The sequence below is a fragment of the Hyaena hyaena genome, unplaced genomic scaffold (genome assembly GCF_003009895.1).
Source record: "Hyaena hyaena isolate Hyena2069 unplaced genomic scaffold, ASM300989v1 scaffold_943, whole genome shotgun sequence".
Lineage (NCBI taxonomy): Eukaryota > Metazoa > Chordata > Mammalia > Carnivora > Hyaenidae > Hyaena > Hyaena hyaena.
In genome coordinates this window covers 1-72089 of record NW_024081575.1, presented here as the reverse complement: position 1 = coordinate 72089, position 72089 = coordinate 1, and the positions used below count along the sequence as shown (strand labels likewise).

Genomic DNA, 72089 nt, shown 5'->3' with positions numbered 1-72089 from the left:
TGATTTATGTATTTCTAAAAGGCTATTTGCGCCAGTACCATTTATTGAATAATTCAGTTTTCCTCACTGGATTAAAGTGTCGCATTCCTTTGTGAAATTCAAATTTGCTAAATTAGCTGTGTTTGATGATTAAATCCATATATGTATTTATTATCGGATCCTATTAAATTTCTTCATTAATACGTGTTTTAATATGCTAGTAACTAAGAGGTAGAGTCAAGCTTGGTAATGTTATTTCCTTATAGTTGGAGAACTAATTCCTGTTACTAGTGTTCTTACTAATTGATTTCACTATTCTTGGATGTAATATTTTAAAGCAAAAAATGAAACTATCTTGTTTTCTTTAGCAATTAATTTAGCAAGGACTAATATCTTTATAGTATCAAGTCCTGGTATCCAAGCACAGGGATTTATTTCCATCTTCTATTATGCCCTTCAGTGGCGTTCTGAATATTTATTCATAGAGATGTTGGAACATTTCTTGTTAATTTTTTATTTCAGATTCCATTAAAATTGGGGTCGATTTTTCCTTATTTTTTATGTGTGAGAAAAATCATTGATTTTTGAAATTACTTCCATGCGGAGAGAGTTTATGAATTTTCTTACAATTTATTATTGTTTTTCAGGATGCCTTCTTGTTTTCAAGAAGCAAATAATGACTATTTTATTTTACCTCTAATGTTTATGCTTCTTGTTTTATTCCCTTCTTTGCCGAATGTACTTGACAACTTAGGAAGGTAAGAAGAGAGACCTAGGAGAGAGGTTTGAAATAGTGAAATACGGGTTTAAAAAGGAAGTTATTTCCACCCAAATAAACGAAACTCCCAGGTGTTTCCTCTCTAGGAGCAAGTTATGAGAAAAGTCAGAAATAGGAGTCTAAGACTTTAGAGAGGCATGAAGGAACGAAGAAAAAAGCCTCTGAAGCATTACATTCCTATTATGTGACTCAAGTTTTAAGACATTTTATCATCTGTCAATGAGGAACAGCATCAGGTCTCTTGATATGTATATATTCAATGGAAGGTGTCAGACACAATTTCATGTTTACTTTTAATTTGTCCTCTGTACACTCCTTTGTAATTTGCCTTTTCAAGACTAAACAGGTTTGCAGAAAATGAGGCAAAGTGAACCACTTATATTAGATTCATTGCATAATGTATACATTTATGTTATGGGAATTGTCTATATACAAACAAAACTGGGTAGAGATAATATAGACCAACGGCTTGATAAGAAAATATGCCCATGTTTCAATAACATAAGGGTGTGAACAATGAAGGAGATAGATAATAATAATTATTAATGATATGATTAAAAGAGGAACGGCAACAAAAGCCCTGAAAACCGCCTGTGTGCCGAGCCCTGAGCACGGTGATACAAATGGATTTTCTCATTTAATCCCCACAAAACTTAAGTTTGCAAAAGCTTAACTGCTCAAATCCACAGTTTATGACTTGTTATTTTCAAAGCCAGTTCTGTACGACTCTAAAACGCTGGCCCAGCCACTAATTTAGCCCCAAAACACTGTTCATTTACTTTTTAATGATACTTAAGAAATCACAAATATTGGTCCCAAATCGAATTATTTTCTTAAAAAACCCATCGATAAATGCAAGCTGCTAAAAAGATTAACTTAAATAAAGCAGCCAGTAAAGATGAAAAACAGACATAATCTAACCCAAGGAAAGGTACGGTGTGCGGGGGACGTCCTCTGCGCATGTGCGCAGCCGCCGCGGAAAGAAGGCGCAGCCTCCGGGAGCCCGCCCTCGGCAGCTCCAGCGTCCCCTACCTTTCCTGTCGGATGTCCGGATGTCCACTGAGAAATGCTGAGGTGAAAGCTGCCGTCAGCTCCTTGCCCGGAGGCAGGCGCCACGGCCAAGGCCGCGTCCTCCCTGAGAAGCCTGGGCGGACGGAGCCTCGACGCGTCCGGAGGGACGGCGCCCCTGCGCCCGCCGGGGCCTGGGAAGCACCCGTCAGGTGTGCGTCTGGGAGAACAAGCCGAGGCCAGGTGCCCCGAGGACACGTGTTCGCGGCTCTTCTTTCCGCTGGAGAAAATGGGGGTGGGTTTTTTTTTTTTTCAGCCCGTGACGGGGAGAGAGGTGGGGGAGAAGTGGTCAGACGACAGTCAGGAAAGGGTCTTCATGACTGCAGCTCACAGTGCGATGCAGCTAAGAAGTCACGTTCAAGTCCCTGGGGTTCCTGTGGCCGTTCAGGCCAGGAAAGTGAGTCACACACTTTCTCGTGACCAATATCCTTTTTTTTTTTTTTTACTTGAAGTATAGTTAATGTAAAATGTTATATTAATGTTAGGTGTACAACATAGTGATTTGACACATATACATTATGAAATACTCCCCCCGATAAGCTGCAGTCACCTTCTGTCACCACAGGAACTTACCACGTTACTGATGATGTTCCCTGTGCCGTGCTTTGAATCTCTGTGACTTACTTGTTTTACAGCTGGAAGTAACTTAACCCCCTTTACCTTTCTGGCCCATCCCCCAACTCCCTTCCCTCTGGCAATGACCAATTTGTTATCTGTATTTAAGAGTCTGTCTTGTTTTGTTTTGTTTTTTTTAGATTCCACATGTAAGTAAAATCATACGGTATTTGTCTTTCTCTGTCTGACTTTTTCCAGTTAGCATAATATCCTCTAGGTCCGCCCATGTTGTCACAGATGGAATTTTCACTCCTTTTTATGGCTAATATACACACATATGTACGTATATATCACATCTATATACATATATATATTTTACGTCTTCTTTATCCATCCATCTGTCGGTGGACACTTGCTTTTATACCTTAACTATTGTAAGTAATGCTGCAATAAACATAAGAGTACATGTATCTTTTCAAATTAGTGTTTTTGTATTTTTTGGGTAAATACCCAGTAGTGGAATTAGAGGATCATATGGTAGCCCTATTTTTAATTTTTTGAGGAACCTCCATACTGTTTTCCACAGTGGCTGCACCGATTTACATTCCCACCAGCAGTGCACAAGGGTTCCTTTTTCTCCACACCCTCACCAATGCTTGTTGCTTCTTGTCTTTTTGAGTTTAGCCATTCTAACAGGTGTAACATGGTAGTTCATTGTGGTTTTGATTTGCACTTCCCTGATGCGGAGTGATGTTGAGCATCTTTCCGTGTGTCTGTTGCCATCTGTATGTCTTCTTCAGAAAATTGTCTATTCAGGTCTTCTTCCCATGTTTAAATCAGATTGGTTTTTTGGTGTTGAGTTCTCTAAGTTATTTATTTATTCTGGATATTAACCCCTATCAGACATATCATTTGAAAATATCTTCTCCCATGGGGCGCCTGGGTGGCTCAGTAGGTTGAGCGTCCAACTTTGGCTCAGGTCATGATCTCACAGTTTGTGGGTTCGAGCCCCGCATCGGGCTCTGTGCTGACAGCTCAGAGCCTGGAGCCTGTTTCCCATTCTGTGTCTCCCTCTCTCTCTGCCTCTCCCCTGCTCATGATCTGTCTCTCTGTCTCTCAAAAATAAATAAATGTTTAAAATTAAAAAAAAAAAAGAAAATATCTTCTCCCATTCCGTGGGTTCCCTTTTCATTTTAATGATGGATTCCTTCACAGTGCAAAAGCTTTCTAGTTTGGTGTAGTCCCAATAGTTTATTTTCATTTTTATTTCCCTTGCCTCAGGAGACACACCTAGAAAACTGTTGTGAAGGCTGGTAAAGAAATTACTGCTTATGTTTTCTTCTAGGAATTTTAGGGTTTTAGGTCTCACATTTAGGTCTTTAATCCATTTTGAGTTTATGCTTGTGTACGGTGTAAGAAAGTGGTCCAGTTTTATTTTGCATGTTGACCATATACATGTGGATTTTCTGAGGTCTTTATTCTCAGGTCTATGTGTCTGTTTTTGTGTCAGTAACATACTGCTTTACCTAATACAGCTTTATAGTCTATATTGAAATCTGGGATTATGATACCTCAGTTCTGTTGTTTCTCAAGATTGCGTTGGCTGTTCAAGGTCTTTTGTGGTTCCAGACAAGCTGTCTGATTATTTTGTTCTAGTTGTGTGAAAAATGCTCTTGATAGTTTGACAGGGATTGCACTGAATCTGTAGACTGCTTTGGACATTTTAACAATATTGGTTCTTCCAGTCCATGAGCATGGAATATCTTTCCATTTGTTTGTGTCATCTTTCATCAGTGTTCTATAGTTTTCAAAGTACAGGTCTTTCACCTCCTTGGTTAAGTTTATTCCTAGGTATTTTATTAGTTTTGATGTAATTGTAAATAGGATTCTTTTCTTAATTTCTTTCCACTACCTTATCATTAGTGTATAGAAATGCAACAGATTTCTGTATATTAATTTTGTGTCCTGCAGCTTTATTGAATTCATTTATCAGTTCTAACAGGTTTTTTGTTTGTTTTTTATTTTGGGTTTTTTTTTAGCGGAGTCATTAGGGTTTTCTATTTATAGTATCATGCCATCTGCAAACAGTGACAAATTCACTTCTTCCTTACCCATTTGGATGCCTTTTATTTCTTTTTCTTGTCTGATTGCTGCAGCTAGGACTTCCAGGGCTATTTTGAATAGAAGTGATGAGAGCAGTCCTTGTTTTGTTCCTGATGTTAGTGGAAAAGCTCTCAGTTTTTCATCATTGAGTATAATGTTAACTGTGGGCTTTTTAAAAAATATATGTATGTGTATATATGTATATGTGTATGTATAGGGATTTTTTATGTTGAAGTAAGAAACTTCTACGCCTCCTTTGTTGAGAGATTTTATCATGAATGGATGTTATATTATGTCAAATGATTTTTCTGTGTCTATTGGATGACCATATGGTTTTTATCCTTTCTCTTGTTAATATGAATTATCACACTGATTGATTTGTGAATATTGAATCACATTTACAATCCTGGAATAAATCGTACTTGATCATAGTGAATGATTTTTTCATACATTATTGCATTTGTTTTGCTAATATTCTATTGAGAATTTTTGCACCTGTGTTCATCAGAGACGGTGTGTGGTTTCCTTTCTTGTAGGTATCTTTGGTTTTGGAGTCAGGGTAATGCAGGTCTCATTGAATGAATTTGGAAGTTTTCCTTTCTCTTCTGTTTTTTGGAACAGTTTGAGACGCATAGGTATTAACTCTTCTTTAAGTGTTTGGTAGAATTCACCAGTGAATTCATCTGGTTGTGGATTTTTGTTTGTTGAAAGGTTTTTTTATTATCAACTAAATTTCATTACTAGTAATCAGTCTGTTCAGATTTCCTATTTCTTCCTAATCAGGTTTGGAGGATTGTATGCTTATAGGAATTTATTCATTTCTTTTAGCTTTCTTAACTTGTTGGCGTATAGTTTCTCATAATATTTTCTTATAATCCTTTGTATTTCTGTGGTGTTGGTTGTTATTTCTTCCCTTTCATTTCTATTTTTATTTACTTGAGTCCTCTTTCTTTTTTTTCTTGATGAGTCTGACTAAAGGTTTATCAATTTTTATCTTTACAAATAACCAGCTCCTGGTTTCATCAATCTTTTCTATTTTCTTTAGTACCTATGTCATTTATTTCTGCCCTAATCTTTATTGTTTCCTCCCTTGTACTAGTTTTAGGCGTATTTCTCTAGCTCTTTTAGGTGTGAGGTTAGATTGTTTATTTGAGACTTTTCTTGTTTCTTGAGGCAGGCCTGTATTGCTATAATCTTCCCTCTTATAACTGCTTTTGCTGCATCCCAAAGATTTTGGACTCTTGTGTTTTCATCTTCATTGGTTTCTGTGTATTTCTTTATTTCCTCTGATTTCTCATTTGATCCATTCATTGGTTAAGAGAATGTTGCTTGGCCTACATGTATTTGTGTTCTTTCCAGATTTTTCCTTGTAATTGATTTCTGGTTTTGTACCATTGTAGTCAGAAAAGATGCTTGATATGAGTTTAATCTTCTTAGATTTATTGAAACTCGTTTTGTGGCCTAACATGTGATCAGTCCTGGAGAATATTCCATGTGCACTTGAAAAGATTGTGTGTTCTGCTGTTTTCGAATGGAATGTTCTGTATATGTATGTTGGGTCCGTATGGTCTAATGTGCCATTCAAAGCCACTGGTGCTTTGTGGATTTTCTCTCTGGATGGTCTATCCATCATGTAAGTGGGTTGTTAAAGTCCCATATTATTATTGTATTACTGTCAATTTTCCCCTTTATGTCTTTCAACAATTGCTTTATATATTTAGTTGCTCCTATAATGGGTACTTATATATTTATAATTATTGTATCCTCTTGTCAAATTGCTCCCTTTATTGTAACTAATGCATTTCTTTGTGTCTTTGTAATTAATGCATTTCTTTGTGTCTTGCTACAGTCTTTGTTTTAAAGTCTATTTTATCTGATATGGATGTTGCTATCCTGACTTTTTTTTCACTTCCATTTGCATGATATATATTTTTCTATCTTTTCGCTTTCAATCTGTATGTGTCTTTAGATTTGAAATGAATCTCTTATAGGCAACATATAAACGGATCTTGTTTTTTATTCCTTCTGTCACCCTTTGTCTGTTGATTGAAACATTTAGTCCATTTATATTTAAAGTAATTATTAATAGGTATGTACTCACTGCTCTTTTGTTGATTGTTTTTTAGTTGTTTTTGTAGTTCTTCTCTATTCTTTTCTTCTCTTCTTGCTCTTTTCCTTTATGGCTTAGTGACTTTCTTTAGTGTTATGCTTGGATCCCTTTCTCTTTACTTTTTGTATATCTATATAGATTTTTGATTTGTAGTTACCATTAGGCACATATATAACATCTTCTGTATATAGCATTCTATAGAAAGTTGATAGCCACTTAAGTTGAAATACATTTTAAATAAACTACATTTTTACTCCCCTTATCATGTTTTATGTATAGGATGTCATATTTTATATCTTTTTATTTTTCCTTGGGTGATTTTTGTAGATATAATTAATTTTACTATGTTTGTGTTTTTACCTCTGTTCTGGTTTTATAGTCTACTTATTAGTAGCCAGTAAACTTTAGCTTTATTAGTCTACTACTTTTATTATATGTTTGCTTTTACTTGTTAATTTTTTTCCTTTCATAATTTCTTTCTTCTGGTTATGGCCTTTTCTTTCCACTCAAAGAATTCCCTTTAACATTTCTTGTGAGGCTGGATTAGTGGTAATGAACTCCTTTAAATTAAAGAAAATCTTTAAGTGAAACACTTTCTATACTAAAACTTAAATGTACTTAAAGTAATTTCTTTATTTTCAAGTATATTTTTCCAACCTGTTCTTAGAAAAGGAATCCTTTTCTTACATATAGAGATGACATGATAAGAAAATCCACTTAAATTTTAAGCTGTCAGTGTATTCAGAATAATAAGTCTCATCTTGAATTCATAAGAGCTATAATAACCTTTTAAATTAGAGTTCTGATGAGTTTTTAATGAAAACGACAAAGTCCTAATTATTGCAGAACGTACAGATTAAGAATTAAATGATGGCCCTCCAAACTCTCCAGCATCTGGTTGTTATTGATTTCTCTCAGCCCTGTGTTCCAGGCCAATGCCTGTCAGGCAGACACGTGCTCCCCGCTGCCACCCCTCATATGAGCACTGCTGTAGGAAGGTTCTTTAGGTCAGCTGCAGTGAGAGTCCTGTGCTTGGGCTTACAGATGGACCTCCTAAAGCAGGCAGCATCATTCTTAGGATTCCAGACAGCAACCATGAGAATTATAGGGGCAGAATTAAATTTAAATGTTTTTGGTAGTCTAGATGTGTTCTGTTGTAGAAGAAGGAGAAGAGGGAGGAAAAGAAAGATAATGTATTTGAGGAAGGAAAACACAGGAGAAGAAAAGAGAGGGAAGAGAGCATGTGATGTGATGGTGCTGCTGCCCAGCACCCAGCCTTTGTGGCTAGACCTGCAGATTGTTGGTAGAAATTTGGGTATTGAGGGTGCTGATGGTGAAGGCTTTGAAGGAAGTGAGGAGCATGTTGTTGGAAACTGAAAGAAGGGGGATCTTTGTGATATAGTATCAAGAGTTTGCAGAAATCATTGCCTGCAGTAGTTTGAGAAGCATCAGGACTTGTAAGGGATGAACTTGGTTTTATAGCTAAAAAGATTTCCAAGGAAAGTTGGAGGGGCCTTTTGGCTTGTAGTGTTTATAGTGAAGTACCCACTGCACATAGTGAACTTATGACTTAGAGTAAAATGCAAGAGGAGAGAGAGAAATTGGGGGAAGCACTGTTTGAATAAAAGGATCCAGGTTTTGATTATTTTGAAATTTTCCAACAGTTTATCCACGTGGCAGACAGAAAAAGCCAGGAGTGTGACTGTACAAATTTTGTTATGCCTCAGAAAGATCAAATGACTAGACTATTCAAAAGGCCTTCCAGATGATCAAGGATGTCCTCACAGAACCTCTTGGCCATACCAGAGAGCCTCTAAGAAGCTGGGGCGCCTGAGGGGTGCCCTGGGAGCTGTCAGTTAAGTGTTGGACTCTGGATTCCAGCTCAAATCATGATCTCACAGTTCATGAATCCAAGCCCCTCATCAGGCTCCACACTGGCAGTGCAGAGCCTGCTTGGGATTCTCTTTCTCTCTTCCGCTCTCTGCCCCTCCCGAGCTCTCTCTTCCTCTCTCTCACTCTAAGTAAATAAAAATCCAAAAAAGAAGAAGCTAACAGTATTGTCCCTCAGCCCTCACAGCAGAAACCCCACGTAGAAAGGCCTTATCCAGAAAAGACCTTGGGGGCTGTTGTCTAGAAATGTGAGCCCCCTTCCCAGAAATTCATGGGAGACCCACAAGTTCTTGATAAAATTATATCAGTAAAAACCTTGCCACCTTGGACTGAAGGAGATAGAGTACGAAAGGAAAGGAGGATTTTGAATCAAGAAGCAGACTCATGAATCCCTTTAACTGCAAATACACACTACTTCCACGAAGAAGGAAAGACAACTAACTCACATGGCTAAAACAAGAATCCATAGCCTGGAGCCAAGAGCTATGGAAAGTTATTCTCATTCTTGGAAACCTAATCAGGAAACCCCCACATCTGGCTGACTGGGTTTCAGAACTATTATGGACCAGCAACCCCCTTGTTCTTTCCTTTTTCTCCTTTTTACGATGGGACACCCATACCTGTTATCGATGTCTATTCTGCCCCTGCACGTTGGATGCATGAGGAGGGGACAGGTAACTTTAATTAAAGCCAGATACCGGTTCTAGAGATTTACAGCTCAACCAGTCAAGAGGAGCTTCACACAGAGTCTCATTCACACCTGGAACTGACTTACACGATGAGACTCTGGACTTTGAGCGGATGTTATCATGAGATGAGGCCTTTGGAGACCTTGGGATGGGTGAATGTATTTTACATGTAGGAAGGGCATGAACCATTAGGAGCTACAGTGACTGGCAGTTTTGTAAGGAGGTCCGTATGATTCCTGTCCCCTGGTGTGCCTTTACATAGCCTCTTCCTTTTGAGTGTGGACAGGACCTGTGACTTGCTTCTAAGCTATATAATCCAGCAAAGGTAATAGACGTAGGTAGCTATGTCTGCAGCATTAAGTTATATACCATGGCCACCTGTCTTGCTGGAGACTCTCTCCACAGGCAGTGGCACAGCATGCAGCTATTTCAGGGAGACTTACCTGGGGAGGAACTGTAAGCAGCCCCTAGCACCCAAAGATAGCCTCTGGCTGATGAGCAACTCAAAGCCAAAGGCCTCATTTCTCCAGCAGTGAGGACATGAATTCTGTCAACAAAATGAATGAGCTTGAAAGTGACTCTTCCCCAGTCAGCATCCATGTGAGAACCCAGCCCCCCCAGACAGCCTTGAGGGTGCCCTTGTACAGAACCCAACTAAACCATGCCTGTGCCCCTAACTCACAGGGACAGTGAGATAATAAATGTGGTTCGGTTTAAGCTGCTAAGTTTGTAGCAGTACTGTTATGCAGCAGGATATGTCTAGCATAGCAAGTGAGGGAACAGAGTGAATTTAAAGAGCAGCTGGGGGCTCAGTCAAGTGTCTGAGTCTTGATTTCAGCTCAGGTCATGCTATCACAGTTGGTGAGTTCGAGCTCCGCGTTGGGCTCTGTGCTGACTGCATGCAGCCTGCTTGGGATTCTCTCTTTCCCTCTCACTCTGCCCCTCCCTCCCTCGTTCTCTAAGTAAATAAATAAATTAAATAAATAAATAAATAATAACAAGAAAAGATAGCCAAGGGCCATTAGAAGACAGTCCCCAGAGTAGATGGAGCCTCAATACAGTGGAGGCCACCATCATGGCCTCCTTGCAGATGGGTCTGTGATTGTCAGCTGGCTGATTCTGGGGAGGAAGAGAAAGCAGTTCAGAGTATGTGGACGCTAGCCAGTAAACACTGCAACGGCTTGCAGCACCATGAGAAAAACAGGTGCTAAGGAGGACACGCAGGGCTGGAGGATTCTGCCATCTTCAGGACGCTGTGCATACGCAGCCCGACAGGTGCCTGTACAGCTGCTGAAAGCCAAAGCTTTCTGCCAACCTGTTTTGGCAGCTGCCAGCCTTCTTAGCAGGGCAGATATGCTATCTGATGACAGTTCTAAGGCTCTGCAGGGGGAGCTCAGACCGGAGCTCACAATAGTCCCTTTCAAAATGGAAAAGTAATGAGCTTAGCTTTAAATCTGCTGGTTTACAGGGCAGCGTCGAGAAATTTTCACAGTGAATTGCAAGTCATATATATATTTCTTTTGAGAGTCTGGTTCTTAATTCTCAGAGAAATAAGCAGAAGCTAGACATTAGGGAAAGTGACTGACTTGTCAGCGATCATCAGTCTACCGCTTTGGTCAGTAGAATGTCGTCCCATAATAATCCCTTAGCCTGCCTCCAGAATGTTCACAAGGCACTGCGAGGCTGGATTTCTGAGTAATCTTTTCTCTTGGCTCTGCTCCTGAGCATTTGGTCTTATTAGGCAAGTGGCTCCTTACACAAGCAAGCAGCAAGCAGAAATACAATTGCCCACATTTCCCATACATCTGCCATTTTTCTTAGCATTCACTGTAATTCCATCCTGTTCGAATAATGGCATGAGTGATGCTTACCTCAGGTTATTTACCGTGTCCGTGTCATAAAAACAAGGCATTTCCTGGAGGTGATGCTGTCACCTAAAGTGTAACAGATCGTGAAATTTCTTGAGTAATTAAGGAAAAAAACCCCACATTCTTGTTTAATACAGGGGTCTCTCTTTTGAAAATAGCATCCATAACTAGAGACTTCATTAACTGTTTTAATGGCAGTTAATAAAAGCATTTGTTAATAAGTGATGGAGGCTAAAATATAAACCATTTGAACAACCGACTTTCAGTGACTGGTAAGTTATTCCATGGTCCCTGATCTCAAGTCCTTGGTGCCAAAAGTGATTTAGAATTCAGGCTTTTTCATGTGTTGGAAAGATCATATCATGTCCATGCCATACAGTGATAATCATATGCATTATGATTTCTGCAAAAAAAAAAAAAAACCTTTATATGTATATTAAATAAGATAAAGACTTTATAAATGTCATCAATCAGGTTAGTCTTTACTGCTTATGAGTTCAGGTCCAGCCAGGTTTTGACTTCATGACAGTCCTTGTTTCTTTTAGAATATTTTGTACCTCAGAATTGCAGATAAGGGATGTGGACCTTTATTAATAGTCAGCATTAATGTGGCTAGTGGACAGACCCAGGCAGACAAATCTAAAGCCATTTACAAATACGGGATAATATCGAGAGTCTACTAGAGTCTGTGGGTTCCCAACTATGACCAAATAACAGGAGGCCACCCGGGGCCATGAATTCCTGCTAGGGAAGTGCTGTGCCCTCAACACACCTGTTCATTTACTCTATTTAAATTACTCTATTTAAATGTCTGGTATCCTTTAGAATTTCCAGATTAAATCTGGAAGTGAAAAATAAGTAAATTTTACTAATGTAAAGAAATGCACAGGCCATGCCAAAGGCTACAGAGTTGAACAACACAAAAATCTATTATAATGACTGTTGATTTTGTAGACAACCACACCACATTCCCATTCAGAGAATGTTTTACCTCTCCCCCCCCCAATTATACAAGTGCAATGCATTTATTTTTTTTAATACAATTCATTGTCAAGTTGGCTAACATACAGTATATACAGTATGCTCTTAGTTTTGGGGGTAGATTCCTGTGATTCATTGCTTACATACAACACCCAGTGCACATCCCAACAAGTGCCCTCCTCAGTGCTCATCACCCATTATCCCCTCTCCTCTACCCCCACCATCAACCCTCAGTTTGTTCTCTGTATTTAAGAGTCTCTTATGGTTTGCCTCCCTCTCTGTTTGAAACTGTTTTTCCCCTTCACTTCCCCCATGGTCTTCTGTTAAGTTTCTCAAATTCCACATGAGTGAAAATATATGATATCTGTCTTTCTCTGACTGACTTATTTCACTTAGCACAATGCCCTCCAGTTCCATCCACATTGTTGCAAAGGGCAGTATTTCATTCTTTCTCATTGCCGAGTAGTAGTCCATTGTATATATAAACCACATCTTCTTTATCCATTCATTAGTCACTAGGAATTCATCAAGTGAAATGCATTTAAAGTGCAATATGGACCTTACTGTCTCTTGGAAAATATTTTCAAAATAATTTGGTAGATTTGGTTTCTCTACTCAACATAAGTTAAAATAACACGTGTGCCTTTAAATAAAGAGACATACCCAGATGCTTTCATCTCACTGATAATGCTTCCAATTTCTCCCACTGTCACTGAACATCAGGACGTAGCTGGTCACCCAGTGAGAGCTCCCGTGCCCTCCCTGGATGGCCACAGCCGTGACCTCTATTCTCCCTCTAAAATCAATCTGCAACCACTGGTGTTTATTTGACATAAGTGGGGACAATCCACCAGCATCTTTTTATAGAAACAGTAAAAGGAGAAGAATAGAAACAACAAGAAGGAATGGTTAATATCTTTGCTAATAGAATTAAGACACCAGTGAAACTGTGTACATACATACAATTTAAGAAAATAACAGTTCTCCGATCCATAAGACACGACTTCTCATAATTACAGAAAGAAATCATAAAAACACAAATTGGATGTAAAGGAATAGGACTTAGATTAACTGCTGGACACTCTAGAGGGCAGACATTCCCTGAATATATAAGGTGATTAATATAAGAAGAGGCCCCCAGACATCCTACACTTGTGTCATCTCTCAGAAGTGGTGGACCTGCTGATTCCTGAGCGTGACTTGCTAAGAGTTCTGCTCTCTAAACCCTTTCTCTTTGGCTGTGCATAAGAAAATAAATTCACATTACAGAAATCCTCAGAAGCATTTCAAAACACTGAAGAGGATAAAAGATAAAATGTTGGAAGCTGATCCAAAGAAAGTTGTGTGATATTCCTCCATGGCACAGAAAAGATGTCATCAAAATTGCAATGAAAGGAAGGCAGGCACAGTTCAAAATACTCTTGCTTAGTATTTTACAAAGAAATGAGACACTTTAATTTTAAATGTTTCTGGTGTTTTAAATTACAGCATACGAAATAAATATGATTGTCATCTGGCATAACTAGATAGACGCCCAGCTTAACTTCATGACCATAGGGCCACAAAAGCCCACCGAGAACGTCTGCTTTGGGCGCTCAAAGTCAAGATTCATTATGCAGATGTGGTGGTTCAATCCAGAGGGCAGTGTGCATGTGGAATAAGAGCCCTGGGGAGCTTCAGAGCTTGGACCCCCAGCAATTTCCCATCCTATCTTTCTCTTGCTACCTTCTACTCTTTTCCTTTAAATAAAAACATTCCATGAGTATGCTCTATGGAGCCCCGTGTGTCTTCTCAAATATACCATGTTGAGAAATCTTTGCATTTACTCTGTACATATACCGCATTGCAAGAGACATTGTTATGACTCCAAGATTTATAATGTGACTAGAGATGGCATTCCTAAAGTGAACTACTCTAAATACAATTATGCATATTTCTGATGCCATATATTCAACAATATGAAAGTAATAAAAAGAAAAAGGGAGAACACTCTCATCTCTTTTTGAAAATATTTCTTAGAGTAACGTGGCTCACTAAATCTGTTGTATTGGAAGAAGGCAACATTTTCTGACTTTAGCGTCTTTCTCTTGCACATGTTTTATGCTCAGAAAATATAGGTATGGGATGGCTCCAATTAAATACTTTGAGAACACAGCCTAAAGTATTTTAAAGTGTGTTGAAACCTATTAAAACTAGTAAGCATTCCTGGAGTACCTATTATTAAGAAACAAGGACTGTATCCAGCCTATGTCATCAAGTATGTCACCATGAAAAATGCTTTGTGTTTAATGGAGGCACCAAGATCAGAATGTGGATTAAATGCTTACAATATTTTTTAAGAAGGAACTTTGGGAAGAGAGAGGACATGGATAGGGGCTTGAAATTCAGCCTTCATTTGATGTCATGGCAAAGAAGTGGAATTGAGGACCATTGGTCCTTTTCAAGCTGTATGACGTTGGACAAGTGAGTGAATCCCCCTGTTCTTTAGGTTCCTCACTCAGCATGTGCATGACTTTGATATCTCTAAACTCTATTCCTGTTCTATGAATCTGACACATCATTGAATCACTGCCTTTCTTTGTTCAGCAGAACTCTCTGAATCTCCATCAGATCATTCGAGTTCTTAGACATGGGTCTTTCTCTTCATCAGAACTCTGCTAAAGTATATCAGTCGGTGAAAGTTTTAAGATGATAGCAAGTATCTTAGTGAGGAGTCCTTGCTTCTCTTGCTAAGTTTATGAGTCAATCTATGATTAAACTCATTCACTTTACCAAAAACACAATTTCAAAAACTCAATTGTGTTATATAAAAGTGTTGAATGGTATCAATTCAATATTTCTAAACTTCCATGAAGTCTGTTTTGTTAAGACGTCAGTCTTTCAGGAAAAATCTTTGTTTATGACACTATTTTGCAAATGAGGTAAAGGGCTGATTCCGTGTTTTAAGTTGTCTTTTGGATACCTCAGTCTCCGATAATAATGTTAATGTTATTTGTCTAAAATTTTATATTCTAAAAGGATGATTGATCAAGTAACTCAGCAGATTGGATATCTGCTCTTCCATTGTTTTTCATGTGCAATTAGTTTTAATAGGAAATCAGTGAACTTTTTGGTGGAAGAATGGACCCCATTGCTATATTTTTGTTGTGCACTTGGTTGGGAAGACTTTACACCTCTCCTAAGACAGGACATGTAGAGTTGTGCCCAAATTCACAAAACTAGTTAAGAGCCACTTTCAGCTTCCCCAGAAAATAAGAAACTAAGAAGATACACACCTTCATCTTTCTTTTAATCTTAAGAATTCTTTCCAAATCCAAAAGAAATCCAATCCAATCAAAAAAAAAAAAAGTTGAATTGAAATAAATGACAGATTATCTTTGTTTTGCTTTATGAAATGGAAGATTCTTTCAAAGAGATAACTTTGGAGGATTCAATAGCAGAATACATAAGTGCTTTATAACACGTTTAAAAATTGTTTAGCAAGTAGATGTCTTTTCACTGCAAGCATGTAGGGCCATTTAAATTTTACTCAGAGGGGGCAGCTGCATGGCTCAGTCAGTTGAGCATTCGACTTTGACTCAGGTCATGATCTCCTATTTCACCATTTCGAGCCCCGTGTCAGGCTCTGTGCTGACAGCTCAGAGCCTGGAACCTGCTTCAGATTCTGTGTCTCCCTCTCCATGTGCCTGTCCTCTCCTTGCATTTGGTCTCTCTCTCTCTCAAAAATAAATAAACATTAAAAAGACTGTTTTAATACATAAATAAATTATACTCAAAAGTCTTCTAAATCAATAGCACTGGATTAAATAAGAGACACTATGAGAAGTCAATAATTTTCTGGATGTTGTTTTCAAATTCTCTTAAGTTGTAATTGTTTTTTGTACTATCATAGCATGTTGTGGTAGGTGTTGCTCCCATGTCACAGCACCTATGAGGATTTTGTGGAATTGACCCTATTTGTAGCTTTGGAGTCCCCTTCCGATAAGCGTGACTGTTTGTCATCACCACTGTCCCGGTGAATTGATGGTGATCAGGTGTGCAGCCTAAAGAGGTCCAGTCAGAGTAATAACTAGGAGTTTATTTAACATGTGAGGAAATGATACCCCGTTTCTCTGCGTCTGGTCCAGGGTATGGCTGCGCAGCTTCAGGCTGTTCTGCCCTTGACCACAAGGGACCAGGAGGACAAGGTCAGAGCAAGCAGAGGGAGAGCCCAGGCCCGGAACTGGAACGTAGTGTCTTGAAACTGGCAGTCCACACTGCAGACTTGCATGACTGTCCACACTGCAGACTTGCACGACTTTGTAAGTTCTCTTTGCTTTTTACCCATTTTGCACATTATGAATTTGATAGGCTTTTGATGGCTGAGTCGAAATCACAGCCAAGTTCAGAATATTGCCCTTCATTGGACAAATGGATTGCTCATTTAGGGCCATTGACTTGGAGCCCTTTTGACTAACCAGCTTTCCTAAGCTTCTTGCGCAGACTGGGAAATAGTAAGTGATGTGTGTGTAAAGAAGTAACTGCTTTCTAATATTCTCCAATATGGATCTGACTTCCCTTTAAAAAAAAAACAACAAACCTCATTTAACAGCATCTTGTCTTTTGCAGTAATACCATTGGCTGTCAAGTAAACGCTGAAAAAAAAGACATCCTAAAGAAATATTTGTGTATAGTTTCATCTTTAATGTCACAGGATAGAGACACAAAATCCATTACGACAAACACTACCCCTTTTTTAATTTTTGTATTTCTTATATTCAACACAGGTCATACTAGAGATGCTAACTAAATGCCTTCTCAATAAATGAAGGATAAAGTGCCTAAATATTGCACCGTTGTGTTTTTGGAGAGAGGCAGAATGGCAGGTAGTTAAAAACATGGGGTTGAAGGTCAGATGGACCTGAATTCAAGTCTGGTTCTGCCAGCTTCTAGCAGAGTCATTTAAGGATGTCAAACGTACCTAATCTCTGTAACGAGCATAGTTTCGAACTTTACCTTCTGAAACCCTCCTGACACTTTGTATTGACTTTCTCTATTTTCTCTAGACAAAGGTTTTGGGGGCTTAAGAGCAACATGGCAGAGTCTTTACTCAACCTCACCTATTAGAGATCACATCTGTAGGTAAAAGTATACCTAAAACTAAAGGCCAAATCAAAATAATAAAAATCTCTTAAGTATCAGGAGTTCCATCACCATATGTCTAAAAATCTATCAGAGAAATTGGCATTTCGTGGTTACTCGTTTTTCTTTATATTTAAATCAAGTGGAAAGATGAGATGAAATCAATTATGCCATATACTAAAGACTGCGGCAAAGTTGGAAAATATTAAAGCAATTAATCCACTTGCAGGACAAAATTATCCTGTTTCCTAAATTTATGGATCTTATGTAATGCAAAGTACATATAATCTGTCATTCGACCCAGCTCCATTTAGGGCCCTAGAAGGTTGCTGATCTAGCACTTAATTCTGGCAGAGCTATTATCAGGAAGATCTCTCAAGTCATAAAACTGGTTTATAGTTTACAGATTCCGTACCTGCCACGTATGAGGATGAGTGTGGGACAGAAAATACATTACGATCAATGCGTAATATATTTTCTTTAATTTATTTGTTCCTTCTCTAACAGCTCAAAGACACATTCACTGAACACACTACCAAAATCATTTTCACACGTCCTGATCGACCCCGTCGCCCGTGACGTGGTCATGAGCGGGGTATCCACGTGCTGCAGTCACACAAGCCTGAACTGACTGCTGTCTGTGTCCTGGAGTCATTGATGTGGAGTCACCTCTTCCCCTTCCCGGCCTATCTGCTAAGTGGAGACTTCCCCCCTTTTTCTCAGTAAGATACACAGTCCATTTTTAATAGGTTCTACAAAGGGAGATTTTTTTTCTTTTTAATAGGTTCATGTTCTGATCGTTCTAGCTGGTCTCATCCTCATATAACTTCCTCCTCACCTTCATGTTCCTCACAGACAGCTGAATAGTCATTCTGAACAGCGGATCTGATCGCACGGTGCTCAAAAGCCTCTGGAGACTCCCGAGGCCCCACTCCTTCCTGCCAAGGCCAGGCCTGCTTATCAGTGAGGTCCTGTGTCTTGCCACAGATGCCCGAATCCTGTTGTCTTTCCCTCCGTTCCCCAATTTTCCTGAGGGTCTACCTCTACCCTTGCTCTTCTGAGATCAAATCCTCCTATAGTTTTGCAAAAATAGAGACTTCTCTCCTATCAGCTTTTCTTTTAACCTCCTTTGTAGATGCTGTTTTTCATTCACTCTCAGCTCGCCCTTTGGTGTCTTTTCACCTTATTTTGCAGTCACGAAATTCAGGACCATTGCTTCATCAGACCAGTGCCTTTACATGCCCTCAGTTTCTCAAAGAACCACTGACATAAGGATAATGATTGTTACTCACGTCCTTGATGGTGTGGGGGTGGATGTGGCCCAACAAAGCTTGAAACCGGAGATAAACTTGCCTGTTTTGTGATCTCATGTGAGGAAACAGGACCTTCCCACAGCCTCCCATTGCCAATCTGGCTCTTCTTCCTGGGGATTCACTGATTTCCTGCCGCCTGGGAGTCAAACTTACCTTTATGGAAACCCAGACCTCTTCCCATGGGCATTGCTCTAAGCCTAGAATATACATCTTGCTCCAACAATGATTGTCCACTTGACACATTAATTCTCCACCCTTGCCGTCCTGCAATCTGAGATTTTCACTCTAAAATTGTCCCAGGGGCGCCAGGTGCCAGTTGGTTAAGAATCCGAGTCTTGATGTCTCCCTAGGTCATGATCTCACCTCAAGCCCCACATGGGGCTCTACACTGATGGTGCAGAGCCTGCCTGGGATTCTCTTTCTCCCTCTCTTGCTGCCCCTCCTCAATTCGCACACACTGTCTCCCTGTCTCACAAAATAAATAAACATTTAAAAAATAAATAAATAAATGGCCCTGTCCCAGAGTTTAGTGCTCTTACAGGCAACCAAGGGCTGAACTGCGCAGGCCTACAGGTGAGTCCAAGAAGGGGACTGACACTCTGCTTTGAGTCCCCTTTGAGTTCTTTCCTACAGAGGATGCGCCCTTCCAGTCCTCCCTCAGTGTTCTAGCTTTCTGTGGATCACTCTGGAAAGAATACCTGTGCGCATACACACACACACAGACATTCACACTGCACACACATGCACACAGAGCCAGGTACAGCACACACACATGTGCACGGACATGCACATTACACTTGTATGCACACACATAGACGTGCACAGCACATGTGCACACACGTGCAAGTTATGCACACATATACAATGCAAACATGCACTTTACATACATTCATTCTTTCATCAAACTGTCGCTGAACCAGATGTGAAGAATACAATAATGAGCAAAAAGCAGTCATTGCCCTGATGGAGCTTATAGTCAAGAGAGGGTGATTACAAATCATGGCAAAATAAAATCTCTTTTTATACTCTGTGGTAATTGAAATGAAGGCTTTGAGCTCAGAAGATTCCCAACAGAGCCACTTACAAGGGGATGGGAGCAGCATGAGAACTGCTCTTGTAAGAATGAGATCTAATTAGTTAATGAAGTAGAGGAGGGAAGGGCATTTCAGAGAAAGGAAATGGCACATGCAAAGGCCCGGTGGTATGAGGAAGCATTTATTAGGCTCTCAGAATTGGTTCTGAAGGCAAGATCTGGGAGACAAATCAAGGCTTCATACCATACAAAATAGTAAATTAAAATATACTTACCTGTTATGTAGAGTCAAAAAAAAATCCCCTTCATACAAAAAATCCTGTTTATTTTTATCTCAACATGATGAGAAAAAGTGCACACTTTTTTTTCCATTTGAAAAACTCTCCTTCAATGTTTAAGTGCCTGCAAGTCCCCGAGTTATTGCTCTGCTGTTTTTCTTTGATCGCATGAACTTCAACTGCACTTGGCTTTCTGGCAAACACATAACAGATTGATGGCCTGCGTTAGCTTTAACCTTCTCAAATTCTGGGAAAGAGCACATCCTAAAATATACGTGTGGATGGCCGATGAACTGAAATGTCACTTGCAGACTCAGTTCAGTGAACAACCTTTAGAAACAAGTAAATGAAAAGTACAATTGCTCCAAGTTTTAAGGCTTGCAAAGGCTCTCTTTTTTTATCCAATCTGATTCTGAGTGCATCTGACAGAAAAATGTGAGACATTTGCAGTATCTTTTCTTTCCCCCTCGGAACAAATAATCCATAGTTATTTTTAAACTATGGATTTAGTAATTCTTTAAAAAAATTGTGAAAGTGATGAACATCGAAGGAAAATAATCCAAAGAAAAGAGGCAATGTGGGCTGGAAACAGTTTGATCTAGAAGGTCAAAGGCACTGAGGGTTAATAGCACTGGGACTTGCCAACCAACTAGATATGACTGTTCAGGGAGAAGGCAGAGGTTTTCTCTGATTTTCCCCAAACCCAAATCCAGTTCCTGGTTAAAAGAATTAGACTTTGATGCCTGGTTATGTCTTTGTAGCCATGACCGTGGCCATAATTCAATAATCTAAGGATGACTGTGCCCCCAGTCAGTCCCTGGGAATACTCTGTCCTCTCCTCCAGTGTGATTCCCCCCACGACCAGCCTGAGAACTTGTGTGGAACCCACAGACTGGAAGAGACTCCCTGCCCCCTGTCTGCCCTCTGGGCAGTCGTGCCAGGTCTGTCCCTGATTCTGACCTTGACCTTCAATTTCCCATGTCCTTTCTAGGTCCTCGATCCTTGTAGCTTCGCCTCCCAGATACCACCCCTCACTTCCTGCTTGGACCACCCTGCGCTCTGCTTTCCTTCTGAGTCTACAAGCCTCTTTGCCTTACTTTATCAGGCCTTTGGTCAGACAGCACAGTTCATCACACACTTCGGTTGCCTCTTCAGACCTGGCCTCTCGTCCACTCCCTCGGATTCTGAGGACACCCTGGAACCTGTCAGTGGCCTTGTCTTCTCAATGGTGGGGTCTCCTAAGTTCCCGACGGCTGAGACTTCTGCTGTCGCTTACTTGGATCTCTCAGAGCTCCTAGACCCAGCCCACTTTGGCAACAGACATATTTGGCAGGTCTCTCCCATTGATAAGGAGTCTTGCACTGCCTCCACCCCTCAGCAGAGCTGGTATGAGCTGCATTAGAGGGCACAGCTGTCTGCTCTCTCGTGCTGTTAGCTGACACGGATCCAATGGCCTCTGGTGACACGGTTCACTGCCAATGACTGCGATGCCTTCTATGATCTAAGCCTGTTCCCTCATCAAGTGTTTCCCTCATCAGATTTGAAGAGCGGGTGCCTGGGGGCCGCGTATTGACAGGTCTGACCCTGGCGCCCCAGGACAGGGCAGGCTGAGTTGATTTCAGTCCCAGCCGAGTGGGGTTGGCCCACGTGCTGGTCTGAGCTCCGGAGGATGGGAGATGACAGAACCAGTGGCAGCATCGGGTCCTGCAGACTGAAGTCCAGCCAGACTGCCCTCCAGAGACACCCCGCAGGAGCCTGGCACGAGAGAGGGGGCAGCGGAAGAGATGTCAGGCAAATCAGAGGGAGCAAGGAGGTCCTGAGCTGAGCCAGGAAGCAAAGCCCTGACACTGAGCTCCCCGACTGGCAGAGGTGGGCCTTTGGGAGTCTCTGAGACCCAGGACTTTCAGAGAGGACGGAAGTGTGTTAGGGTCCAGCACAACCTCCCCCAAATACCATCTACATGATATGGAACCGCGAGGTGTTAGCAGCGGCGGTGCCAGGGGGAAGACAAGCACACCCCCTCTTCATGGCATGGGGAACCCCTGTGGCCTGTGCAGGAGTGTCCTTTGTTCTGTTTTTGTTATTTTTCCGTAACATTCCCAACCCCCCAGTGTAATACTCCAATCCTAATTACCCTGCAACGTGTAGACGCCTCCCGTGTCCTTTCACCCACTTACATCCTTCCTTCCATGATTCCTAACGTGTGTGTGTGCCCATGTGCAAAACAGCATTGCGTTTTGCTGTTGATTGTATTCTCTTTCATACTTTTTCATCAAAATGATGGTTTTTAAACTTCTTCCTAGTACAGAATTACTTCTAACGGTTTATGACATTCCAGAGTTTTCAGGATCATTTGAAATTTCAAGTTTTCTAATAATGGAGGCTTCGGCCCTTTGCTGTCATTGAGGACCACTGTGGTGACCACTAGGGACCTGATGAAGAACTTTCTAATAAGCGGGAGACATACTTTTAACCAAGTGAGTAATATAGTATCATGCAAGGAATCTGTCTTGAATCCACCACATTGGATTTGACAAGTGGAACCGAACTCTTCTGAGAACATATTGCAATGTCTTGTGCATGGTAAGCACACAGTGAGTTGTAAATGGCCTCAGTTTACATACATCTTACCCTAAATCACAGCCTCGAAGTCATCTGTTTGGGCACTTTTATCCACGAGCCATCATAAAGTGATCAAAAATGCTCTAGAGAACCCCAGATCTCAACATCTTGTCGACTTCACAGCACAAAAGAACATAAGGTAATTAGGCTTCAGAAACTTGGAGCATAAGTGGATTTGTTCAAACCTTAGAGGACACTTAATTGACACACTTTAGTTAGATACCATACATGTTTTTGGGAAAAGAAAGGTATTTACTTCTCGAGGAATCATCAACGTCCAAGGACTTCGAGTCTCCGGGTTAGGGATTCTGAGAATACAGACTCCTCAGAGTAATGCGTGAGTGTCAGGACCTCTGCCTTTTAGAAAGTGGAGTGTCCCCAGGACACAGAAGTAGCTCAGATCCCCCAGCGTCCCCTGCAGGGACTGGCATGGCCCCTGGGGCATCCTGGCATGGCCAGACCCACCATGGTTCAGTGCTCTCCACTCTCTGCTGAAACCAAATGATCTTAGGTCTGTGTCACTCCCAGGCTTGTGGTGGCCCAGAGACTGAATCCATTCCACGTTCATTTCGTTCTTGTTTTCCACAATGCATTTGCTGTCTGCATTTAAAAATGAAATTTGTGAGGTGCCTGGGTGGCTCAGTCAGTTAAGCCTCTGAATTTGGCTCAGGTCACAATCTTGCAGTCTGTGAATTCAAACCCCGCATCAGGCTCTGTGCTGACAGCTCAGAGCCTGGAGCCTGCTTCAGATTCTGTGTCTTCCTCTCTCTGCCCCTCGCCCACTCATGTTCTATCACTCTGTCTCTCTCAAAAATAAATAAATATTTAAAAAATAAATAATAAAAATGAAATTTTTAATAAAAATGTAGATGGTTAACTTCCGTAATTTGGCTATTGTAAATAATGCTGTTATAAACATTGAAGTGTATGTATCCCTTTGAATTAGTATTTTTTTTATCTTTTGGGTAAATACCTAGCAGTGCAATTGCTGGACCATGGGGTAGTTCTCTTTTCAACATCTTGAGGAACCTCTGCACTGTTCTCCAGAAGGCTGCACCAGTTTGCATTCCCACCAGCAGTGCAAGAGGATTCCCCTTTCTCTGCATCCTCACCAGCACCTATTCTTTCTTGTGTTGTTGATTTTGGCCCTTCTGATAGGCATGAGGTGTATCTCATTGTGGTTTTGATTTGCATTTCCCTGATGATGAGTGATGGTGAGCATCTTTTCATGTGTCTGTTTGCCATTTGGATGTCTCCTTTGGGAAAATGTCTATTCATGTCTTTTGCCCATTTTTAACTGAATTATTTATTTTGAGAGTATTGAGCTTTGTAAGTTCCTTATATATGTTAGATACTAACCCCTTATGAGATATGTCATTTGCAAATATCTTCTCCTATTCCACAGGTTGCCTTTCATTTTGTTGATTGTTTCCTTCACTACACAGAAGCTTTTTATTTTGATGAGGTCCCAGTAGTTCATTTCTGCTTTTGTTTCCCCTGCCTCCAGAGACATATCTAGAAAGAAGTTGGTACAGAGTCAAAGCAGTTACTGCCTGTGTTCTCCTCTAGGTTCTTATGGTTTGAGATCTTTAATCCAGTTTGAATTTATTTCTGTGTTTGGTGTAAGAAAGTGGTACAGTTTCATTTCTTTTCATGTAGCTGTACAGTTTTCCCAACACCAGAGAGGAGGTGGGTGGGGGATGGATGAAATAGGTGATGGGGATTAAGGAGTACACTTGTCATGATGAGCACCGGGTGTTGTATGGAAGAGTTGAATCACTATATTGCTCTCCTGAAACTAGCATTACACTGCATGTTAATACGAATTTAAATCAAAACTTTTTAAAAATGTAGATTGCCAACTTCTTATTTAAAAAAAATTAAGATCTGGGGCACCTGGGTAGTTCAGTTGGTTAAGCATCCGGCTTCAGCTCAGGTCATGATTTGTGATTCGTGTTTGATCCCCCCCATCAGGCTCTGTGCTGACAGCTCAGAGCCTGGAGTTTGCTTCAGATTCTGTGCCTCCCTCTAGCTCTCCCCTTCCCCCTGCTCACGCTCTGTCTCTCTCTTTCAAAAATAAATGGATTTTTTTTTAATTTTCATAAGTAAATTAATCAAGATCTACCAAGCTTGGCAGCAGCTGGTTAAGAGTGGAAAGCAGCTGCTTCTGTAGGATGAAGTATGAGATTCTCCACCCCACCACATCCCTGCCCTCCCTCTCACTGTGTGGCCGACACAGAGATTGGGCATCTTGTGTTTGGTACATTTATCATCTGCATCCTCTCACTGATGTTCCCTGTCTTCTGCCTCAGAGTAGTATGAGTGTCTGACACAGAAGCTATCTTAAATAAGGGGGACACCATGAAGAAGGGGTTGTGGATGATGATAAAGTCAAGAGACGCAGGCTCGGGCATCAGGACCTACAGTAACAAGCTTGGTGACCTCCGATGCGTTACTTCCCTCCTCCAGCATTGGTAATATGTGGTAGAATAAAGGGATTGGACTGCTCAGCGTTTTTCAAATCAAACATTGCTGTTCACAAGAAACTAATAGGTATCCCATAAATAAAAAAGACAAGAACAGTGAAATTTTTCTTCTCAAATGCGTTTTTAAATATATTGGCTTACGAAAACATAAAGTCTGCAAAATAAGCTTATTTTTCAGACTTTATCCTGCAGCTTCTCTTATTTGTATCTGTAAGTTGGAACTCTGCAAAAATTAACACGTCTAAATCTACACCTTTGATCCCCCTGGTCCTATGCCCACTCCCATTCCCAGATGTTAAAACCATCAACCCAGCCACTCAAGCAGAAACTTCTGTAACACATTTGGCTCATTATTTTCCCAGATGTATCCACCCTATCAGCTAATTCTGTCTCAGTATCAGTTACCTAGCTGTGTAAAAAATGACCCCAAAACTTAGTAGCTTAAGAAAACAAACATTTTATTAGCTCACAGTTCTGGGGATCAGCAATCTGGACTAGAAACAAATGTATGACTGTTCTCTTGGTCTTACTGAGTGCACTGAAGTGGCAGCATTAGCTGGTGGGTTGGCCAGTGCCTGGTGGCTTGGAGGCCATAGCCATGACCCCCTGTATCTGCTACATGTGGTCTAATCATCTGTGAGGCTGGCCTAGGCTTCTTCACATGGTGGTCTAAGGGCAGCAAGAAGGGCAAGCACCATGGCGAAGGCACCTTTCCAGTCCTTGTTTGCTAATGTCTTGTTGGTCAAAACATGTAAGCTAGCCAGGCAAGTCAGTGAGAGGGATCCGATAAGAGTGTGGATAAGGGGTGAGGCACGGGTCATTGGGGACCACTAGTGTGACACTCTTTCTCCAAATCCAAAGCAAGTCCCAGATCCTCCTGCACTTTCCATAGCCATTGGCTCACCCAGGATCCAAGTCACTCCTGTCTCTCACTAAGAAATTGCAGTAGACTCCTAACTTGTCTGTCTAGCTTTTCTTTCATAGGCTCCTCATAGGTTTTCCAAGTACAACACATAGACTTTAAATTGTGAACAAGGTGGTTTCATTCCTTGTCAAGAGCCCTTCAAAGATCTATCATTTAATGGAGAATGTAATACAGATGCCTTCCTTGGGCTAAAACACTCTTGGTAGTTTGGTTTCCATTTGCCCATGTTATTCATCTTCCTATCCCTCTATTGTCATCGCAGATGCTGTTTTTCAATTTTGCGGAGAAATCAGACTATTCCTGATGATGCATTTTCCATTACCATAATGCACGCTACCCAGAATGTTCTTCCCTCAGCCTTGGTATGACTTGGCTTCCTCTTGGATCTCATTAAAGTGGGATCCTTCATGGTGCCTGGGTGGCTCAGTCGGTTGAGTATCCAACTCTTGATTTTGTCTCAAGTCATGATTGCAGGGTGGTGGGATTAAGCCCCATGTTGGGCTCTGCACTGAGTGTAGAGCCTACTTGAGATTCTCTCTCTCTCTGTCTCTCTCCCTCTGCCTCTATCCCTCACTCAAGCCCGCTCTTTCTCTCAAATAAAAATAAATAAAGTGGGATTCTTCAGTTATTCTCTTTCAAACCTTGTTTGTTTCTTTTGGAGCACTTTGTGAGTCATAATTTTTTGTGTATATATGTATATTCCCTTTTCACTTACTTGTTAGCTCTAGTTTATAGACAATGAGATTGCTCACTGTTTTATTTGTCATACTTAATACATAGTAGAAACTCAAGAAATGTCTATACACTGATCTCTCCAAATTCAGAGCAGCATTATCCACATAATGGTGGAAACGACCCAAATAGCCCTAAACTGATGAATGAATAAATAGAATGTGGTACACCCATACAGGGGAATATTATTCTACAATAAAAAGGAATAAAGAACTGATACAGGTTACAACATAGATGAACCTTGCAAACATTATGCTCAATGAAGATGCTAGACTAAAAGAAAAAAACATACAACATTATTATATGATTCCATTTACATGAAATTTCCAGAACAAGCAAATCTATAGAAACAGAAGGTGGATTAGTGTTTGTCAAACAACAGCTGGTGCTAGTGGTGGAAGATAGAGAATGACAGCCCATTTATACAAGGCTTTTTGGTGTGATGAAAATATTCCAAAATTATATAATTGTTATGAATGTACAACTCTGCTAACAAATTAAAAAAATTAAATGTGTGCTTTATATGGGAGAATTGTATGATACATGAATTAAATCCCAACAAAATTGTTAAAAAATAATTCTTAGAGAAGGGCACCTGGGTGGCTCAGTTGGTTAAGCATCCAACTTCAGTTCAGGTCATGATCTCGAGGTTCACCAGTTCTAGCCCTGCATCAGGCTCTGTACTGAGAGCTCAGAGCATGGAGCCTGCTTCACATTCTGTGTCTCCCTCTCTCTCTGCCCCTCCCCTACTCATGCTCTGTCTCTCTCTCTGTCTCTCTCTCTCTCAAAAATAAATAAACATTAAAACAATTTTTTAAAAAATAATTCTTAGAGAGTGAAATAAAACCAGGTGTAACCATATTCACATTGATTCTGATTTGGCGCAGGAGGTATAGCTGTTTCAAAACTTCTCTAATTTCTGTTTGTTATCTTTTTCATTTAGGAGGTAAAACAGTCTAGGGGATCCTGGGTGGCTCCAGTCAGTTAAGCATCCAACTCTTGCTGTCAGCCCAGGTTCCTGGGATCCAGCTGTGACTCTCAGTGCAGAGCCTGCTTGTGATTCTCTCCCTCCCTCTCTCTCTCTCTCTCTGCCCCTTCTCTGCTCATAGGCACAATGCTGTCTCAAAGCAAATAAATAAACCTAAAAAAAAGAAGTAAAACTGTAAAAACAATAAGTTATGAAGCCAGAAACAGGAGAAGTCAGCTTAAAAGCTCCTCTGGTAAAGAAGCTTCCGTTAAAGAAAATTTACCCCATTGAATTTACCCTAAAGAATATTTCATCATAAAACACTGTCCTATCAGCTACACACACACACGCACGCACGCACGCATGCACGCACGCACACACACACACACACACTTCTAAATTCATTTTGGTTTTGCAAGTACCAGGCAAGACCCAGGCAACTATTTCCAATTCCTGACTTAAATGTGTAAATAAGCGTTCTCTATTATTGTGAAAGTTTACCTTAGCTGTCAAAGAACTCTCCATTATTTATTTTAACCTGCCTGAAACTTAACATGATATGAGCTTGCCAACGGAATCTGCTCTAATTCCCTTATTAGTCAAATGAGGAAAATCAGCCAGTATGTTTAAAGAGACGTCCCTAAGATAATAGAGCCAAAAACAAAACTCCAGTCTACAGATTCAATTTTCCTTACTCTTTCCCCTAAATTTTATCACCATAAGTTGTCATTTCAGGTCTATAATGTGTTGCTAATAATACCCTCTTTTGGAATGTGCTGTGCTGCCCTAGAAAATTTTTGGGGAAAGCGGAGAGAGAATTATTTATCATAGTGGTTCACTCATTAATGTCACATTTTTGTTGAGACCTGTTGTTGTTGAAGCTATTCTCAGACAACATCCAGCACCTTGCCACTCAAGAAAAATTGCCCCCGAACGACACAATTCCTCTTTCACCAGAAAATGCTTTTCCTAAGAGGTGTGGTAGTTATTTCCCACCACCTATAGGCTTACATGCATTCTACCTTACGCTTAGGAACTTAAAAAACACATATATACCCCCCCCCAAAAAAAACCCTGAGATAAAAATCTGCTTCAGCCCATCACACCATCTACCATGTGTTGTATGCTGAGTAAGTAGCCTTGGATTGAACAATCATGCTAGTAGTTGTATGACTATGTGTCAGTTGAAGGAGACGGTGAGATGCCTTAGCCTTTCAAGTTACGCTGGACCCCCACAGCTCCCTGATTTAACAAAGCTTCTCTCCGCCCACAGGACAGTTTATCCTAGGGCACGAGCCTTGCCTCCCACCTTGGCAACGGGTCCCAACCACAAACTCCTGCTGACTGACTTGACTCCTTACAGTTCAAACAGCCCACCTGAATCAGAGTTAGGTATATAAGGTACTAGGTAACTTAACAATGAGATCTATCAGCTAAATACTGAATTTGGGGTATGAATATAAAAAATACTTGGATGCAAAACTGAATTGAGGTTTAAGGAATTAATGAACAAGTTCTGGTTCACAGTTCTTACTAGAAGGAAAACAAATGATAATTTATCAAATAATATTTAATATGCCAAGTGGCTTACAAATAATGTTCTACTTAATCTTCACATTAAATGCATGAGGTAAGGGGCGCCTGGGTGGCTTAGTCGGTTAAGCGTCCGACTTTCACTTGGGTCATGATCTCGCGGTTCGTGGGTTCAAGCCCCGCGTCGGGCTCTGTGCTGACTGCCAGCTCAGAGCCTGGAGCCTGTTTCAGTCTGTGACTCCCTCTCTCTGTGATCCTCCCCTGCTCATGCTGTCTCTCTCTCTCTCCTAGAAATAAATAAAAAATATTAAAAAAAAAAAAAATAAATGCATGAGGTAAGAGTTTTCCATCTGTTAAAATAGATGAAGACGAAGAGGCTAGAAAAGTTGTAATAATTTATTGAGATCATATAATTTGTGAGATACAGAATTACTTTTTTTAATGTTTGTTTTTGAGAGAAGGAGAGAGAAAGCGAAAGCAGGGGAGGGGCAGAGAGAGAGGGAGACACAGAATCTGAAGCAGGCTCCAGGCTCTGAGCTGTTAGCACAGAGCCCAACGGGGGGCTTGAACTCACAAACCACAAGATCATGACCCGAGCTGAAGTCAGACGCTTAACCAACTAAGCCACTCAGGTGTCCCTAGAATTACTTTTTAAAATAAGTCTGATCTTTTCATTTCTATAATACCAAATTATACTCCTAGAGTTCTCCGAACTTAGAGGAATACGTAGAACTTTAGAAGTTGGGACCATTCCACAGTAATTTATTGAAGATAGGAGATGATATAGGTCTTTTTAGAATCAGAAAAGATTGGTAAGGGGAAGAAAATTGGTAAAGTGTATCTTTTTCCCGAAACAAAATGCTTCTCTTGTCCTCAGCGCTAGGTACAAGGTTCAAAAGCAAGTAAGTGTATTATCTGCCTCTTTGCTTCTCAGAGAGGAATGAAAGCCTTTCAAAATTTCAGGCAAAAGACCAGGAAACCTGATGTTACAAGATTTCTTGATTCCATAGTTTTACTGCCATTTTGATGCAATTTGTGTGTTGACCTTGCTGCTTCCACATTTATCAAAAGAATACAACACTTTGCATCTCAAAATTAAGAAAGTCTCATTAAAATATTCATTCAGTTAATTCACTTAATTCACTTCCTTGAAACTGTAGATAAAAGCAAAATTCAATATCGTATATTCTGCATCAATTTCTACAGTTTTTTTTCACTAAATGTATTTTCAGTGGTTAACTAAATGCAATTATTCAAGATCTTGAACATTTCAACTTTAAAAAAATATTTTAATTACCTACCCATATTTTACCAAATAAAACATCTTACCAAGTAAAGTTTTGCCTGTTGTCAATATTTTTGTGCCCATTATTTCTACCAAGTGTATTTTTTTTGTATTTTATTATTACTGTTTTCAATATTTCTAAACCATATGAATCTTCAGTTATAGTTTTACTTATAATTATCAGTTTAGATTTTTGTTGATTACTTCAATCATAATATTTACTAAGATATGGATAAAATTTTAGATGTAATTATCATGTTTTCATGATAGAGCCTTCAAACTTTTTAAAAAATGATTATCATTTGGCTTAATAAAAGAAAAAAACACTCCTGGATTCATTTCAAGAAAAATAATTCTTACAGCTTTAATAATTACAAAATAGGAATACTAATTTCAAGAAACATTACAAACACCAGCATTACTTGGTCTATTGTGCAAGACTAATCATTCCGTTAAAGAAAATAAAATAATAGATATCTAGGGGTCCTGGGTGGCTCAGTCAGTTAGGCACTGGACTTAAGCTCACTTCGTGATCTCACGGTTTGTAAGTTCAACCCCACATGGGGCTCTCTGCTGTCAGCACACAGCCTGCTTGGGATCCTCTGTCCCCTTTTCTCTCTGCCCTTCCCTGCTGGCTCGCTCTCTTTCTCTCAAAATAAATAAGCTTAAAAGATAAAATAATAGATATCAATTTTGCTTGACTTTAGTAGAAATATAAATCCTATGTATTTTTTCCTAAATTATGTATTTATTTAAAGACAAACATATACTACTTTACCATTTACCATAATAGTTATCATTTTAACCATTTTTATACTGTACAGTTTTGAAGCATTAACGTTTACAATGCTAATCACCACTACTCATTTCCAGAACTTTCTCATCATTGAAGACAGTCTATACCTGTTAAACAGTAACTCATCATTTCCCCCTTTCCTCAGCCTCAGGTAACCTATAGTCTATTATCTGTGTCTATGCATTGGACTGTTCTGTGTACATCACATAAGTAGATTCATATACTATTTGTTCTTTTGTGTTTGGCTCATTACACTTAGCATAATAATATTTTTAGGGTTCATATATATGGAACATGTGCTAAACTCCTATTGTTTTTTGAGGGCTGAATAATATTCCATTGAATGTATGTACCACATTTGTTTATCCATTCCTCTGTTGATGAGCATTTGTGTTGTTTTCACCTTTTGGCTTTTGCGAATATTGCTGCTGTGGATGTTGGTGTACCGGTATCTTGGTGTCATTGCTTTCAGTTTGGGAAGTGGGGGGTACAAAATACCTAGAAATGGAATTGCTAGATCGTATCATCTAGTATTTGAGGAACCACCAAACTATTTTCCAAAACGGCCTCATCATTTAAAAATGTACAGGAATTTGAAGTTCTCCATGTCCTTGCCAACACTTGTTGTTTTCAGCTTTTTTGATAATAGCCATCCTATGGGGTGTGAAGTGCTAGATCCTTGGGCTTTGTCTTACATTCCCCCAGTGGTGAGTAATATTGAGCCTTTCTCACGTGCGTTTTTGGCTATTTGCATTATCTTCATTGGTGAAGTGTCTTTTCAAGTCCTTTGCCCATTTTCTTATTTGAGCACTTTGTTTTTTTGTTCTTGAGTTGTAATATTTGTATTTTCTGAATATTAACCCCTTATCAAATACATAATTTGCAAATATTACCTCCCATTTTATGGGGGTTTTTTGCTCTTGTTAATATTTTAGTACTTGAAGTTTTTTTTATGCAGTTCAATTAATTTTTCTCTTGTTGCCCATACTTTTGGTGTCATTACTGATAACGTGTAACTACTAAATCCAATGTGCTGAAGATTTATACTCTTAGTCTTTAAATTTAGGTCTTTGATACGTTTTTTTAATGCTTATTTATTTTTGAGAGAGAGAGAGACAGAGCATGAGCAGGGGAGGGGCAGAGAGAAAAGGAGACACAGAATCTGAAGCATACTGTGCTCTGTCAGTACAGAGCCCAAAGCAGGGCTCCAACCCAAGAACCGCGAGATCATGACCTGAGCAGAAGTCAGAGCCAAAGTCAGACGCTTAACCCACTGAGCCACCCAAGTACCCTTCTTTGATACATTTTAAATTAATTTCTATATACAGTATAAGGTAAGAGCCCAAACTCATTCTTTCTCCTGTGGATCTGCAGTTTCCCAGGATCATTTGTTTAAAAAACTTTTTTCCCCATTGAATGGTTTTGGCACCTTGTTGAAAATGATTTGACCATACGTGTAAGAGTTTATTTCTGGGCTCTCAATCCTATCCCATTCATTTACATTTTCATCTTTATTCCGATACCTTATTGTTTTGATTACTGTGGATTTATTGTAAGTTTTAAATCAGGAAGTTTGAGCCCTCCAGTTTTGTTCTTCTTTTTCAGGATGTTTTTGCTTTTCAGGTTTCCTTGATATTCCACATACTGGCTTTTATATTTGCTCACCTTCACCAGAGATCTTTACATCTTCATATGGGTTCTATTTACTATCAAGTAATTTCATTTCCTTTTTCTTTAATTTTTTTAAGTTTATTTATTTACTTTGAGACAGAGAGAGAGAGCATGCGTGGGGAAGGGGAGGGGGGAGAAAGAGAGGGAAAGAGAGAGAATCCCAAGCAGGCTCCACAGTGTCAGCACAGAGCCTGACCCAGGGCCTGAACCCACAAACTGAGATCATGACCTGAGCCAAAACCAAGAGTCAGATGCCTAACCGACTGAGCCACCCAGGCACCCCTAAAGTCATTTCATTTCAATCTGAAGGATTTCTTTTAGCATTTCTTGTGGGAATGGTCTATGGTAAGGAATTCTAGCAGATTTTGTTTATCTGGAAATGTCTAATTTCTTTCCTTTTTCCCTCAAAAAGGAAAGACAGTTTTGTTTATTGTAAAATTCTCAGTTACTAAGATTTTTCTTTCAGCTATCTGAACATATCATCCCCTGCCTTCAAACCTCCAAGGTTTCTGGTATGAAATTGACTGGTAATCTTATGAAACATCCCCTGAATGTGATCACATATTTCTCCCTTGCTGCTCTCAAGATTCTCACTTTGTCTTTGTTTTTCGATAATTTCATTATAGTGTATTTCAAATTCTACTTGGAATTTGTTGAACTCGGATTTGCGTTATTTATCTCTTTAATCCTATTTAGAAAATTTGTTAGGTCATTTCTTCAAATATTTTTTCTGTCCCTTTCTCTCTCTTGTCTTTTCCTGGGATTCCCATAATTCTTATGCTAGTCTGCTTGGAAGTTTCCACACATCATTAATTCTCTTTTTATTTTTGTCATTATTATTTTTTTTCTCTTCTCAGACTCCATGATTTTAGTTGTCTTATCTTCAACTTTGCAGATTCTGTCTTCTGCATGCTCATACCTGATGTTGAATCTCTGAATTTTTCACTAGAATTATTGTACATTTTTAGCTTCGGAATTTTGTCTGGTTCCTTTCTATAGTTTCTATCTCTTTGCTGAAGTTCTCATTTTGCTCTTATATTTCTTTTCTTGGTTTCCTTAGTTACCTGCCAATGTTTTTTTTTTTTTTTAGTTTGAGTATAGTTAGAACAGGTTTGTTTGGTTTTTTTTTTTTGGTTTTTTTTTTTTAGTCTTTATCTGCTATCTGGACTCAGGAATGATTTGGAGGTTGCTTTATTTTACTTATTAAAGGTTATAGTAGTCCTTTTGTTTCAGATTTGTCTCAACCGATTTTCAAAAACTTTTCCTTGCCATTGTGATTGCTGAAGTCTGTTCCCTTAGCTCATGTTTAGCTACACACGCAGATTTTCTTGAATGACTTAACCTTGAAACAAAGAAAATACAAAAATAAATAAATAAATAAACCCCAAAAGTGAACAACCTCTTTTCGCTGCTGTTCCAGGTTGGCTCAGCGCTGGGGCATTTCTTCAGCACTTAGAGCAAGGCTTGCTTTGAGACCTCTTGGTTCAGCCATCAGCCAGGGAGAAAGCTTAATGTACTCTCAGAACTTTTTCGAGCATACATCTTGTTTGCACATGGTTCTCTAAATTCTCCCCGTATATGCGGCCGCTTCTGAATATCCTAATTTCCAAGAGTCGAACCCCAGCTTCTCTGGGCCTTAGATGGTCCATTCTGTATTCCCACCTGTAATCCCTTGCATCCGGCATCTGTGCGTATAGTTCTCTTCTGGCTTTTACAGACGGTCCGCTACTTTTCCTCCTATGTTCCAAGCTATGCAAGACAGAAATGAACGCCTTACATCAGTCTTTCAGGTATCCTCAGATCACAGCAGATGTACACAATAACTTGAGAAAAAAAGTTTTAATCTGTTCCACTTCCTCTAATTTGAGGAGTGCGCTGGGAACCAAGTCTCTACCTGCTTAACACCAAGACTCTCACCAGGTCACGTCTGGCAGGAGATGGGGTTAGGATGGCTCTTGCTTGGTTTTTATAAGCCTTTTACTGTTTTCACAACTCTTCCAAATTGATTCCTATACAGCTTCTGGTGTGCATGCGTGTGTGTGTGTGTGTGTGTGTGTGTGTGTGTGTTATATGGAGCAATCAGTCCTTGGAACTTTCTAGTTTGTCATTTTGCTGATATCATTGCTATGATATATTTATAGATAAAATATCTCTTGGGATATTTTTTCTTCTCCATTTTATTTCCTCCTCTTTGGACTCCAATTGCATGCATACTGGGAACTTTGGACATGAGTCTCTTCTACTCTTTTTCTATTCTTTATTTTCTTTGCATCATACTTTGGACATTTTCTATTAGCCAGTTCAGGAATCTTATTCTATCCAATCTTCTCTTAAGCCTATCTGTTCTTTTCTTAATTTCATATACATGTTCTTCAGTTATAAGCAATTTTTATATGATGTCTAATTCTTTGGGAAAAAATCTCCATCCGTTCATTTTTAAGTCTATCCTCTATTTTCTTCAGCACATTAATTATAATTATTACAATGCCTTTTTTGCAGAGGTTATTTTCTGGATCATCTATCAGACTTGTTTTAGAGTTTTGTTATTTTACTTTTTTTGTCTTGTTGATTTTAGCTTTTCCATATTACCTCTTTACATGTCTTGTAATTTTGAATTGATGCAGCATATTTTGGACAAAAGAAACTTTGAGGGTCCAGATAGTATTTTCCATCACTTAACTATCTTTTCTATCAGGCAGAAACAGTCAGTGATTGGCAACTCTCATCTAATTACTAAATTTCAGGTTGTATAAGATTTAGATTAACTCTCCCTCAACCTTCCTCTAGGGTGGGGCCCTCAATAGCTTTTAACTGAAAGATTGGTAGGTCTTCCAAACACCATAGCCCTAAAGTGGATATTCTAGAATTAAAAAATATAGTATCTAAAATTAAAACACAGAAGATGGGTTTAGGAGATCCACTTTTATCCTTTAAGGATTTTACAGCTTAGTTCTTTAGTCTATCAGCCAACAGCTTCAAAATTTGACAAATGGAATTCTGATTTTTAGATTGGTTATACAGAGAGTTAGAAAGAGCATCACTCCCATCCTTAAAGTAAGAAAACAGCTATAAAGCTAGAAGTCGACTAATTTTTATGAGGCCACAAAAGAACTCAAGTCATAGCTACAGAGACAGGTGCCTCTGGGGAAAACAGCACCAGCACATTTGCTCACCCAAGACAGAAGATGAGCTAAACCACAGTTCGGGCCCTGGGGAAAGGGAATGGAGACCACCACTGAAATCGACCCAGTTCCTTCTCCCTTATCTTTCAAGTGAATAAAAACCTCAGTCTGCAGAGTGAACAGTGACAAAACCAAAGGCGGGGGTAGTAATGGAAACCCACTCAACATGAAAGAGGGGAAAATGAACTTCTATTTCTAGAGAGGTAGGAACACTACCTTGGTCTTAAGGCCAAGGTTTAGAGTGATTGCCCAAAACTGAGGTTCAGTTAGAAAATCAGAAAATTCCACCATCACCCAGCCTTCATTCCCAGCACCACGCTAACTAGCCTGGAATAAAAATATCAATGGAAAAAAAAAAACATATATCAGTGGAGTATAGCAGAAAGCTCCACATCATTGGTGTTTAGGGAAATGCAAATTAAAAACACAATGAGATCTCACAATTAGAATTGCTAAAATGAGAACAATAAATGTTTTACATGAATATAATTGCCATTCACAGTTGGCAAAGACTGTAAACAGCCAAGATGTCCTTGAGCAGATGAAAAGATTAACACGCTGTCTACCTGTACAATGGAATTCTATGCAGAAATGAGACAGTGAGCTGTTGGTTCACAAAATAGCATGGCTGATTCTTAAATGTGTTTTGCTAAATTTTTAAATCTCTCCCAATTTCTCTGTCCCCCAGCAGATGCTCTCCAATAAAAGCACAAAATATATCCAAGTAAGACATAGCTGTATTCCTTGGGGCCAATTCACCACTCTTTCTAGAACTTTCTTCTCAGGTCTGTTTTATTTTCTGGCCCTCTTCACCTTCACCAGGCTGGAGGGTCCGGAAGGATGCTTGCTTCCTAAGGATTGTGAGGTTAGTGGAGATTTAACTGCCTTTCAGAAGATTCTGGAATATGTGTTTTACTCTCTCATGTAGAAATCAGAAAGTGCTTTCTGGGGTCCCCTTGGATTCTCCAATTTTGTGAATTCAGCTCCATGTGACCACTAAAATTTTTGTTAGTTTTCTTTTTTTTCCATTTGTAGCCCAGTCCTCTGCTTGGTCAAACTCTGCCAGTGGGAGAAATAACAAGTGCTTATCATTAGTTCGCAGTGAAAAGTTTACCCTCTTGGAAATTTTAGTTCATTCAATTCTGCTGTTTCCCCATCTACCTGATGCCTTCAAACACATAATGTTGTATAATTTATTCCACTTTTCCTAGTTGTTGTTAGTGAGAGCATTGGTCTGCCATGAAGAACTCTCTCACCCAGGAACATACATTTCTATCCTAATTATTTTCAAGAAGGGCTAAACTTCATATCAATTTGATTATGATCCCAATATTTGATTCCAATATTAAGATTCCACATTTTCCCAGTGATTTGTAGCTACTAATCTTCTTAAAACACACTAAAGAAACTCTCCCTCATTCTCAAATATTTTTGAGGTTATTCTTAACTTTGATTGTTCTTCATTGCAAGGGGCCTCTAACACTTTACCTCCTCAGCCTCCCCTGTTTCTCTTCCATTGCAGAACTTCTGTTGTGGACACAGGCAAGAAGAGAGGTTTGAGAGCATCATAACCAGCTCCTCCTGGACATGCTTTCAAAGCCACTGCCATCCCACAGTCCTTGGCACCTTTTCATGCTCGGATTCTAGTTTTATACATATATTCTTACTACATTTCTTATAACTTGTGAACAACAAAAGCATAGTTTCTTTCATTTTATGAGAAATACATAGAAATTGGGGCGCCTGGGTGGCTCAGTCAGTTGAGCGTCCAACTCTTGATTTTGGCTCAGGTCATGGTCTCACAGTTAGTGGATGTGAGCCCCCCCATTGGGCTCCATGGAGCCTGGTTGGGATTCTCTGTCTCCCTCACTCTCTGCTGCTGCCCTGCTTGCACTCTCTCTCTCCCTCTCCCTCTCTCAAAATAAATAAATAAACTTTAAAAAAAGAAATATATAGAAATTTTAAAATGTGAAAATAGCTCCCAAATGTGTTGCACTTTCTGTTTGTATTCTTTTACTCGAGTGAGTAGGTTCAGTGCATGGTGGATAACAGTGGAAAAATTAAATGTCTAGTATAGCAAGTTATACACACATACACAGCTATACATGAAAAACAGACAAAATGCACACTGAAATGTAAAGAAAAAAATTTTTAATTAATGGCAATAAAACTTTTGAAAAGTTGACTATTCAGCACTATCATGCCTCACCATCATTAATCAGCTTATATATTCATACAACAAATATTTATTAAATGCTTTTTATAGAACCTCGGTTCATACCACACGATTCTGAAGCCCCAATTAATGGAGTTTACAGTTAATGGAAAAAGTGATTAGCAGTCCTTTATTAATGCATTTTGGAAATAACATAAAAAATTCTCTAAATTAGTTAAAGAATCAGAAATTGGATTATCTGTGTCAGAAAATAATAGGATATTAAAAGTATGATATGAGCTGCTCACATCTCCAGTTATCTCTATTAACCCACTAGAGAACATAAGCCCAAAACAGTTTATCTATTTGATGTACTGTATACATCGATTGATGAACTGCTCAGTTAAAAGCAAATATCATAAATAACAGGAAGTGGGATCAATGATACCAATATCTAGTTGTCTACTCGATACTAACATATTTTTTATGCTATGAAGTATAGAAAAAATATGTCTTTATATTTACTGTAAGAAACCCCATAAAATCCTCAGCAAATGGGAAAATGAAATCTTTTGTGTGTTCATTATTTAAAACCGCAGCAGGTGGGAGCCCCGCGTGTGAGGCGCTGGAACCTTCCCCCGGTTGGAGGAAATTGAGGAAGCGGCAGGGCACTGATGAACGGAGTCGTGTTTCAGCCGCAGAAAACGTGAAGGAGGTTTCAGACTGCGAGGTGGGCTCGCAGGGCGATCAATACGAGGTAGTGCCCTTCCACCTTTATCGTCTACATATAACACCAGCACCTGTCCCTTGTTCCTGGCCCAGAAACGCCTGTGGCCGCAGGTACCTGCAGGTCGCGGGTAACAGGGAAGCCCCACCACCTGTACTTTTTTTTTTAATGTTTATTTTTGAGAAAGAGAGAGAGTACAAGCAGGGAAAGGACAGAGAGAGAAGGGCACAGAGGATCTAAAGCAGACTCTGTGCTCACAGAAGAGCGATGTGGGGCTCAAACTTACCAACCTTAGATTGTAACCTGAGCCAAAGTTGGAAGCTTAATGGACTGAGCCACCCAGACCACCCACCAGTACTTCTAATCAGCCTATTCCCACCAGTAAATAAAGCATATTCAGGTCAAGATACAAACACTGTTAATGGAAAGCCTATCAAACGGGATCCAAAGATTTGGATTCAGGTTTCAGTTGTGCAGTACACTAATGCTGGCCTCTCGGACACTGTAGAGTCTGGGACCATTGACTGAAACGTGGCAAATGTGGGAACTCCCAGCAGTCTCTCTCTCTCTCTCTCTCTCCCTTTTTAGAGAGAGTGTGAATGGGGGAGAAGGGCCTAAGGGGAGAGAGAGAATCTCAAGCAGGCGGGGCTCCATCCCACAGCCCTGGGATCATGACCCCAGCTGAAATCAAGAATCAGATGTTCAAGGACTGAGCCACCCAGGCGCTCCTTGGCAGTTTCTCTTTTTGCTACAAAATCAAGAAATCTGAAATAATGTAGAATTTCCTTGTCTATTTAGTTAAAAATTTTTTTTCTAATTATAAAAGTAATTCATGGTTATTAGAAAATATTTGGGAAATACAGAATGATTTAGGCAGACATACACGTTCTTCAAAACCCCAACTCCCATAAGGAGTTCAGGCTTCAGTATGCTTACTTCCAAAGGGTTTCATTTCTTTACCATTTTAGCATAACTTTCTACATTGGACATATTTGTAACAAGCAACACCAAAGTCTGAACGTGACAGCATTCGGGAAGTGGGAACGGTGATTTGGTTTGGCTCAGGTGGGCCCCTCTGTTGGCTGGAGGAAATAAGGGGGCCACGGGGACCATCTGCCCCCACCCTGCCCTGCTGAGTGTCTCGGGCAAGGTCCGGCTCCTGGAGCACAGCGAGGATGCCTGGCTGTGTACCCACAGTGAGTGGTGACGTGGGCGGGGCCACCGCACCCGTGCCCTCCAGGTTCCCCCCTCTGTTTCCCTCAGGTGGGCACTTCCTGCCACCGACGGGAACTTGCTGATGCCTCTGCCTCAGTTGTCTATTGAAGGGACAGCGGGAGGTGGGTCACAGCACATTACTCTAGTTAGGGGATTTCCGGACTGCACAACAAATGCCGAGTCTGCAGGCATAGTCTTAACATTCCTCCTTCGTAAAAACTGAGGCCGTGACCCCCAGCGGTTCTGACCCTGGCCCCGTGGCGTGGTGTCCTTCTTCCCTACCTGCTTCTTCACCCTTGCCTAACCGCTCCTGCCCCTGAGAGGCTTTCCTCTCCGCTGTTGCAGCCCCCCCCCCCGCCCCCATCCCAGGGCTGGCTCCCTCCTCCCGGAAGCTCCCTGCACCAGGTCAGCTTGCATTCAAGGACACTCAGTGCGGTGCGTCTCGGATGCAGTAGGACACATTCAGTGCAGCGTCTTTATCTTAGAAGAAAGCATAAAAATGTATCTTCATGATTGGGGAAGGCAATGACTTCTTAGATAAGGCACACAGAAAAAAATTGAAAAAATGGATCAATTGGACTTCATCAAAATTAAAAACCTTGTGCTTCTATGTACCAAATAATTAGTACTATAAAAAAATAGAAACAAACCACGGAATGGGAGAAAATATTTACAGAGCACTATATCCAGAATATATAAAGATCTCATACCAGTCAATAAGATAACTAATCCAGTAGGGAAAATGGGCAGAGGACTTGTATAGAAATTTCTCCAAAGAAAATATACAAGTGGTAACTAGCACCAAAAAAATGCTTAAAATCATTAGTCATTAGGGAAATGCAAACCAAAACCATAAGAAGATACTCTTTAGACACTCTAGGATAGCTAAAATAAAAAGACAACCAAAAGCAGGTGTGGGTGAGGATGTGAAGAAATGGAGACTCTCATACATTGCAGATGGGAATATAAAATGATGCATCTGCCTTAGAAAACAGTTTGGCAGGGGCACCTGGGGGACTCAGTCGGTTAAGCACCCCAACTTGGGCTCAGGTCATGATCTCATGGTTCGTGAGTTGGAGCCCCGAATTGGGCTCTGTCAGCACAGACCCCATTTCAGATCCTCTGTCCCCCTCTCTCTCCACCTCTCTCTCTCTCTCTCCAAAATAAAGACATTTAGAAAACAGTTCGGCAGTTCCTCAAAATGTTAAACACAGAGTTATCATAGGATCCAGCAATCCCACTGGTAAATATAACCCCAAGAGAAGTGAGAACAGAGGTCCGCAGAAAAATTTGCATGTGAATATTCAGCATTATTTATAAGAACCAAAAAGTGGAAACAATCAAATGTCCATCAACTGATGAAGGGATACAGGAAATATGGGATACCAAACAATTAAATACTCAGTGTAAGAAGTACTGTTATGTCCTAAAACATGGATGAACCCTTGAAAATACTACACTAAGTAGAAGAATCCAGTCACAAAAGACCAGATATGCTATGATTCCAGTTATATTACATTTCAAGAAGAGGCAAAATGTCTAGAGGCAGGAAGTGTTTTAGTAACATTACTAGTTATAGTAAGCACAGGGTGGGGTGCAGTATGGAAGATACGGAGTATCTGATAGTGAGTGTCAATTTCCTTGGGAGGGTACTGAAAATGTTCTACAATTAGATTGTCATGATGGTTTTTCGCCCTGTTACTCTACTTGAAGAACACTGTACACTTTAAATGGGTGAATTTTATGGTATGTGCAATCTTTTTTTTTAAACATTTTATTTTTTTATTTTTATTTATTTCTAGGAGAGAAAGAGAGAGAGAGACAGCGTGAGCAGGGGAGGGTCAGAGAGAGAGGGAGATACAGGCTCTGAGATAGGCTCCAGGCTCTGAGCTGGCAGTCAGCACGGAGCCCGACGCGGGGCTCGAACCCACGAACCGTGAGATCATGACCTAAGCGAAAGTCGGACACTTAACCAACTAAGCCACCCAGGCGCCCCGGTATGTGCAATCTTATCTCAATAAAGCTGTTAAAAAAAAAACCAACCCTTCACACACAATGGATATTACAGTTTTAATCTTGCTTTTCCCACCAGCAACTAATGCTTAAAAGAGATGTTCTTTCCATCTGTCACTTTAACAAATCAAGTCTCAAGAATTTTGTGATTCTTAGGAACAATTCATTATACAGTTACTACACAACCCTGACACTGTCAGCAATAACTTATCTTTTGGAGAACTATGGGTTTATGGTTAAATCCATAAAAATTTAAGGAGATAAAATAAGATGAATGAAGGGAGATCAATAGTTTTACAATTATCAACAGAGCTGCGGCATAATTATATTCTAGACATCCACACCCTTCATGAACTTGTGATAAGAAGCTATGGATTAATAGTCCACATTAACTTAGCCGAGTTGCAGAAGAAAATCTGCATTTATAACTGTGTCACTTTCGCCTGGTTTGCAGAATTCTATTCTAGACTGAATTGCACTATAAAAAGATACATCTTTAATCAACAACCATTGAGAAGAAATGGGAAAGAAACTACCTCATTTACATAACAAGGTCAATAAAAAAAAATCAAAAGATACGACAAGAATGTTTTGAAGTAATGTACAAAACCTCCATGAGGAAAACTTCTGTTTGATACAAGGTAAGTCTATTTTGTTCTATTTATTTGATTTTTAGTAATGATGCCTATTGTTTGATATTTAGTAACTTTAAAGAAGGACATACAATTTCCATCTGTAACAAACATGACACGCGTTAAGACCGTTCTCAGGGCACCTGGGCGGCTCAGTCCGTTATGCATCCCACTCTTGATTTCAGCTCAAGTGACCTCACAGTTCATGGGTTCATAAGATCAAGCCCCACCACCGACTCTGTGCTGACAGTGTGGAGCCTGCTTGCAATTCTGTCTCCCCGTCTCTCTTTGCCTCTCCCCTGTTTGCACGCCCTCTTTCTCTCTTCCTCTATATCTCTAGATGAATATTTTTTTTTAAAAAAAAGACTTATAGTTCTCAAAGTACATTTGAATAAATGTATTTCCTTCGTGGACTGTGTCCATTGTGAGGGACTCACTGAACGTTAGACCCAAAGTGTATCAGAAGAGACAGTACAATTTAAAGGGCATGCATTATTTAATAGATATTTTACGAAGAGTTTTCTTTTCATCTCTGTAAGAGCTCTAAAAAGAAGATAGGAGTATTTCCACTGGGCAGGCAAGAAAGCTGGTTCCAGAATTCAAGGCAAGTTCCCTTACCAGAGCCCTGCTCACAGGCGATGAATTCAGGTCTGCCCGTTCAAAGTCCATACCCTTCCCACTTTGCACCGCCCATTTGTACATTCATCTAATAAATAGTCCAGTAAATAGGAAAGGGAAATGGAGACCTTTAACCTTTGCTTCCAGGCTCTTGAGATCCTGAAGAAGCTTTTCTGGTTTTGTTGGATTCTTACTACTTTATCTCCCAAATTTGAATTATAAATGCAGACATCTTATGTCCATTATGAAACTGTAGACAGCTTGTGATCAGAATCACTAATTCTACATTGTATCTTTTAAATACATAGAACTGAGATGACAAAGAAATAGATTTGTCATATACACAGAGAGGCATTTCAAGGAATATGGGTAGAGGGGAAAAGAAATCGATAGTAACTTGGCCAGGTAAGTCTGCCTTGAACACTAGTTTTGAGTTGATAGACTTGGTGTAATTAAAATATTAGCTCTTCCTAAGTTCATTTATACATTTAGTGTGACCCCGATGAAAACACCAACAGCTTTTGGTTTTCCTTTTTTCTTTTAGTGAATGGTGTGGTCCTTTAATCAAGCCAATTCTGAAGTTCCCATGGGAAAATTTAAAAATTTAGTGAAACTCTGAGTAACAGAGTAGTAGAGAATGACATCTCCTGCCAGGTAGTAAATGTTGACCTCCCTCCCCTGTGCCAAATGATTTCGTCCTGTCCCAACATCCCCCCGGGTCTTAACCCACCCCAGCATCACCTGTAAGTCCCAAATCTCAACCTCTGAATCATCTACATGAGGCATGGCGGTGACGGTGGGTAGGGGCCATGCTTGGGAAAACTTTCTTTCCATCCACGGACGTGTGAAGCTAGAAACCAGCCATCTCCCTCCAGAACAGAATGGTGGGACAGGCCCAGGACAGACATTCCTGTTTCCATAGAGGCAACTGGAAGGAAGAGACAGGTCACCAGGCAAGTCCAAACCCAGCAGAGGAAATCCCGTGAGTTTTCCAAGCTGGGAACGTCCTGTTAGGCTTGACGCCCTTTCCCCGGGGCTCTACTGGGCTGTGCTATTGGCCCTTGGCCCTGAGCCTGCTTCTCCGGCCTCTGCCTTCAAGTTCTTATCTCTGTCTTTGGAGTCGTTCTTCATTGTTTTTGAAGGACAACCCGTGTTTGTCACCACATAGTTCTGCAAGCCCATTTCCTGCTTATGGAGTCCCAGAAGTCTGACAGCCTCCCCTTCGTGCCTTCCTGTCTCTGTTCCTTCAGAGGAAGCTGGGAGTTTTCTGCTGAGGCAGCATTCTCAAGAACCTTGTTGGGCTGTGGTATACGTCACCAGGACCCACGACATTAGATCTCTCCTACAAAACCCCATCCCTCTTCCTGCCTCTGCTGAGACGGTTGAGTGGATCTGGGAGGCCCCCGCCTGATCTCTCCAGCTAAAGCTTGCCCAGCCTCCCTCTTGGCCTCCTCTCTTGAGCACAATTCCCCATAGCGAATGGCCTCATCTTCCCATCCTTTGTCATCGGGACTGGCCTGGAATCTTCCAAACAATTAAGTGCTAGTTCCTCTTTGCCAAGCAATCCCCTCCTCAAATTGTCTCTTTCCTCACAAAATTGTGCTAAACACAGAAAGGAGTTTAGCTTCAAAATCTCCTCAGCTAAATATCCAAGGCTATCACTTGTAAATTCTGTTTTCCACCGAACAAAAGAACACAATTCAGGCAAGTTTTCCACCACGTTATAACAAAGGTGACCTTTTCTCCAATTCCCGATAACATGCTCCTCATTTCTTTCGGAGAGCTCACCAGAAGCACCTTTGACATTTGTATTTCTGCCAAGATTCTGTTCATGAACAACTGAATGTTCACAATGAGAAACTTTCTCAGCATTGGCCTCTGGCTTCTTTCTGAATCGCCACCACAATCGCCCTGAACATCCATGCTTTTCCTTTCTCTTCATGACAGTCAGGCCTTGGGGCGCCTGGGTGGTTCAGGGCATTGAGCGTCTGACTCTTGATTTCAGCTCAGGTCACCGTCTCACAGTTCGAAGGGTCAAGCCCCGAGTCCCCTGCTTGGGATTCTCTCTCTCTCTCTCTCTCTCTCTCCGCCCTTCCCCATTTCTCAAACTGTAGACGCATCACTCCAATCTCTGCCCTTGTCCTCACACGCCATTCTCCTGGGTGTCTCTGTGTCCTTTTCTGCCTCTTATTAGGACAGACTCACCTGGTTTAGCGCCCGTGCTAATCCAACGGGATCTCATCTTGATCTTTACCTTAAATCTATCTGCAAAGACCTATTGTCAATAAGGTCACATTTTGAGGTTCTGGGAGAACATGAATTTCTGTTCAACTGTTCAACCCACTGTACAGTTAATTATATGCCTCAAGCAAACTATTAGTGAAAAAATAAACAAACAAAGCTTTTGTCCAGAGTTTGCCTGTACAAGATAGTATTAGGGCTTTTTTCTCCTGCTGGAATTTTCTGAGTGAGCTCATTCAGCCTTATTTGGCTCAACTTAAAGTCATGTTATCCACACAGTGATTTATTTTTTTTTAATTTTTTTAATGTTTTATTTATTTCTGAGAGAGAGAGAGAAACAGTGTGAGCAGGGGAGGGTCAGAGAGAGAGAGGGAGATACAGAATCCAGGCTCTGAGCTGTCAGCACAGAGCCCAACTGAACCCACGAACCGTGAGATCATGACCTGAGCCGAAGTCGGACACTTAACCAACTGAGCCACCCAGGCGCCTCAATCCACACAATGATTTAAACTGACCCTTCTTGGGGCATCTGGGTGACTCATCAGTTAAGCATCCAACTTCCGCTCAGGTCACGATCTCATGGTTCCTGAGTTTGAGCCCCGCATCGGGCTCTGTGCTGACAGCTCAGAGCCTGGATCCTGCTTGGGATTCTGTGTCTCCCTTTCTCTGCCCCTTCCCCACTCATACTCTGTCTCTCTCTCTCTCTTCCTCAAAAATAAATTTAAGGAAAAGGGGGAAGAAGGTGGACTCTAGGATGTGGAAAGGAAAAACAGTTTTAAGGATTACAGAGAACTGAACCAGGATGCAGTGTCGCATGCAATGGGTCTTAAATATCCTTAACAAAGGTGAAGATCAAATCCAGGGCTGGAGAGAGACCCTACTTCCCAAGAGAATGCACTTGCAGGAGGAAACCCAGCAACGCATACTCTCTGAATGATTCAAAATGAAAAGAGTTGGAATCGTCAGCTAGGATCATGCAGAACAAAAGACAGAATGTTCAGGCAGGGTCAGCGGAAGTGGTTTACGACCCTTACGGTGAACCAAATAAGGAGAAACAGAAGTCCATACTGAGAACTGGGCCTTGCATGAAAGTTTCCAACTGTGTAGAGAAAAATAAAACACAGAGCTGGGAAAAATAAAAGGCATGAAATATGTGGTGCTAAACTGGGTGAAAGAGAACAAGGACCATGTGAGTGTTCCATGAAGAAGAAATTGATGATTGAGATTTGCGAAAACATAGTTGACATCACATTGCCATGATAATTTGAAAATGTTAGGAGGAAAATATTCCCAAACAAATTCATTTCTTTCAACGTTTATTAAGGTTCTGCTCATGTGGCTGACTTAATTTAGGGCTGTACACCAGTCAATAATACCAATATATATGGGCATAATTATGCCAATGAGGAGAGGTGAGTTTATGTGATGGCACCAAAACTCCAGAAATCTTAGCAGATAAAGAACAAAAGTTATTTCTTATTCATACATCAAATGCAGTTTGACAGAGGAAGAAGGCAAGACTTCATTCAACTGATAAGAAAAGATTTAATGTCCAGTGATTTTTTATTTTATGTTGTCTGTCATTGAGAAGGGTGGCCTTGGTCTAAAAATCATTCTCTGAGAGCTTTGTCCTTCAATGTGTGAAGGCGTGTGTGCTTCAACATGAAATCAGTTTGAATATTTAAAGACAACAGAGTTTTTTGTTTTGTCTTCTTTGTTTTTTCCTGTAATAATTTTTTTTAATTTTAAATTCAAGTCAGTGAACACACAGTGTGATATTGGTTTCAGGAGTAGAATTCAGAGATTCAGTACTTACATACAAAACCCAGTGCTTGTCCCAACAAGCGCCCCCCTTAGTACCCCTCCCCCATCTGGCCCAGTTGCCACCCACCTCCCTCCATCAACCCTCAGTTTGTGCTCTATCATTAAGGTAGCCTCTCTATCATTGTGGTTTGTTTCCCTCTCCCCACCCCCCACCCACTGCCCATATGTTCATCTGTTTTGTTTCTTAAATTCCACATATGAGTAAAATATGGTATTTGTCTTTCTCTGATTGACTTATTTCACTTAGCATAATACATTTTAGCTCCATCCGTGTCATTGAAAATGGCAAGATTTCCTTCTTTTTGATGGCTGAGTAATATTCCTCTGTGTGTGTGTGTGTGTGTGTGTGTGTGTGTGTGTACACACCACATCTTTATCCAGTCATCAGTCGATGGACACTTGGGCTTTCCATAGTTTGGCTATTATTGATAATGCTGCTATACACATTGGGGTGCATGTACCCTCTTCAAATCTGTATTTTTGTATCCTTTGGGTAAATACCTAATAGTGCAATTGCTAGAGCGTAGGGTAGTTCTACTTCTAGTTTTTTGGAGGTTCCACAGTTTGTTTTTAAACCTGAAGTGAACACATGCCATCTACAGAAAGAGGGGTGAGGGACCCAATGGACATTTACTACAACTATAATCTTGGTATTAGAAATATGTCAGGTAATAATTTTTTTAAAAATTCTAGAAATCCAACTTTAATGTCCTAAGTCAAAGAAAGCAATATTTTTTCCCTTTTCTCTGCTTTCTTCTGCAAGTGCGCTTTATTATTATGCCTCTGGGTGGAATGGTGTTTTCATTCCTTCAATGAGTGTAGCCAGCTGAGTTTATGTTTTTTTGTTCAAGAGATGAATCAGATGGGAGTGAGGAATTGAAACACTTTAGCCCCATTTCAAATTCCTCAGGAAAAAATCTGATCATCCCACATTGAGTCAAGTGTCAGCTAAGAACTTGGCATCTCCTATGAAGATCACGGGGTTGGAAGGGGCTGCAGGGGGTTATCAGAAAATTCACAGATGAAGGGAGTGGAAAGTTTCTTCCAGACAGAGAACATGGGACACATTGAACAATAAATATCAGGGGGGAGGGGGGAGACAGTCCCAGCACCAAGAAGAGAGGGTGGGTTACACGTTACAGCAATTAGTCAGGTCCTCGGAAGTTTCCTTGCAATAGATCTCAGGGTGGAGAACAGGGATCACAGGTGACCGTTAGCCCCATGGGCTTCTCTTCCTCTCTGAGGCGAGCCGCTGGCCTAATTTCATGAGCACCTCTTGGATCCGCAGGACATGGACACCACTTCCCCGTGTTTATTCTCCTCTCCCTCCTGCCCCAAAAGGGCCACACTGACCTGAATTTTGTCCATTGTTTCCCACTGAGTAGTGTAACTTCTTGTTGCTTAAACTTTCTTGAATTTTTATATTCAGAATGTATCTTCTTGCCTCTTAAAATCACAGATGATCCCAGGGTTTATCTAAATAAATCAGAAAGAAGATTTTCATCAACTTGGGCATTTTCTTGTTGGCATCCAGCACCCTCGTGGCTTATGCTGAAATCTGAAGAACGTGACCACAACTAGCCTCTGTCTAACAGGGAGCTAAGTAACTCTGCAATGAAACAAAATTCTAGGTATTTAGCATTACTGTTCTTGTTAAAATTGTTTTCAGAACTTTGGTTTTACTGGTGCTTTCTCACTGCTTTACCCCTATCTTGGCAGAGGCTTTTCGTTAGTGATGAAAAGAAGCAGGCATGAAGCTTGGAGGAGAAGCTCAAGAATACATAAAGCAAACAAAATATTTGCATTCTTGTTTTTTTGTCCCACTTTGTTTTCTCCATTCACTATTTAAAATATGCTTCTTATGGAGAGAAGGGCAGCAAAATGCAACCATTTCTATAGCTAATTTGCAAACGGAAAGTGTTAATTAAAATTTGAGGCTCTCAAAGTTTCTAATTAGCCTGTAAAATTCATTCTGCTATTGGGATTTCAGTTTTTATTTCTCTTCCTGGCTGTATCTCTAATTATAGACTATAAGCTAAAAAGATATTTTTTTATATTTCACAAGAGCATTATAAAAGAAAACTACCAAAGTTTTAAAATTATAAATGACTTTCTAAGATTCAGTTGATGCAAATACTATTAAATAATTTGGTTTCACTGCGAAGTGAAAACTTCTAACAGAAATGATTAGCTTTTACTTCATGGATTAGAATTTAGAGAAAATAATCTCAAATATTGATAAGGTGTAGGCAAATCATGGCATAATTCCATCTGTTGGTGATAATATCATACAATTTTCATATTCTTTTTTTTACCTAAATGGCACAAGACAATGGCAAAAAGCGTAGGTTAGCACTCCATTTTTTTAATACATATGCAGCATTAGTCTTTTAGGATAATAGTATTGCAGAACAGTTACTAAGTTGAAATAATGGCAGAGTCAGAAATTAAGACAACAGCAATTTATTGACCAGCCCCGAAGTACCGAGCACTTAAACTCTACTTATCACAGCAATCCTGAAGGTCACCATTTTATTTTTTACCGCATACATATACACATAGCTAATATAAGATACAAAGTATATACATAGCTAATATAGTATTATATAAATACTATATAACATATAGTGTACATATAATATATAGTATTTTATATATATCTCATAAAGTCACCCAATTTTTTTAGTGCACAATTCAGTAATTTCTATAAATGTGTAGTGTTGTGCACCTGTTCCCACAATCCAATTTTAGAACATTTCCATCACCACCTAAGATGCCTCCGACTTTATTCCCACTCCAACCAAAGTGATCACTAATGTACTGTCTGCCTCTGCAGGTTTGCCTTTTGTGGGCATTTCATGTAAATGAATTTCACAATCTGGGCTTTGTAAAAAGGCACTTAGCGTGATATATCTGAGGTTTATCTTTGCTGTAGCTGGATGGGCATTTGGATTATTTCTACGTTTTGGCCGTTACAAATCACGCTGCCATGAACAGTCATGCGCGAGTCTCTGCACAGACACATATTTTCATTTCTCTTGGGTGGATATTCAGGAAAGTAATTGCTGGGTTATATGGTAAATTTATGTCTTAATTTTTAAATAAGTAACAGGTTGTTTTCCACAGTGGCTGCACCGTTTTAAATTCCCGTGAGCAGTGGATGAGCATTCCCATTTCTCCACGGCCTCTCACGCACTTGTTACTGACCGTCGCTTTTACCATAACATTTGTGAACGGTGTCTTAGTGTGGCTTTTGTTTGCATGTCTCTGGTGGCTAATAATACCGAAAAATGTGCCATGTGCTTATTGGCCATTCAATATACATCTTCTGTGATGAAATGTCTATTCAAAATTTTATTGCATTTTTGTGTTCCTGTAATTGAGCTGTAAGCTTTTAAAATATACTTTGGATACAAGTAATGTATCATACGTTTGTTTTGAAATTTTGGGGTCCCGATCTGGGGCGTGTTTTTCGTTTATCAGTGGTTTTCTTGAAGTTCAAAATGTTTGCATCTTTATGAACACAAATTTATCTCTAATCACATGTGTTTTTGGTATTGTATTAAGACTGTCTAACTACTGAGAGAGGAAGCTGAGGCCTCATAAGGCCAAGGACACACTCGAGTGCAAGAGTGTGGTCACATGCGGATTAATGGACCTGCGCCACCTCTGCCCTGCACTCACTGCTATCAGAGCGGAATCCAAGTGAGCTCAGGTGAGTGATGTGTGACCCTGCACCTGCGATTCCCCAGGCGACGTAGCATTGAGTTTGAGGAAGGAACAGACATGTCTTCCCAGACAGCTGTCCCTTAGCTGCTCCTGTATGACTTCAAAGAAAGTTTCTGTAAGCAAATATATACCATAAGGAAGCTGCTAGTGATCATGTAATCACCTCAAAGTAAATGGACAATGATTTCTCTGATTTTAAGATCTAAAAAGTATACATTTAAGTACAAAATTGGCCTTTCAACATTTTTTAATATTCTACATAAAACAATTCTATAGGAAAACCAGGGAACAAGTTACTAAATTTAAAGGGATCAAAAATTTCAACAGCATTACCCAAATCAGAAACGATGACTATTAAAATGTGCCAATAATTAAGGCTAGTCACAGTGGGTGTTGGTTTAATGTTCAAAACTGACTAGAGAAATTTTATGAAGAATAAATTGGAGAGACTGTTGTGAACGTAGAGAACCTGCAAAAATGTGCTTGTGGGAAGCAGCCTCTAAGGTGATCCTGATGACCCCTCCCTGCTTGGATCCCCAGCCTGTGTCATCTTCCTACCTCTTAAATATGGGCTAGAACTATCCACCTGCCTCTAGCAAATAGTACATAGCAGAAGCAAATATAGAGGTATAACTTTCAAAGTTAGGTGACAAAATGATTGTGGCATCCACCGCAGCCTCCCTCTTTTGATCACTTGCTCTGGAAGAAGCCGGCTGCCCTGTTGAGAGCTGCCCAGTGGACAAGCCCACAAGGTCAGGCACTGGTGTCTCTGGTCAAGAGCCAGAAAGGAACTGGGGTCAGGGAGTGCCAGTCACTGGTCCTGGGGAGTGATCAGGTCTCTCAAGGGATTCTCCCCAATAAGCCTACAGAAAAAAATAATATTCTTTAAATCAGTATAACTTTTGGATAAACCACATATTCAAATTGAGTGGAGAAGGGCCAAACCAGGAGAAGGTGAGATCATTTCAAGTATTCCTCCATTATCCACGCATGTTACACTTAAGGTCTGATGAGAAAATGCGATCAGCAGCAACAGTCACTGGCCAGCAACCTCTCTGGGGGTGAGGGGCTCTGCTTCCGCCGGGATGACCTCTCCCTCGAGACAGCACCGCACATCTTCTTTGTTTGAGGGTTGTACTGAGATACCAAATGTGTCTTGCTCATTCAAGCTGTACAGTCTCAGTTACTGATGTACTATCTGTCAGAGTTTATTCTTCTGACCAGTAGTAGTTTACCAAAGGGCACAGTTTAAAGTCAAGCAGTCAAGCAGAGCGAAATTTCTTCTAACTTCTCTCTCTTCAGTTATGTTATCATGACTGATTGAGATGACTCAGTGTGAAGAGCATCATGATAATGAGGAGGGAATAAATAGGGAATCTGGTAAAGCAGCGCTTCTCAAAATGGGCTGCCATCTTTATAGGAAAAGTAAATTCCCCGGGTCCCCTGGGTGGCTCAGTCTGTTGACCTTCCGACTTGGGCACAGGTCATGATCTCAAGGTTCGTGAGTTCAAGCCCTGCATCAGGGTCACTGCTGTCAACGCAGAGCCCACTTTGGATCCTCTGTCTCCCTCTCTCTCTCTGCCCCTCCCCCACATGCGCATTGCTTGTACTCTCTCTTAAAATAAATAAATAAACTTTAAAAAAGAAAAGCAAATTCCCTATTCTTCCCTGACACAATCCCCATACTACTGGATCAGAAACCCCGGGCCTGGGATTCTTTTTCTTTTTTTTTTTAATGTTTATTTTTGAGAGAGAAAGACAGAATGTGAGGGGGAAAGGGGCAGAGAGAGAGGGAGACATAGAATCTGAAATAGGCTCCAGGCTCTGAGCTGTCAGCACAGAGCTTGATGCGAGGCTCGAACTTTGGAACAGCGAGATCATGACCTAGGCTGAAGTCAGACACTTAACTGACTGAGCCACCCAGGCACCCTAAGGATTCTTTAGTCCTCTAGAATTTAAGAAACACTGTTCCAAAGCACTTATTTTGAAAATGTGGCTTTACCTAGAACAAAGAGGGTCCCCAACACTGCCTGAAAATTGGAAATAAAATGCAATATATAATTCTAGACTCTTAGTTTTTATATACTGCTAAGGGTTAAATATGAGTAAACTGAAATGAACTGATTAATGGTTAATCATAACCTATATTCATAACATAAGGTCAATTAGAGTTTATTAATTAAACCAGTATTACCATGTATTTTTTTTAATTTTTTTTAATGTTTTATTTATTTCTAGGAGAGAGACAGAGAGAGAGACAGCGCGAGCAGGGGAGGGTCAGAGAGAGAGGGAGTCACAGACTGAAACAGGCTCCAGGCTCTGAGCTGGCAGTCAGCACAGAGCCCGACGCGGGGCTCGAACCCACGAACCGCGAGATCATGACCTAAGCGAAAGTCGGACGCTTAACCGACTGAGCCACCCAGGCGCCCCATACCATGTATTTTAGAAATATGGTAGGTTTGGGGCGTCTGGGCGGCTCAGTCAGTTAAGCATCCAACTTTGGCTCAGGTCATGATCTCACGGTTTGTGAGTTTAAGCCCTGTGTCAGGATCTGTGCTGACAGCTCAGAGCCTGGAGCCTGCTTCAGATCCTGTGTCTCCCTCTCTCTCTCTGCCCCTCTCCGGCTCATTCTCTGTCTCTCAAAAACAAACAAAGTTGGAAAAAATTGTTTTTTTTTTAAAGAAAAAAGAAATACAGTGGGTTCAAGCCCCACGCTGGTTATAGAGATTACTTAAAAACAAAATCCTAAGAAAACAAATTTGATTGCAAAACCCCTACACTGGAAAATAGTGGAAAACTCCATGGTTTTTTCAAGAATGACAGGTGATTATCAGTGCCTCAGCAGGATGCATCCTGGTGTTGACTGGGAGGCCAGATTCAAAAGGAAGAATTCTGCCTTCCTAGGTAAACAATGGACTCCTGCATCTAGCAAAAACAAACAAAAACCACACACACACACACACACAAAGCCCCAGTAAATCAGGTTTTTAAAATAGTTTCTTAGCACATATTCTGAAAGATTTTCTGAAAGAAGAGGTTGAAGGAGTTTGGATGGGATGTTTACAACTCATATATTTTCCTTTGTTTTCTTTCCTTATAGTGGGGTCAATACCACTTACAACACACTTTGTTCTCCAGGATCCGTGTGCCCAAAAATAGCCTTCCCTCGCTCCTGCCGAGAGATGGTTCCCTCAGAGTTTGGCCAGCACCCAGGTTGTAAAGAATTAAAGGATTTGAGGTAAAGGGAATGTGTTAGGCCTGGAGACAGCCCCTTTTCCCTGGGTTTTTAGGACAGAGACATCTGGCTGCTTCCTCTTACTCATCCCTCTTACCTGACTGCCCTAAGTTTATCCTTAACACCATGCCCTGTGCACCAGAGAGGCGGAGTGCATGGAGGAAGACGTGGGGAGGAGCTGGGTGGGGACCAGCCCTGGGAAACACCACTGGATTGAAGGAGGAGGCTTCAGAGAGGGGCCCCTGAAAAGGGCCATTCAAGACTTGGCTTCCTGTCTCCTCCTTCAAGACTCTTCAACTCAAACCAACCCAGCTCCTGACCTTAATCTCAGCATTTACCAATTTAATTTTTATTCATTTATTTATTTTGAGAGAGAGGGAGCGAGTGAGCAGGGGAGGGGCAGAGAGAAGGAAAGAGAGAATCCCAAGCAGGCTCTGCACTGTCAGCACAGCCTGATGCAGGGCTGGAACCCAAGAACCATGAGATTGTGACCTGAGCCTAAACCAAGAGTTCGATGCTTAACCAGCTGAGCCACCCAGGCGCCCCAGCATCTCTACACTTTATAATCTCTAGACTCATTGTTATTGCCAATCACCAACATCTTGACTTTTTCTCATTTCCAATAGTTAGAACCTTTACCTTTGGAATCCCTTTGAAATGCTGATTGATGTCTGGCTCCTGAAGCCTGTCCTTGCCTATGTCTGTTTATTCACATTTGTCTATGCTCACAGGTGTCATGTTCCCACCTTAGACAGGGCCCCCCAACGCCGGCCCCCACCAGCTCACCTCCTCCGAGACAGGTCTGTTATCTGCAACATGGAAGGCGGCGCAGCATTCCAAATAAACAAAAGGGTCTCGTTTATTTGCAGCAGGAACCCTCACAAAGTAGGAGATGGGAGCAAACAAAAACACCGCAGGTCTTGCTAACCTGTCTTAATTTACTGAAACCTTCGCATTGTTTTCTAAACTGTTTTTGCGGAGACTTAACATTAAAAATACGAAATTTAGGGGCTCCTGGGTGGCTCAGGTGGTTGAGCATCCAGCTTCAGCCTAGGTCATGATCTCACCCTCACGAGGCCGAGCCCCACATTTGGCTCTGTGCTGACAGCTCAGAGCCTGGAGCCTGTCTCGGATTCTGTGTCTGCCTCTCTCTCTGCCCCTCCCCCACTCGCTCTCTCTCTCTCTCTCTCTCAAAAATAAATAACCATTAAAAAGAATATGAAATTTGGGACAACTGGGTGGCTCAGATTCTCTCTCTCCCTCTGCCCCTCCCATAATCTCGTGTGTGCATGTGCCCTCATGTGTACTCTCTCTCTCTCCCAAAACATTAAAATTAAAATTAAAATAAGGATATGAAATTTAAGGTTGTAGAGAATCCAACAGGGTTACTGTATTCTGATATAGATCGTAAGAATTTATTCCAGGACGTGCTTTCCTGTCTGAGACGTCGACCGCTACAACCCAGGGTCTGGGAAAGGTCCTTGGTTTACCGTTTCATGCATCAGGTAAGTGATGTAGAGACGCTCAAAGATTGCGGGGACTTGTGTGCTAGGCCACTAAGCTTCATAAGTTAGAATACTAAGCACAGAGAACAAGATGACATGACATGTGATAAGATGCTATTGCCATGGCCCTAAGCCTTCTCAGAGATGGCCGTCCTGTGAGGAGGAGGGACTAAGCTCCCAGCCAGGAAGATGTGGGCCCTGATCAGCTCAATCTGACTTCTGGGGAAAAAGAAAATTACCTAATCTCTCTTATCATCAGTTTCTTCATCCAGAGTGTGAGGTTTGGGATGTCCTAGCCAGCCAACTGTAAAATGCTCATTCTGACCATTTCATATGAAAACCTACAATCCTCATAGCCGTCCTACAAAAGAACATGTTGTACATACACGTATTCAGAAGCGTTTCAGATTTCTGTTATATTATAAAAATCATGTTTAAATTTCGATGGAGATAATTACGTATTTTATTTTTCTTTTCAGTGATATGTATTTTATCTCCTTAAACATGCCCTTTCTGGCTACCGTACATACATCCCAAGGTTGTTAATGCAAAGGGCTATGGGCTGGAAGCCATACATATTTGGTCTGAGGCTCCACTGCCTTCCCGCTATTGTGGGTGTAGTTTTTCTGTCTAAGAGGCTTTGCCGTGGCATCCCAGAGACCAGGTGTGGCCACATCACAGCATGAGACCCACATATACAATAATAACCACAGTCTGACCCCAGAAAAAGACGCAAGGGACATGTATCGAAAGAAGAAATAGAATTTTATGTTGCCTGTTAGATTTAGAAACCATCAGAAGTTTTATTTGAACCTAGTTTTCTATAAACAGGGTGGCAGCGAGGCAGCGAGAACCACTGAGTCCTGAAGATGTTATGGAAGAAGGCTCCGGCGCCGGTGCAGAAAGCAGCCATCGGACTGTGCTTTTTGTCCCCTGCATGATACTCTGCAGCAGGTGGGGCTCACCTTTTCGTGTTGTTCTTGTTACGTTCCTTTTCCCCAGGTTTTCTGTTGACATCATCATTTTTGCTTTACCTCTTAAAACTTGCAAACTGATGTGTGTGTAAGCGTTGCAGAAGATGGAAGGAATAAAAATTCATTCCTGGAAAAGGACCCATTTGCTGTTGATCAGTGGAGTCCAGAAGAGCTCAAAGGAAGACTCTCTTTGTGGGTCACTTTGGATTCTGCTGGAAACAGACACCAAGAGGGAATCAGACATATGAGTGATCTGCCCGGGAAACGTGGCGAATAAAGAAAGAAAGTGGCGAATAAGGAAGCAAGAGTAGAAGGAGAGCGCATTCTAACTGCGATGCGGGTCTGACATGAGAGGGGAGACGGGGAGAGGCAGGATGGAGCAAAAAGAGGCTGAGACTGCAGAGCAGCCCTGAGGATGCCAGGCTGAGGGGGGCTCCTGAGCAAAGGCCGCCCGCTGGGGGACCCACAGCAGGCGGGGAGAGAGAGCCCTGTGCTACCCTCCAGTCACTGGCTGGGAGAAGCCTGGGGAGGGCGTGGCCCAGTCTGAAGGCCAGGGAGGGGATTCTCTCTCTCCCTCTCTCTCAGCCCCTCCCCTCAAAACAAATAAATAAAATTTTAAAAATATAGTATTCTTTGGATACCCAGGTCACTTATAAATAAGATAAAACACTGAAATTAATTACTAAGCATAATTTTAATGTTATGCGCTTTCTTCTCTAATTTTTACATGGTACAGAGAAGCTACAGTCTCTTTACTCACCGCAACATTTTATATTAGTATTTATCTTTCCATCTATGGCACCCATCTTTTCAGATGCCTGATCTCTGGGTCTCTGTAACAACCGATCTGAGAACTGAGGTCAAGAGATGCACCCCCATTTTATTTAAGAGACAAGTTCATAATTAAGCAGTTATACTTAAGGAACATATTGGACTCCTACTATTTTGAGAGATAACTTTCGAACACTAGCAAAGTTGCAGAAAAATGCACAGAATTCCCTGTACCAAGTTCCCAATTTCCCCTCATATTTCTATTTTAGCTCCTAACTTATGGTATAACTTATAATTCCTTTCTTATAGGTTTTTTGGTTGCCCTTGAGTTTACAACATGCATTTTTAAGTAGTCTAGGGCCACCCTGAAACATGTAGCATTACACCACTTCACGTGTAGCACAGGGACCTTAAAACAGAGGATTGCCAGTTTCCCAGCTCCCTGTCCCACCCATGACATCCCTATCATTCATTTCACTGATCCAGGTTCTGTAACTACATAATACTTTGTCACTATCGCCACTTTAAACAGTTATCTTTTAGAAATCAATTAAGAATCAAAAAATTCAAGGATTCCATTTTACCTTCATTCCTTCCTTCCTGGAAGCCCTTCCTTTATGTAGATCTAACTTTCTAATCTTTATCATTTGGGCCATGTTTAATGTTTGGCAGTAATGTGGATGCCAGAGGTTTCAAATGCCTCTAGTGTTCTTGGTTTTTGTCTCCCCTCTTGATTTTGGGCTTCCCTAAATACTCCTCTTCAGAGAGACAATTTCTCTTCCAGTTCTTTTGGCTATAATGCACTCTTACTAGAGTGGTGTCATGGAAGACTGTTAGTGTCATAGTAGACTGTTGGCATCATGGTAGACTGTTGGTGTCATGGTAGATTGTTGGTGTCATGGCAGGTTGTTGGTGTCATAGTAGACTGTTGGTATCATGGCAGACTGTTGGTGTCATGGCAGACTGTTGGTGTCAGTGTAGATTGTCAGGGAGAAAAGGCCTTCTATAACTTGCCAGTGAGTCCCAGTCTATAGTGGGCCTCTGTCTGAGACTGTGACCTTCACAGGTTTTTGTAACTCTGTCGCAGGGACATACCTCTCTCCCTGTGCCCTTGCTCCTGTCCATAACTGAATTGCACTCTGGCCAAGTTCTTTCTCCTGGAGAGTATCCTTCTGTTCTATAGAAAGCTCTGGGCATGTTTCCAAATAATTCCTAACCCCGCTACTCCCTCCTTGCATTCACCCCTCCCCAGAGCCACCAGGGCATCTCAATCTTCACCGTGAGAACCTACAAGGGTCCTGATAGGGAAGCACCAAGACTGTGGCCTCCAGGATTTATCATTCTTTTTTTTTTTTTAATATATATTTTTTTAATTTATTTCTAGGAGAGAGAGACAGCGTGAGCAGGGGAGGGTCAGAGAGAGAGGGAGTCACAGACTGAAACAGGCTCCAGGCTCTGAGCTGGCAGTCAGCACAGAGCCTGACGCGGGGCCTGAACCCACGAACCGCGAGATCATGACCCAAGCGAAAGTCGGACGCTTAACCGACTAAGCCACCCAGGCGCCCCCAGGATTTATCATTCTTAATGAGTCACAGAGCCTCCAGCAATTTGTCAAAACTATCATTGAAATCTTCCTACCAGCCCAGGGCTACAGGGGTGCCTGCGACAGATCTTAGGATGTAGGACGCAGGTCTCAGTTCCTAGCTTTCCGGAGGTGCCTGCCCCTCCAACCTAGTTGGTGGCAATTAGCCTTGAAATCTTGGTTCTCTAATGAGTCCAAGAAAAGCTATTGATTTCCAATCTGTCCAGATTTTTCTTACCGTAAGGATAAAAGTGATGACTTCTAGAAGTCACTTCCCTTAATATTACCATCTTAAGAAATGAACATTGGTACTATACTGTTAACTAAACCACCGATTTTATTCTGATTTCACCAGTCTTCCCACTAATGTCCTTTTTCTCTCCCAGAATCCAAATAAGGATAACACATAGAATTAGTTATGTATCAGCTTAGTCATCCTCAATCTATGATACTCTCACAGCCCTTTCTTGTTTTATGTAACATTTTCAGTTTTGAAGTTCTCTCATTTTAGATTTTTCTAATACTTTCTATAGATTAGACTGAGCTTATGGTTTGGGCGACCTGTAACACAAAGGTGAGAACCCTGAGGGAGTACGTGACATCAGCATGACTGATCACTGGGCTGTTAGCTTGACCGTTGCTTTAGGTGCGGCTGCCACATTTCTCCTCTGTAAAGACACATTTTTTTTTCCCTCTCAAATCTCTGTCAGTTAGAAGCCGATCACTAAGTCCAGTGCACACTCAAGGGGAAAGGACTTAAACTCTACTTCTTTGAGGCAGGAATATCTGCACCTGTATTATTAATAATTTTTCTGTTATTTATTTTTATGGTCAATAATTTATATTCATATAGACTCGTGGACATTTATTTTATTCTCTGGGATATGACCCAATACTTGCTTATTTCTTTTGTTGCTCAGTTTGTTAAAAAATTTAACAAATTGAGCAACCTTTGTTGCTAGTTCAACCTTTGTTTGGGCTTATAACTTATTCAGCCTGTGTCTGTCCTAAGTAAAGTAATGCTGAGCTCTTCTTTCTTTCTGTGGGTGCCCGTCAGGTTTTAGATTTCATGTTGCTCGTTTTTCTATAACCTCAGTTCTCTGATGGGTTCACCAAAAGTAATTAATTTCCAGCAATGCTCTTTCCAGCTCTCTGTGTCTCTGAAGTCATTTGCTAGACTGATATCTGTCAAACACACCTTTCCATTTATCCATAAAAATGTCTCAGAAAAATCACTGATAAATCAAGATCCAAGAGCTCGCATGAGAATAATGGGTGTATAATTACAATATAATTTCTGACCCATTGGTTCTGTGTGCTTTGAAATGTTTTGATCCAGGATGGTGTCATAAGAAGATAAAAATAGAGAGATTATTTCTGAGCGTCACTTCAGTTCTCTCCCTTTGCCTCCCTCTCCTTTCTCCCTCACTCCCAGACCTATTACACACACAAGAACCATGACTCTTGGCTTGTTTTACATCCACACTATCAATCATGCTCTTTGGCCTTACAGCAATATGCTCACTCCCTACTTTGTCCTCAGTGGAGAATATAGTAAATTACCAAAAACAGAAAGCTCACATTACTCCCATAAAGTATAGTTAACAAGCAGGGGGAATGTTCATGCAACACCTTCATCAATCAGCCCCATGCCAAGGCATAACAGCAAATATCAATGGCAAAAAAATAAAGGCTTTTAAAACGGGCACACTTCCAGGAACTTAGGAAGAAAGGAAACCTGCATTTAGGACTCAAGAGAGGTTGAAAGGTTGAAATAGGTCAGGAAGAGTAAAACTAACACTATATCATAGATATGAACAATAACCTTAGGAAAAACCCATTACATAATACACCTGATAGATGCTGATGAATTAGTTTGGAAATGTACTGTCTTATATGATAGAAAGACACTATAAAAATGTTGGGGCGCCTGGGTGGTGCAGCCAGTTAAGCATCCAACTCCTAATTTCAGCTTAGGTAATGATCTCTGAGATCATGGTTTTGAGTCCCACATTGGGCTCCATGCTGTCAGCTTGGGATTCTCTATCTTCCTCTCTCTGGCTCTCTCTCTCTCTCAAAAATAAACATTTTTTTAAAGACACTATAAAATATATTCTGGAAAGGGATCCAATTTGGCAGCAAATGAAGACCCTACACTGATCTCTTCCCACAGACACACCAAATCTATAGCTATGTTTGGATCACTTCTTTGTGAAAAAGATGTGAAATCTAGACGAACTGCTTCCCCACAACAAAAGATAAGAGAGTCTTGAGACATGTAGGAGAGGCAGACGTGGTCTTGGCAAAAAAAAAAACAACAAAAAAAAACCAAAAAAAAAACACTCAACCCCCAGTGTCCCAACACATGATGGGGAGGGATCTCACCAGTCTAGTGCTTCTTCTGGAAGGAGGGGTTGGTCCCTGACATCAGGCACCCCAACCCTCGTGATCTGCACCACAGAGATGAGCTCCCAAAGATGCCCGGTTTAGAAAACCATGGAAGCTGCCATTCCAGGACCCCCAAGTGCTATAGGAAATAGAGATTCTCCTTTTAAAGGGCTCATGTTCGGTCTCACGGGGAGATCCTGTTCAAAAGCATCAATTTTAAAAGTGCCTAGACTGTATGTCAAGGAAATTCTTTTGCTCCTCTGAGGGTATCTGCCAGAGGGGCAGGGGAAAGTCAGGGAACTCTCAGTAGGCTCTGACAGATACCATCTGTGGGCTCTCTACCAACTCTGCTAGCACAGGTAGGCACCCCTTTGCCTGATTAGGGCTAGTCCACTCCCTGGCTAGGGCAGGCTCGTGGGAACAGTCATGGCACTTTCCTGCCCCCAGCCTGGGACCTGGGACAGGGCAATCTCTTGCAGCATTGCTGACAGTGATGAGTGCATGCATTCAAGGCATTATCCTGTTCTCTTTCTGAAGCCAGAGAGCATGCTTTGTCCCCTACTCATACCAGCTGCCTTGATAAAGTCAGTAGGCATGTGCAAACCACACGGAAGATGCCCCTTGTCTTGGGCCCCTGATGGCCAAGGGGGTTGGCATTGCTGAGCTCCATGGGACTATAACAACTGGAAAGACACTTCTTGGCAGGCCAACGGCCCCAGGGCACTGCCCAGACAGCAGACAGAAACACACCCCCAGTCTTCCTGTGAAAAAGGCCTGTTTACTTACCCTTCAACCTGAGGGACAAGCTTCAGGTTTCTTAGGCTCCCAGGGAATGTAAGCAGGGAGACACCATCCTTGGGTAGCCCCCTGGCCTCACTGTAGCTCTACCAAACATCCCAGCAAGGACCTTATACATTTATCTAGGGCCCTGAGTTTTTAAACTGCCACCCAGGGACACCTCCAAGTGTCCCAATCTGGAGTCCAGCTGGGTTTATGATTGTGGCCCCACAGGACTGTGTATATTTTCACACTTTAAAAACTTCTGCCTGAGGTTCTGGCTTCCAATCAGCCTGAAACTAAGTGTTAAATTAGAATCCTCTCCTTGGAACATTTCCAGATCTCGGCACACCCTCAACAGTGGGGCCACAGCAAAATAAATCTGCCTGTTTAGACAATGACAAAAGGTAGGAAACTACCAGGAACTAGAACAAGGGTGAGTGAGAAGCTGCCATCTCTACACATGGCAACTCCTTCAGGACTGAACGTTGTTTTTTTGCCAAATATAGAGAAACACAGAAAGTCCAGAAAAATGAGGAAATGGAGAAATATGTTCCAAATAATTGAACAAGACAAAACTTCAGAAAAACCTTAATGATATGGAGAGAAGCAGTCTACATGTAATGAATTCAATTTGCTGTTCATAAAGATGCTCATCCAAGCTGGAAGAAGAATTCATGAACACAGTGGGAACTTCAACAGAAACAGGAAGTATGAGAGAGTACCAACCAGAAGTCACAGAGCTAAAGAATACAAAAATTAGACTGAAAAGTACACTAGAGAGATTCAAAAGTAGAGTGGATGAAACAGAAGATAGGGTCTGTGAGCTGGAAGACAAAGTATTGAAATTCACCCAGATAGTGTGGCAAAAAGAGAAACAAATTTAAAATATTAAAGATAACTGGGCACCTGAGTGGCTCAGTTGATCAAGCATCTCACTTTGGCTCACGTCATGATCTTGCGGTTCATGAGTTCGAGCCCCACACCAGGCTCTGTGCTGACAGCTCAGAGCCGAGAGCCTGCTTTAGATTCTGTGCCTCCCTCTCTCTCTGACTCTCCCCTGCTCACATTCTGTTTCTTTCTCTCTCTCTCTCAAAAATAAGCAAACATTAAAAATATATATATGAAAGATAAGAAACCTATGGGGCAACATCAAGCAGAATAATGTTCAGACTAAAGGGATCCCAAAGGAAGAAGAGACAGAGAAAGGTGCAGAAAACTCATTTGTAGAAATAATAGCTGAAAACTTTCCTAACCTGGAGGAGAAAACACACACCCAGGTCCAGGAACCACAGGGAGTTTCAAATATATATATATAAAAAAAAAGACCAACACCAAGAAACATTATAATTAGAATGTCAAAAGTTAAAGAGAGAAAATATAAAAAGCAGCAAAAAAAAAAAAAAAAAAAAGCAATGTTTCTGCACCAGGGAAGCCCCATTACACTATCAGCAATTTATTCAGCACAAATTTTGTAGGCCAGAAGAGAGTAGCATGACATATTCAAAATGCAGAAAGAAAAAAAAAATTCCAACCAAGAATACTCTACCCAGAGAGGTCATTATTCAGAATTAATAGGGAGATTAAGAGTTTTCCAAATAAGCAATAATAAAGGAGGTCATTACCATTAAACTGGCCTTATAAGAGATGTTTAAGGGACTTAAACTGAGAAGAAATGGTGTACTTAATAACAAGAAAATATATAAAAGTAAAGTCTTAACGGAAAAGGTAATATATAGTATATACAGAGCAAAGGTAGAGAATAAATTACTTATAAAGCTAGTATGGTTAAAAGACAAAAATAGTAAAATTAACTACAACTACAATAATTATTTAAGAGATCCATAAAATAAAAAGAGGTAAATGTGACATCAAAAACATTAAATGTGTGGGGAAAGAAGTAAAAATGCAGACGTTTAAAATATGCTTACATTTAAGTTAGTGGCAACGTAAAACAGAGTTGTATACATAAGGTGTTATATGTGACACTCATAGTAAACAAAACAAAACTCAGACTCATAGATGCAGAGAAGGGATTGGTGTCTGCCAAGGGGAGGAAGGAGCCTAAAGGTCCGGGGGGGGGGGGGGGGGGGGGGGGGGGGGGGGGGGGGGGGGGGGGGGGGGGGGGGGGGGGGATGGAGCTGCAGAGCTGGGTGGGGTATGCTCCCCTCCCCCTCCCTCAGGAGCCCTTTGTGACCAGCCCACGGCTCTGTGATGTGATGTCCCCAAGTACAAGCTCAGTGCTCAGTCATGTGAGGGCAGCAGTGGGACCAGGCGCTAATGCTAATGCTTCTTCCAGGAAAGAGATGGAGAATATTCTCTTGGCTCTGAAAAGCATGAGCGCCGGTTGGCTGAGCTCCAGCCCCTCCTCCTGGACGACGGGGACCACCTTCGCCTTCCTGTGTGGACTGTGGCTCTTCCTCCTGCTAATCTCCTGCTTCCAGACTGACCCGTCGTCCTCACCACCACGTCGGAAACGCAGACTCAGCAGAAAGGTAAGGAAGCCTGGCCCGGGCCCGGCAGAGTATGATGCTGTCTCCTTTCCCGTTACTATTTCCGCTTTCCTGAGTCCCTGCAGAGACTCCTGGGATGGGAAAGAACGGAACGTGTGTTCTCGGGAAAGAGGGAACGCCATCCTTCCGGGGACAAGCCAGACCAGGCCGGCTTAGAGAGGGCGGGGGGGTTCTCCCCGGAGACCCCAGGCCAGGAGGCCGCGTGTGGTAGAGGCTCCGGGGCCACGTCCCGGGCAGTGAGCAGAGGACTGAGGCCAAGCGCTCCGTCTCCAGCGGAGGACCGGCCCCCAGCCCTGGGCCGGCAGCCCCCTCCCCGGGGCAGGCGTCCCGGGAGAACTCTGCCCTGCGGGGGCTGGTGGAGGGCAGCGCCGAGCCCGGGGGGCCCCAGCAGGGCCAGCGGTGGGGCCCTGGCCTCGGGAAGCAGGGTCCCACCCGAAGGAGCTGAGATGCACCCGCAGGTCCGGGAATGTTCCTTGAGCAGAACAGGGACCGAGAAATTTCTCGCAGAGAAAATCCTTGTGTACATTCTTCAAGTAGAAAAACTGAAAATACCCACTTTGAAAATGAGTAAGAAGAAAGAAAGCCAACCCCCCCCCCCCATTAGTTGAAGGTAGGAAGTCACGCTGCTCATGAACACGGAGCATCTGCTGCCGGAGAGGAGAGACTGGGGGTCCCAGCCCCTCCCCCCCCCATGCTCTCTGTCTCACCAGCAGGTAGAGCTGAGGCGCAGGAGCATCAGAGACAAGAAGAAAAGCGAACTTCTGAAAGGTGAGCGCCTGCCACTCAGCCCTGCGCCCCTGGCTGGTGTCCCTCCAGCGCCCATCCCCACCGTCTCCAGGACACCCCGGTCCGTCCCTCAGGAAACAGAGCCCCGGAGGCGCCGGGGACCGAGGGCGGAACCCCGACGCCTCCCAGATTCTGGGCCAGAACAAGCCCAGGGGCTGGACCCGGGTGCCGCCCGCCAGGACCCCGGGACCCCCGGCTCCAGCTGTGGACAAGTTCCTCTGGGAGGCGACCGGGCCTTTCTCACCCCCCCCACCCCCCCCAAGTCATGAACGGGGAAGCTCTTTGTAAAGGACGAAGCTGTCCCCACGAGTCTTGTTGTCACTGCGAGACCATGTGGCCTTGGACACTGATGTCTGGGGCTCCCAAGTCTAATCCCCCAAAGGTCTCCCCTAAAGAGACATAGCCCCCAGCCTCCTTGTAAGACCCCCGGGGCCTGGCCTGCACCTCTGTGACCCGGTCTCCTGTCTCCAGCCTGCAGAGATTGTCTGCAAGAACTGGATGGGGTTCGGGACCTGGTTTCCCTTCTGCAAAGGTAAAGAATCTGCCCCCTTCGCTCCCGGGTGGGCTTCTCAGAGCCTCGGGTGGGGCCCCAGGCCTGTGGGGGGCGGGGGAGCCCTGGGGACGGGGAGTGACACGGCCCTGGGGGGAGGGGCAGTGGGAGCACTGTGCATGGTGGGGTGGGGGTGGGGGGCCCAGAGGGCCGTGCTGGCCACCCCCGGCCTGGCTGTCCGGGCCGCAGCGTGTGCCTCCTGTCTCCTGCAGCCACCGGGGGCGGCGTCCTGACCACGGAGGCCTCCCCCAGCCCTTAGGGCAAGAAGGCCCTGGGGACGTGTGCGAAGCGGCACCTGCGGGAGCCCAGCGGCCCTGCGGGGGGCCCGTGAAGGATGTGGCGCCCACCACGCCCGGGTCGGCTTCCCCCACGCTCCTGGCCTCCACGCCGTCACCAAGCCCACCGACCTCCTCAGTTTCTGTTCGTTCGAACTCCTCCCTGAGTCCTTCTTGGCTACCAGAGTCTCTCCTGCCCCCCGATGGCTTTTCCGCCCTGCCCCTTGGTCCTTCCCCTTCCCCGCCCTGCCTCCCGTCTCCAGAGGCCGGCCCTCCACCCCAGACGGCCTCCCCCACCCCCCCGCGGCCAGACTCTACCTTAGCCCTCCTTCCGTGCAAGGCGTTGGCACTGCCACTGAATGCCGTCCCTCGGAGCCCGTGCTGGCGCACCGCCGGGTCAGCCGCTCCCCTGCCAGGCCTGGGCCGCCCGAGCTGTCCCGGCCCGGCCCTGTCGTGGTGGTGGGCGGCCCAGGCCTGGGGCCTGTCCGCCTCAACACGCCTGGAGTCGCGGCAGGGGCCTCCGGCCCACCGCCACCCGGAGGCGTTGTTCTGGAGGGACCCCAACACGCAGGCGGAGCCTGGCGTCCTCTCTTTCATCGATCCTGACGTCCAGAAGCTCCTGGAGATTCTCATCACCAAGAGATCAGAACTGAGGATCTGGAAGGAGAAGGAAAAGGAAGAAGGGTCAGACTCCCACTTGCACCCTTTGGGGAGCGTGTTCACGTCACCGCGGGGCAAGCCGGACACCGTGGGCTGCCGACCCCTCTGGAGCATGCAAGGCGGGCCCCAGCAGCTGCTCGGCCCGGAGAAGCCTCCATATCCCGAGGTTCGGGGGGGCCGTTTGCAGCCGGTATGTAGCCAGCTCTTCTGGGGTCTCCCCATTCTGCACAGTGAGTCCTTGGTGGCCACTGTCAGCCTGACTGGTTCCCCACTGGACTTGACGCCTGTCATTTTCAATGAACCGTCTCATGCCTTATCATTCCAAATTCAGGACAGCGTAGCTTCTCATCCGTCACCGGCCCAGCCCTTCCCTCACACTTCGGCCGAGCCCCAAGCCTTGACCCCAGGCTTGACCCAGCCTCAGGACCCGCCTCCGGCTCAGGTCGAGCCCCAGGCCCAGCCCGCACCCTCTGTCCCAACGGGACTGCCTTCTCTCCCGCCCCAGATGGCCGGGGAGGCAGCTGACCCTCCAGTGCAGGATAACACACCACCTTTCATCCCAAATGCAATTCAAAACCTGGAGAGTCACTTTTTGAAGAAGCAACTAGAAAGGAGCAGGACTTTACCCTCTGTGGTGAAACGATCTCAGGAAGTCTTCAGCCAGGTCCTTCCTGACTTTCCCCAGGACAGCGAGGCCCCCCAGACCCCCAGGACAGCGTCCGTCCTTCCCTGCCCCTCAGGGGACTCGATCGCCCCTGAGCTCCGGGAACACCTAGAGCAACACTTTTGGAAGAAATCCATGAAGCAGCAAGATGGCGGGACCCACAAGATCCAACACTCGGTGGAGCTGAGCCGGCCCCACGGCGAGCTCCCGAAGGCATCACAGGCACAGAGTGGAAGCCGCCAGGCTGCCCAGAAGACCAGGCCCAGGCGCCCAGCAAGGACCATGCCAGGTAAAAGCCTGGGCAAGGATACCGGGCCCAGTGTGGGGGGCGCCGAGAAAGATCTACACAGGAGCTTGACCAGCTCTTCACTGAAGGTTTCAAGAATAAGCTCTGAGGGGTCAGACTTGACGAAGCCCCGAACGAGCGGCCCAGACCAGAACCACCCAGAAAAGCTCCTGAGAGCCCATTTGGGCAGGAAATCAGGGCAGATCAGAGAGGGTCAGATCCCTGTGGGCATTCATCAATCCAGGCTTGGTGTCAACCATGCCTCGGACCTTCCTGCCAAGCCAAGTGCTCACAGAGAAACTGGAAATCTAGCATTTTCCAAGTGTCCGGAGCCCTGTGTGAACATCTCCCATGATTTTTCCATCCTCAGTCCATACACTCAACGGATGCTGGAGGCACATATTATAAGGTTCCGGGTGAAGCACAGATGGGGCCTACCCCTCAGGGTCCTCAAGCCTCTCAGTCTCTTTAAGTTGAAAAAGAGCTCAATCTTTCCACCGCCCTCCACTCCCTGCTTGGCCACCTGTCCACCTAAGGCCCGGGCGAAAGCCAAGTTCTTGGAAAACCCGCCTCAGCCCCATCAAGGAGGGGTGGTAATAACAGAAGAGTCCGTTCCCACCTTGAGGGCTCCCCTTCTTGCCCCCCAGCCTGCGCGTGAGGAAGTCCAGGCTGGGCAGGCCCTGGGCAGGTCCTCCTCTGGTGACGGCCGTGGGCCCTCGGGGGTCCCTCTGGCTGGACGGGAGGCCGGGCCACACTCTCAGACCCCCACATACAGCTTCGTGGGCAGAATCTGGCACAGCGAGATCGGCGCGGGGGCTCTTGAGAATCTCAGCTTGGAGGCAAGTCCAGGTCCAGCAATGGCCACAGATGAGCCGATGAGGGAGAGCGGGGGTTGGACTTCATGGGACTCCTGCTGCAGCGTAAAGGTACTAGACCTCGGCTTAGAATCCCAGTCTTCCAGGGCCAGAGAGGGCTCTGCGTGGGGAGACTCCCTGGACCCCAGTGAAAGCATCCATGCGGATGTGAGAAGACTGGGGTCGTCCGGGAGCAGCCAAGGCCTCTCAACACCCACAGCGTTGGCGGGTCTAGGCCAGGACAAGCCTAAAGGGGTTGAGCTCCGGGGGCTGGCGGGGTGCGCAGGGCCCGAAGGCCGAGGCGGCAGCGTGCTCCTGCAAGACTGTGAAAGGGGAGTGCTCCTGCAAGACTGTGAAACGGGAGTGCTCCTGCAAGACTGTGAAACGGGAGTGCTCCTGCAAGACTGCGTCTCCAACGAACTCCTGGAGGGCTGCCGCTCCGACGTGCTCCTCGCTGCCGACGTCTTGGCCTCTCACGGCTCTCTGCCTGGCTTCCCGAGTGAGTCCAGCACAGACACGTCGACTTCCCAGACGATCCTCCACTTCAGAGCGAGTGCGCAGAACAGCGAGGGGCAGCGGGGGCCCCTGAGGCCGCCGGGCCTCCGGAAGACCCAGAGCGGCCGCCCGGACCGCAGAGACGACCGCTGGAGGTTCAGCCTGGGGGGGCGTGACAAATGGCTGGCGGAGCTCAGGGCCTTCCAGGCCAGCGTGATGCACTGCCCTCCCCGGGACCAGGAGTCAGCAGAGATCCTGAGAAGCGAGCTCGGTCAGCTCCTGCCCAAGGAGGCCGCTCCCCCCGAAAGCCGCTTCAGAAGGCGGATGAGGCGCTTCCTGCAGTGGATTTTTCCCAGCAAAGGCAAAAGACCGGAAGATTCCCCGCGCCAGGGCGAGCCGGCCCCCACCCCCGCCCAGAGGCCGGGGTCCGGCTCAGGCATATCAGTTGAGGACGACAAGACTCAGGTGCTCATGACAGCCATGGGACACATCCTGGAGGAGAAAACGGTGCCTCACCGGGGACTTAGAGCCTCGGAGTTCAACTGGTGCAAGCGGGAACTCCAGGCACAGGCCGGGCCCGGCGTCTGCTACCACAAGGTTCTCTCCTACCAAGAGCAGAGGAGAGTGATGAGAGAGACAGCCTCCAAGGGCCACGGCTGTCCTAACAAGGCCCCGTGCGTCAGGGGCAGAGACAGCAAGTGGGCCTTCGTACCCCAGACGCTGGGGTCCCCAGGCACACCCTGCCACCACGGGCCGATGGGGGCCAGAGCCTCAGGCCGCCCTCACCACCCCCACTGTCCCAGGCACTGCCTCCTTCAAAAACACGTTCCGTCTGGCCATTCAGCGTGTGCAGCTCACGCCTTTCTCGGGAAGACACCTTTTCTCCAAGAACGAATGCATACAGTACAGAGAAAAACGTATTTTTCTCAGGTCAGCACATCGTCTATGGACTAATGGCTTCTTCATACCACAATTTTTATTGTTTTCCAAAATATATGTTTGTTTTTCTCACGAGAGGAGCTGGCCTCTGTCTGTGCTCTGTCAGGGGTGGGGGAGGGAAGGAGTGGGTCAGGGCATGCTCTCCCCCAGTGCCTGCTGTGGCTCCCAGAAGGGACAGGGCCCTGGAAGGAAGGTGACCACGTGGTGTGCTCCAGACCCCGCTCCCTCACACACCTTCGGGTTCCACACAAATGAAAGAGGAGCACAACCTGGAAGCCCCCACCCCAGGATCTGGCTCCGCCCATCCCGGTCTGCTCTCTCGCTCCCTCTCTCCCTTTCTCTCCCTCCCTCCCTTGAACCGCAGGGGACTCTAGGCGACCATAGGGGAGGGTCTGCAGAGGCAGAAACCCCTGGGCCCCAGGGCGCCTGGAAGAGAACCTCACATCAGAGCGGGGAGCACAGTTTGGAGGCCAGGCTGGGCCTGAGGGCAGCGGTGGGAGAGATGCTGCCCCCGCACCCCGTCGCCTGCCCCAGGACCCCTGATGGAGCTGGGGTGCAGATGGGCTGGGAGCCCCCCCCTTAGCTCAGCGTCACCCCCCTGCTTTCTCGCCCTGGACCAGCGCCGGAGGAGGACGCGCTCCCAGCTCGGGGGGTGAGCGGGCGGGGGGCGCCCTGCCCCGGGGTGCGGTGCCCCGGGAGCCCGCGATGCCCGCTGCCACCCGCCGGCCCCGAGGGGGGAGCCGCTCCGGCCGCAGGGGCCTCTCCGCAGACGGCCAGGGGGCACCGGCGTCCGCCGGGGCAGGTGCCCTTCTGCGCAGCCTCCTGAGCCTGCGCGGCGCCGGGGCCCGGGCGGACGGGGACTTAACGAGGGGCCCAAGGACGGCCCCCAGGGAACGGCGGGGGTCGGGGTGGGGCCTCACTCGTGGGGTGGACAGTCCCGCCCCAGGAGAGGCCCCGTCCAGGTGCAGCAGGCAGGGCCCTGCCCCCACCCGTCAGGACCCCGCATGTGGGCCGGGGACCTGGTGCCGGGCGCGGCGGGCGGCACAGCCCTGCTGGGCCACCGCTTCTCTCCGCGGCCAGGCCCTGCCTGTGGGCTCTGTCCCCCGAGGCAGCCCCCCGGGGGGTGGGGGGCAGCAGTGACCATGCAGCCAGGACCTGGGGGGACCCAGCGGTGACCGAGCAGCCAGGACCTGCGGGGGGGCGGGGGACCCAGCGGTGACCGTGCAGCCAGGACCTGGGGGGACCCAGCGGTGACCGTGCAGCCAGGACTGGGGGGACCCAGCGGTGACCGTGCAGCCAGGACTGGGGGATGGGGGGCGGGGACCAGGACAGAGAGCACCCTGGGTCCTCGGGAGCTCAGGACAGGGTGGCCCGGAGCAGGGTCCCTGAGCCCCTCAGGGGCACCGAGAGGTGGGCTCGGGGGGCGGGGGAGCTGGACGGGGACCCCGCAGGCCCCTCGGGAGAAGGGCTGCAGGCAGGAGGCTGAGGGAGCCGCAGGGGACAGGAAGGAGCCGGCCCGTGCCCTCCACCTGCCGGAGGCGCAGTAAGGTGGGAAAGGGACAGAGCTCCCCGCGCTGTGAGACCCCCACAGAGACCCCCACAGAGACCTTCACAGAGACCCCCACAGAGACCTCCACAGAGACCCCCACAGAGACCTCCACAGAGACCCCCACAGAGACCTCCACAGAGACCTCCACAGAGACCTCCCACAGAGAC

General features: G+C 43.3%; 1 protein-coding gene across 1 annotated transcript; it reads left to right on the top strand.

Moving 5' to 3' along the window:
- The first annotated feature begins 38797 nt into the window (after positions 1-38797).
- Positions 38798-70388, top strand: LOC120223057 (spermatogenesis-associated protein 31E1-like). Its single transcript, XM_039221107.1, has 11 exons — positions 38798-38877; positions 42530-42716; positions 48850-49021; positions 50958-51105; positions 54220-54357; positions 55779-55859; positions 56691-56813; positions 64651-64846; positions 65575-65632; positions 66122-66182; positions 66413-70388. Exons 7-11 carry the CDS (start codon positions 56734-56736, stop codon positions 70386-70388), a joined length of 4371 nt encoding a protein of 1456 aa, XP_039077038.1. The 5' UTR covers positions 38798-38877; positions 42530-42716; positions 48850-49021; positions 50958-51105; positions 54220-54357; positions 55779-55859; positions 56691-56733.
- The last annotated feature ends 1701 nt before the right edge of the window (positions 70389-72089 follow it).

Coding starts and splice junctions, on each gene's coding strand:
- LOC120223057 (XM_039221107.1), top strand. CDS start 56,734: ATGGAAGAAGGCTCCGGCGCCGGTGCAGAAAGCAGCCATCGGACTGTG. Junction 64,847..65,574: donor AACGCAGACTCAGCAGAAAG/GTAAGGAAGCCT, acceptor CTGTCTCACCAG/CAGGTAGAGCTGAGGCGCAG. Junction 66,183..66,412: donor CTGGTTTCCCTTCTGCAAAG/GTAAAGAATCTG, acceptor TGTCTCCTGCAG/CCACCGGGGGCGGCGTCCTG.